At 34.3% G+C, this 72,089-nt stretch overlaps 6 protein-coding genes across 6 annotated transcripts; 5 read left to right on the top strand and 1 right to left on the bottom strand.

Annotated features, from left to right (window-relative positions):
* Positions 1 to 20,342: 20,342 nt before the first annotated feature.
* On the top strand, positions 20,343 to 26,298 carry LOC11430699 (DNA replication licensing factor MCM7). The gene is made up of 15 exons (XM_003625918.4): positions 20,343 to 20,485; positions 20,565 to 20,632; positions 20,713 to 20,772; positions 20,874 to 21,097; positions 21,636 to 21,813; positions 22,080 to 22,202; positions 22,326 to 22,415; positions 22,663 to 22,805; positions 23,056 to 23,233; positions 23,498 to 23,689; positions 23,940 to 24,112; positions 24,208 to 24,411; positions 24,608 to 24,773; positions 25,099 to 25,320; positions 25,971 to 26,298. Exons 1-15 carry the CDS (start codon positions 20,449 to 20,451, stop codon positions 26,073 to 26,075), a joined length of 2,163 nt encoding a protein of 720 aa, XP_003625966.1. The 5' UTR covers positions 20,343 to 20,448; the 3' UTR covers positions 26,076 to 26,298.
* A 4,967-nt stretch (positions 26,299 to 31,265) lies between these two features.
* On the top strand, positions 31,266 to 39,713 carry LOC11432526 (DNA mismatch repair protein MSH6). The gene is made up of 21 exons (XM_003625917.4): positions 31,266 to 32,237; positions 32,643 to 32,739; positions 32,929 to 33,031; positions 33,111 to 33,164; positions 33,262 to 33,336; positions 33,442 to 33,510; positions 33,629 to 33,712; positions 33,904 to 34,098; positions 34,419 to 34,921; positions 35,007 to 35,136; positions 35,753 to 35,844; positions 35,950 to 36,128; positions 36,208 to 36,410; positions 36,504 to 36,605; positions 36,791 to 36,953; positions 37,193 to 37,482; positions 37,644 to 37,781; positions 38,254 to 38,333; positions 38,452 to 38,551; positions 38,882 to 39,011; positions 39,203 to 39,713. Exons 1-21 carry the CDS (start codon positions 31,418 to 31,420, stop codon positions 39,436 to 39,438), a joined length of 3,843 nt encoding a protein of 1,280 aa, XP_003625965.2. The 5' UTR covers positions 31,266 to 31,417; the 3' UTR covers positions 39,439 to 39,713.
* LOC11420992 (E3 ubiquitin-protein ligase MARCHF7) lies at positions 39,646 to 42,252 on the bottom strand. Its single transcript, XM_003625915.3, has 6 exons — positions 42,011 to 42,252; positions 41,798 to 41,869; positions 41,240 to 41,310; positions 40,824 to 40,953; positions 40,105 to 40,185; positions 39,646 to 39,992 (listed from the first exon to the last, which is right to left on the bottom strand). Exons 1-6 carry the CDS (start codon positions 42,143 to 42,145, stop codon positions 39,822 to 39,824), a joined length of 660 nt encoding a protein of 219 aa, XP_003625963.1. The 5' UTR covers positions 42,146 to 42,252; the 3' UTR covers positions 39,646 to 39,821.
* Positions 42,253 to 55,397: 13,145 nt separating this feature from the next.
* On the top strand, positions 55,398 to 58,257 carry LOC11435287 (dnaJ homolog subfamily C member 2). Its single transcript, XM_003625912.4, has 2 exons — positions 55,398 to 55,562; positions 55,987 to 58,257. The coding sequence occupies exon 2, from the start codon at positions 56,056 to 56,058 to the stop codon at positions 58,015 to 58,017; it is 1,962 nt and encodes a 653-aa protein (XP_003625960.1). The 5' UTR covers positions 55,398 to 55,562; positions 55,987 to 56,055; the 3' UTR covers positions 58,018 to 58,257.
* Positions 58,258 to 62,748: 4,491 nt separating this feature from the next.
* LOC11435286 (uncharacterized) lies at positions 62,749 to 63,485 on the top strand. Its single transcript, XM_003625911.4, has one exon. The coding sequence runs from the start codon at positions 62,838 to 62,840 to the stop codon at positions 63,309 to 63,311; it is 474 nt and encodes a 157-aa protein (XP_003625959.2). The 5' UTR covers positions 62,749 to 62,837; the 3' UTR covers positions 63,312 to 63,485.
* A 4,483-nt stretch (positions 63,486 to 67,968) lies between these two features.
* Positions 67,969 to 68,914, top strand: LOC11435285 (uncharacterized). Its single transcript, XM_003625910.4, has one exon. The coding sequence runs from the start codon at positions 68,165 to 68,167 to the stop codon at positions 68,756 to 68,758; it is 594 nt and encodes a 197-aa protein (XP_003625958.1). The 5' UTR covers positions 67,969 to 68,164; the 3' UTR covers positions 68,759 to 68,914.
* Positions 68,915 to 72,089: the final 3,175 nt, after the last annotated feature.

The following is a 72,089-nucleotide window of genomic DNA, read 5'->3' as shown; positions in this document are numbered from 1 at the left end:
CTCAGTAGTTTGCTGAACAATCTCTGGTCCTAAGACCACTCTTTCTCCTGATTCAAACCAACACAACGGAGTTCTGCATCTCCGACCATACAAAGCTTCGAACGGTGCCATTCCAATACTAGAATGATAACTATTATTATATGTGAACTCGATCAACGGAAGATGACTATCCCAAGTTCCTCCTTGCTCAAGAACACAAATTCTCAACAAATCCTCTAGCGACTGAATTGTCCTCTCCGACTGACCATCTGTCTGTGGATGATACGCCGAACTCAATCTCAACTTCGAACCCAAGGCCTCTTGCAAACTTTTCCAAAATCTAGAAGTAAATCTTGGATCTCTATCTGATACAATGCTCGAAGGAACACCATGCAACTTCACAATCTCTTTGATGTAAATCTCTGCCAACTGGGCAACAGGGAAACTAATATTAATAGGTAGGAAATGAGCTGACTTCGTCAACCTATCAACAATAACCCAAATTGCGTCGCTCCCTCTCGGAGTATTCGGCAAACTCGTCACAAAATCCATCGATATACTATCCCATTTCCATTCTGGCACATCTAAAGGTACCATCATCCCAGCGGGTTTCTGATGCTCGACTTTCGACTTCTGACAAACTAAACAGGAATACACAAACTGTGCCACATCTCGTTTCAAACCAGACCACCAGAAAATCTTCTTTAAATCATGATACATCTTCGTAGCTCCCGGATGAATACTCAAGCTACTTCTATGACTCTCTTCAAGAATCATCTTCTTAATCTCTTCATTGTCTGGGATACAAATTCTTCCTCGGAATCTCAACACACCTTGATCATCGATTTTAAAATCACTGTCTTCAGTCTGATCTCTAGCAACCAACAAGTCCACAAACTTTACATCAACTTTCTGTGCTTCCTTGATACTTTTCAGAAATTCACTATCAATCTTCAGCATACCCAGTTTCACACTTTGAGGTGACCATTCGCAAACCAAACTCATATCTCTAAACTGTTCAAGCAATTCGAACTCTTTGACCATCATGGCGGACATATGCAATGTCTTCCTACTCAAGGCATCTGCAACAACATTAGCTTTACCTGGATGATAATTCAAACCAAAGTCATAATCCTTCAACAATTCGAGCCATCTTCGCTGTCTCATATTCAATTCCTTCTGATCGAACAAATACTTCAAACTCTTGTGATCACTAAACACCTCAAATCTCGAACCATACAAGTAATGTCTCCATATCTTCAATACAAAGACTACGGCCGCCAACTCGAGATCATGCGTAGGATAATTCTTCTCATGAACTCTCAACTGTCTTGAAGCATAAGCTACCACTTTACCTTCTTGCATAAGTACACCTCCTAAACCCAACTTGGACGCATCACAATATACCACAAAAGGTTCATCTGACTTCGGCAAAATTAACACTGGAGCAGTTGTCAAACGCTTCTTCAATTCACCGAAACTTTTCTCACAATGGACGTCCCACACAAAAGTTTTACCTTTACAAGTCAACTGCGTTAGCGGAAGAGCTAACTTAGAAAACCCTTCAATAAACCTTCTATAGTAACCAGCTAAACCCAAGAAACTTCTAATCTCAGTAACGGACTTTGGAGTCTCCCACTGTGATACCGCTTCAACTTTAGACGGATCCACTGCAATACCATCTCCGGAAATAACATGGCCAAGGAAACTCACCTCTTTCAACCAGAATTCACACTTAGACAATTTAGCATAAAGCTTCTTCTCTTTCAACACTTGTAAGACAATCTTCAGATGCTCAGCATATTCTTCTTCAGTCTTGGAGTAGATCAAAATATCGTCGATAAACATAACCACAAACCGATCCAAAAATGCATGGAAGATGCGATTCATATACTCCATAAACACTCCAGGTGCATTGGTCACACCGAAAGGCATAACTTTATATTCATAGTGACCATAACGCGTTCTGAAAGCCGTCTTCTGCATATCTTCGTCTTTTACTTTAATCTGGTGACAACCTGATCTCAAATCAATCTTGCTGAAAACTCGTGCACCCACTAGCTGATCCATCAAATCATCAATTCTCGGAAGTGGATACCTATTCTTGATAGTTACCTTGTTCAACTGTCGATAATCAATACACAACCGCATACTACCATCTTTCTTCTTTACTAGCAAAACCGGCGCTCCCCAAGGTGAAACACTTGGTCTAACAAACTTCTTCTCAAGCAAGTCTTCTAACTGTTTCTTCAACTCAGATAACTCAGAAGCAGACATACGATAAGGTGCCATCGAGACCGGCTTCGTTCCAGGAACAAGATCAATAGAAAACTCAACTTCTCTCTCTGGAGGCACATCAGGAATCTCATCTGGAAAAACTTCAGGAAATTCACACACCACCGGTAACCTGTCAATCACTGCTTGATTCTCAATAGATAAAGTAGCCATCAACGAAAACATCAAGATACCGTCGCGTTCCAGTTGCTTCAGCTGCTTAGTAGATAAAAACTCTGCACCACTTTCCTCTTCGACGGAAGAGAAATGTACTGACTTGCTAAAACAATTAATAAGAACGTGGTTGTACTCTAACCAGTTCATACCCAAAATCACATCCATACCACTCAAAGGTAGACAAACTAAATCCATTTCAAAATCACGACCAAACATAGACAAAGGACATTTCAAACATACGAGAGAAGTAGTCACCGAACCCTTAGCTGGAGTTTCGACAACCATCTCTCCATTCATATCAGACAAATCAAGACCCAAAGCAGAAACACAATCGAAAGCAATAAAACAATGCGTAGCACCAGTATCAATAATAGCAACTAAAGGAGTATTATTAATATAGCAAGTACCTCTGATCAAACGATCCTCATTCTCTGTCTGAGTCCCAGTCAAAGCAAAGACCCTACCAGTAGTCGGCGCCCTCTTAGGCTAAGTACACTGTGAACTAATGTGACCCTCTCCGTTGCAATTAAAGCAAACAATGTCTGTACGGTTGCAATCAGCCACCACATGACCCTTCTTACCACACCGGACACACTTCTTGATTTCCTCAGGACAGGCGTTGCTCTTGTGGCCTTTCTCGCCACAATTGAAGCACACAATCTCTGCAGCATCCTTCTTCTTAGGCCGCCTAACATCGACCATCTTCTGTTTTCCTTTATCAGTAGGGGCACTGTACGGCTTAGGACGACTCTGCTGTCCCTTGCCCTTCCTTTCATTCACTACCTTGTAGTGAGCCTTGGTATCCTCCTCATAGATCCTGCAGCTATTAACCAAGTCCTGAAAAACTCTCAGCTGTTGGTATCCAATCGCCCTCTTAATGTCGGGCCTCAAACCGTTCTCGAACTTGATGCATCTCGAGAACTCAGCATTCTCTGCAGTATAGTGCGGATAGAACTTAGACAGCTCCACGAACTTGGCAGCATACTCTGTCACGGACATATTTCCTTGCTTCAGCTCAAGGAATTCGATCTCTTTCTTCCCGCGAACATCTTCCGGAAAGTATCTTCTCAGGAACTCTCTCCTGAACACAGCCCAAGTCACGACAGCTCCTTCCTGCTCGAGGGTAGGCAGAATAGCAACCCACCAGTCATCAGCTTCATCGGCCAGCTGATGAGTACCAAACCGCACCTTCTGATCTTCAGTGCACTGCATAACTCGGAAAATCCTCTCAATCTCCTTAAGCCACGTCTGGGCTCCATCAGGGTCATAACGTCCTTTGAAAGTCGGAGGGTTCTTCTTCATGAACGTCTCCAACATCCTAGCTTCAGCATTTGCACCAGCATTCACGTTAGGTTGTTGTCCCACAGCTTGGGCAACAGCCTGTAGAGCAGCAGCTAACGCAGCATCGTTTCTTCCAGCCATTTCGGATATTCTACAAAAGTAGCAACAACAACATAAGATAGTAATATAAATATTACTAAGACTCGACACGACTCTCTAATTGACCGGACAGATCGACCTGCTCTGATACCAATTGTAACACCCCGTTTTCCCAATATACAAATTTCTTAAACAATTATCAGAGTAAAAACCATAAACGGGATATCACATAGAAACGTAATCCAAAACAGTTAAATAATGATTTAACCTTCACAAATTATCTTTAACATAGCAGCGGAAAATCATAATCATAATTCGTAAAACGATTTTGGCACGCAGGCCCAATAAGTATCTCAAAAGAGTTTATCAAAACATAAGCAGTTCACGTAAAAGAATGAAGCATGTTATAGCATATAACCCCATCCCGTTACGTATCAGAGCGACCTAGACGACACAGTGAAGGCAAGGCCAACTCACGAAGCAACTGCACACTAAGCACGATCACCTGCAAGTTACCCATACGAAGGGCAACATTTTCAAGCAGAAGGGGTGAGATTTCATAATAAAATAACATTAATCAATGTAATTGCGAATCATAATTAACATCATAAACATTCCATTATTAACTTTGCATAAATGCTAAACAGTTATCACGTAATCATATATCCAATTCATTATGAACAACGAAACATAATCAAATAACACTTATCACATAATCACATATTCATTCATTATCAACAAGGCATCTTAATCATGACAATGTGACAATGCTCCTAGACTCCTTATATGCATGTGGTACCAATCGTCATCATAAGTATTAATATACTTTAATCGTGCGGAGGACAAAGCTCCTATAAATCGTGCGGAGGACAAAGCTCCTAATTTTCGTGGTGAGGACTAAGCTCAATGATATGCTATGCATGGACTCTTAACAACAAAACACGTAATCAACGTAATCAACATGCATCCAATAATTTGGAGCTAAACTTTATCATATACTTATGCACTTAGTTAAACAACGGAAGCAGCATAAACAAGTCACATATCAAGATGATATTATTATATCAATAGCACGTAAATTGCATTATTATCAAACCTTCATATCTTGCATGAATATACGATACATTAATTCATATTCAATTAATATCAATATAACCTAGACAACTCTACAGGCTGCATTAAACGTCATCACTAGGTCTCATTACCAGCTAGGGGTTCACTCTTGATCAACAGGTGCGACACAGATCGCACAGACACTCAGGAAACTACAATCTGGTTGTACTCGCGAGGCGAGAGTTCTTACTCGCCATGGCGAGCACCACTCAACTCCCAAACTAAGCTTGTTCTGGGTTCCCTCTGGTCCTACATTCATTCCTAATCAATACTAGGTATGTTCAGGTACTCAAAGGCATACAAGATTCAACTAAAAAGGTCGAAACACGAAATATGACATGCACTCTGCCTAAGCTCGCGAGGCGAGGAAGGTTGCTCGCCATGGCGAGTTGAACCAAACAACTCACGAGGCGAAGGAAAGGGGCTCGCGTGGCGAGCGATGAAGTTCATCACTCGCGAGGCGAGGATCATCACTCGCCGTGGCGAGCGATGAACAGAAGCACGGGCAGACTAGGGTTTTTCTCAAAAATCCAACACACAACATGGTTCAAAGCCTAATTTTGATTCCAGAATTCATCCTAAACATATTCTAAGGTTAAAGGACGGTTTCTACATCAATCTAAACAAGTTTTACCGTTTGATCATCAATTTTTAGGGTTTTAACCTAATTCCAAAACTTTTCTAAATCAATCCTAACTTTGTCAATTAATCATCAGAATTACAACAATCAATGCTATTGAATTACTAGTCTCACCCTTACCTGGTTATGAAGAAATCGCATCTCTCTCTATGCTCTTCTCCCTTCTAAGCTTTTTCTCCCTTTTCCAAAAGTTTTCACGTACAATGAGTTTCTAAAATATTAGGTCTTCTCCTATTTATACCTCTTTCTAATAACTTATCTTATCTCACTTTCTCCCCCAAAACTATCTAAAATATCAAAACAGCCCTCAACTAAATATTTTTCAAATCTTTATTTTATTTAACAATAAAATAAATTCTCTAATCTTATCAATTCCTCCAAAACTCATAACCTAACACGTCATCAATCAAATCACCAAAATCACCACAATTTATCAAAACATATCAAAATCATACATATATTATATAAATATAATATAATCACCTAAACTCGATTAAATAACGATTAAACGAAAGTGGGCGTTACAACTCTCCCCCACTTAAAGGACTTTCGTCCTCGAAAATTTACCTCAAGCAAACAACTCTGGATAAGACTCCAGCATCTTACTCTCAAGCTCCCACGTCAAGCTTTCACCAGTCGCTCCCGACCAAACGACTCTGACGAGAGGTATCTCCTTGCCTCTCAACGTCTTCACTTTACGATCATCAATCCTTACCGGTAAAGTCTCTACCGTAAGGTTGTCTCTAACTTGCACATCGTCGCTTTGGATTACATGAGATGGATCCGGAACATACTTTCGAAGTTGCGACACATGGAAAACGTTGTGCAAATTCGCAAGATGCGGCGGTAAACCCACTCGGTAAGCCACCGTTCCAACTCTTTCCAATATCTGATACGGACCAATGAACTTCGGGGTCAATTTCTTTGACTTCAAAGCACGTCCTACACCAGTCATAGGAGTGACTCTCAAAAACACGTGGTCTCCTTCTTGGAATTCAAGATCTTTTCTACGCTTATCATGATAACTCTTTTGTCGACTCTGCGACGCCTTCATTTTCTCTTGGATCATCTGAACTTTCTCAGTAGTTTGCTGAACAATCTCTGGTCCTAAGACCACTCTTTCTCCTGATTCAAACCAACACAACGGAGTTCTGCATCTCCGACCATACAAAGCTTCGAACGGTGCCATTCCAATACTAGAATGATAACTATTATTATATGTGAACTCGATCAACGGAAGATGACTATCCCAAGTTCCTCCTTGCTCAAGAACACAAATTCTCAACAAATCCTCTAGCGACTGAATTGTCCTCTCCGACTGACCATCTGTCTGTGGATGATACGCCGAACTCAATCTCAACTTCGAACCCAAGGCCTCTTGCAAACTTTTCCAAAATCTAGAAGTAAATCTTGGATCTCTATCTGATACAATGCTCGAAGGAACACCATGCAACTTCACAATCTCTTTGATGTAAATCTCTGCCAACTGGGCAACAGGGAAACTAATATTAATAGGTAGGAAATGAGCTGACTTCGTCAACCTATCAACAATAACCCAAATTGCGTCGCTCCCTCTCGGAGTATTCGGCAAACTCGTCACAAAATCCATCGATATACTATCCCATTTCCATTCTGGCACATCTAAAGGTACCATCATCCCAGCGGGTTTCTGATGCTCGACTTTCGACTTCTGACAAACTAAACAGGAATACACAAACTGTGCTACATCTCGTTTCAAACCAGACCACCAGAAAATCTTCTTTAAATCATGATACATCTTCGTAGCTCCCGGATGAATACTCAAGCTACTTCTATGACTCTCTTCAAGAATCATCTTCTTAATCTCTTCATTGTCTGGGATACAAATTCTTCCTCGGAATCTCAACACACCTTGATCATCGATTTTAAAATCACTGTCTTCAGTCTGATCTCTAGCAACCAACAAGTCCACAAACTTTACATCAACTTTCTGTGCTTCCTTGATACTTTTCAGAAATTCACTATCAATCTTCAGCATACCCAGTTTCACACTTTGAGGTGACCATTCGCAAACCAAACTCATATCTCTAAACTGTTCAAGCAATTCGAACTCTTTGACCATCATGGCGGACATATGCAATGTCTTCCTACTCAAGGCATCTGCAACAACATTAGCTTTACCTGGATGATAATTCAAACCAAAGTCATAATCCTTCAACAATTCGAGCCATCTTCGCTGTCTCATATTCAATTCCTTCTGATCGAACAAATACTTCAAACTCTTGTGATCACTAAACACCTCAAATCTCGAACCATACAAGTAATGTCTCCATATCTTCAATACAAAGACTACGGCCGTCAACTCGAGATCATGCGTAGGATAATTCTTCTCATGAACTCTCAACTGTCTTGAAGCATAAGCTACCACTTTACCTTCTTGCATAAGTACACCTCCTAAACCCAACTTGGACGCATCACAATATACCACAAAAGGTTCATCTGACTTCGGCAAAATTAACACTGGAGCAGTTGTCAAACGCTTCTTCAATTCACCGAAACTTTTCTCACAATGGACGTCCCACACAAAAGTTTTACCTTTACAAGTCAACTGCGTTAGCGGAAGAGCTAACTTAGAAAACCCTTCAATAAACCTTCTATAGTAACCAGCTAAACCCAAGAAACTTCTAATCTCAGTAACGGACTTTGGAGTCTCCCACTGTGATACCGCTTCAACTTTAGACGGATCCACTGCAATACCATCTCCGGAAATAACATGGCCAAGGAAACTCACCTCTTTCAACCAGAATTCACACTTAGACAATTTAGCATAAAGCTTCTTCTCTTTCAACACTTGTAAGACAATCTTCAGATGCTCAGCATGTTCTTCTTCAGTCTTGGAGTAGATCAAAATATCGTCGATAAACATAACCACAAACCGATCCAAAAATGCATGGAAGATGCGATTCATATACTCCATAAACACTCCAGGTGCATTGGTCACACCGAAAGGCATAACTTTATATTCATAGTGACCATAACGCGTTCTGAAAGCCGTCTTCTGCATATCTTCGTCTTTTACTTTAATCTGGTGACAACCTGATCTCAAATCAATCTTGCTGAAAACTCGTGCACCCACTAGCTGATCCATCAAATCATCAATTCTCGGAAGTGGATACCTATTCTTGATAGTTACCTTGTTCAACTGTCGATAATCAATACACAACCGCATACTACCATCTTTCTTCTTTACTAGCAAAACCGGCGCTCCCCAAGGTGAAACACTTGGTCTAACAAACTTCTTCTCAAGCAAGTCTTCTAACTGTTTCTTCAACTCAGATAACTCAGAAGCAGACATACGATAAGGTGCCATCGAGACCGGCTTCGTTCCAGGAACAAGATCAATAGAAAACTCAACTTCTCTCTCTGGAGGCACATCAGGAATCTCATCTGGAAAAACTTCAGGAAATTCACACACCACCGGTAACCTGTCAATCACTGCTTGATTCTCAATAGATAAAGTAGCCATCAACGAAAACATCAAGATACCGTCGCGTTCCAGTTGCTTCAGCTGCTTAGTAGATAAAAACTCTGCACCACTTTCCTCTTCGACGGAAGAGAAATGTACTGACTTGCTAAAACAATTAATAAGAACGTGGTTGTACTCTAACCAGTTCATACCCAAAATCACATCCATACCACTCAAAGGTAGACAAACTAAATCCATTTCAAAATCACGACCAAACATAGACAAAGGACATTTCAAACATACGAGAGAAGTAGTCACCGAACCCTTAGCTGGAGTTTCGACAACCATCTCTCCATTCATATCAGACAAATCAAGACCCAAAGCAGAAACACAATCGAAAGCAATAAAACAATGCGTAGCACCAGTATCAATAATAGCAACTAAAGGAGTATTATTAATATAGCAAGTACCTCTGATCAAACGATCCTCATTCTCTGTCTGAGTCCCAGTCAAAGCAAAGACCCTACCAGTAGTCGGCGCCCTCTTAGGCTAAGTACACTGTGAACTAATGTGACCCTCTCCGTTGCAATTAAAGCAAACAATGTCTGTACGGTTGCAATCAGCCACCACATGACCCTTCTTACCACACCGGACACACTTCTTGATTTCCTCAGGACAGGCGTTGCTCTTGTGGCCTTTCTCGCCACAATTGAAGCACACAATCTCTGCAGCATCCTTCTTCTTAGGCCGCCTAACATCGACCATCTTCTGTTTTCCTTTATCAGTAGGGGCACTGTACGGCTTAGGACGACTCTGCTGTCCCTTGCCCTTCCTTTCATTCACTACCTTGTAGTGAGCCTTGGTATCCTCCTCATAGATCCTGCAGCTATTAACCAAGTCCTGAAAAACTCTCAGCTGTTGGTATCCAATCGCCCTCTTAATGTCGGGCCTCAAACCGTTCTCGAACTTGATGCATCTCGAGAACTCAGCATTCTCTGCAGTATAGTGCGGATAGAACTTAGACAGCTCCACGAACTTGGCAGCATACTCTGTCACGGACATATTTCCTTGCTTCAGCTCAAGGAATTCGATCTCTTTCTTCCCGCGAACATCTTCCGGAAAGTATCTTCTCAGGAACTCTCTCCTGAACACAGCCCAAGTCACGACAGCTCCTTCCTGCTCGAGGGTAGGCAGAATAGCAACCCACCAGTCATCAGCTTCATCGGCCAGCTGATGAGTACCAAACCGCACCTTCTGATCTTCAGTGCACTGCATAACTCGGAAAATCCTCTCAATCTCCTTAAGCCACGTCTGGGCTCCATCAGGGTCATAACGTCCTTTGAAAGTCGGAGGGTTCTTCTTCATGAACGTCTCCAACATCCTAGCTTCAGCATTTGCACCAGCATTCACGTTAGGTTGTTGTCCCACAGCTTGGGCAACAGCCTGTAGAGCAGCAGCTAACGCAGCATCGTTTCTTCCAGCCATTTCGGATATTCTACAAAAGTAGCAACAACAACATAAGATAGTAATATAAATATTACTAAGACTCGACACGACTCTCTAATTGACCGGACAGATCGACCTGCTCTGATACCAATTGTAACACCCCGTTTTCCCAATATACAAATTTCTTAAACAATTATCAGAGTAAAAACCATAAACGGGATATCACATAGAAACGTAATCCAAAACAGTTAAATAATGATTTAACCTTCACAAATTATCTTTAACATAGCAGCGGAAAATCATAATCATAATTCGTAAAACGATTTTGGCACGCAGGCCCAATAAGTATCTCAAAAGAGTTTATCAAAACATAAGCAGTTCACGTAAAAGAATGAAGCATGTTATAGCATATAACCCCATCCCGTTACGTATCAGAGCGACCTAGACGACACAGTGAAGGCAAGGCCAACTCACGAAGCAACTGCACACTAAGCACGATCACCTGCAAGTTACCCATACGAAGGGCAACATTTTCAAGCAGAAGGGGTGAGATTTCGTAATAAAATAACATTAATCAATGTAATTGCGAATCATAATTAACATCATAAACATTCCATTATTAACTTTGCATAAATGCTAAACAGTTATCACGTAATCATATATCCAATTCATTATGAACAACGAAACATAATCAAATAACACTTATCACATAATCACATATTCATTCATTATCAACAAGGCATCTTAATCATGACAATGTGACAATGCTCCTAGACTCCTTATATGCATGTGGTACCAATCGTCATCATAAGTATTAATATACTTTAATCGTGCGGAGGACAAAGCTCCTATAAATCGTGCGGAGGACAAAGCTCCTAATTTTCGTGGTGAGGACTAAGCTCAATGATATGCTATGCATGGACTCTTAACAACAAAACACGTAATCAACGTAATCAACATGCATCCAATAATTTGGAGCTAAACTTTATCATATACTTATGCACTTAGTTAAACAACGGAAGCAGCATAAACAAGTCACATATCAAGATGATATTATTATATCAATAGCACGTAAATTGCATTATTATCAAACCTTCATATCTTGCATGAATATACGATACATTAATTCATATTCAATTAATATCAATATAACCTAGACAACTCTACAGGCTGCATTAAACGTCATCACTAGGTCTCATTACCAGCTAGGGGTTCACTCTTGATCAACAGGTGCGACACAGATCGCACAGACACTCAGGAAACTACAATCTGGTTGTACTCGCGAGGCGAGAGTTCTTACTCGCCATGGCGAGCACCACTCAACTCCCAAACTAAGCTTGTTCTGGGTTCCCTCTGGTCCTACATTCATTCCTAATCAATACTAGGTATGTTCAGGTACTCAAAGGCATACAAGATTCAACTAAAAAGGTCGAAACACGAAATATGACATGCACTCTGCCTAAGCTCGCGAGGCGAGGAAGGTTGCTCGCCATGGCGAGTTGAACCAAACAACTCACGAGGCGAAGGAAAGGGGCTCGCGTGGCGAGCGATGAAGTTCATCACTCGCGAGGCGAGGATCATCACTCGCCGTGGCGAGCGATGAACAGAAGCACGGGCAGACTAGGGTTTTTCTCAAAAATCCAACACACAACATGGTTCAAAGCCTAATTTTGATTCCAGAATTCATCCTAAACATATTCTAAGGTTAAAGGACGGTTTCTACATCAATCTAAACAAGTTTTACCGTTTGATCATCAATTTTTAGGGTTTTAACCTAATTCCAAAACTTTTCTAAATCAATCCTAACTTTGTCAATTAATCATCAGAATTACAACAATCAATGCTATTGAATTACTAGTCTCACCCTTACCTGGTTATGAAGAAATCGCATCTCTCTCTATGCTCTTCTCCCTTCTAAGCTTTTTCTCCCTTTTCCAAAGGTTTTCACGTACAATGAGTTTCTAAAATATTAGGTCTTCTCCTATTTATACCTCTTTCTAATAACTTATCTTATCTCACTTTCTCCCCCAAAACTATCTAAAATATCAAAACAGCCCTCAACTAAATATTTTTCAAATCTTTATTTTATTTAACAATAAAATAAATTCTCTAATCTTATCAATTCCTCCAAAACTCATAACCTAACACGTCATCAATCAAATCACCAAAATCACCACAATTTATCAAAACATATCAAAATCATACATATATTATATAAATATAATATAATCACCTAAACTCGATTAAATAACGATTAAACGAAAGTGGGCGTTACATTTTGAGATCGGAGAAAACCCATACCCATACCCAAACTTAGTCAAAACGGGGAAAACTCGTCAAATTGGGTTTGATTCGGGCGGGTAACCACATGTATGAATTTTGTTGCCATGCCTAGTGCCAAAAGAATTACTTATGGCACAAAGTAGCAGTTACACAACCAACAAACAAACCATTAAGTGATGCCTAAGCATTGAAACGGACTTGAACACCACCTATCTGTGTCAAACTTAAAGGAAGCCTTTTTGGATTTCATTGAGACTAAAGACAAATATTTCACTTTATCTAGCAACCTAGGCATAAGAGTTACAACATTATTGAAAAACCTATTATTGCACTCGACATAAAACCCACACGCACAATAGCCAAATAAGCTGAAGGAATGACCGCTTTGCTTTGCCACCACATGCTAGATGCACGAATTGAAGAAAATGATCGGCTATAACATTAATTACATGTTGGATCATAATATTATTAAATGATTTTTTAACTATTTAACAAATGGTTTTTTGAGTCGACATAATATTATTAAAATTGTTTTAACAAATGTTGGATAATAAACTTTTTAATAATAAAATTTAATCATATGTTAGAGTAAAACTTTTTTTAAAGGAGTGTAAAAATTCTTGGAAAAATGTAATGTGGACTGTAAATGTAAAATTGTTATTATTGGGTTAAAACTTATGTTGCGTGAATTAAAATAAAAAGTGGAAATCCTACATTAGATTGATCACACGCATTAGTATTGTTTATACAATAGGAGTGTACCTCTAAGGGGTATATAATCATGTGAAAGAAGTAAGTACCGGCGAAAAAATATATATTCATTTCTATTTTTATTTTTGAGAGGAAAAAATATATATTCATATATTTTATCATTTAGAAATGTTAAATTAAATAATTAATTTAATCAATATTAAAAAGTGTTTTCTTGGTCTCTAAATTTTGCTAAAATATTTTGGAACGCAGTTTGAAATATTTTAGTGCACAGTCTAAATTATTTTACCATGCAATCTAATATATTTCGTTACTTGATCTGAAATATATTTTGGTATGTAATATAATATTTTGGTGCACAATCTAAAATATTTTAGCATGCAATCTAGGATAGTTCGTTACTTGATCTGAAATATATTTTGGCATGTAATATAATATATTTTGTACTCGATATGATATATTTTAGTACTCAATTTGAGATATATCTGTACTAAATCTAATATGTGAATACTTGTTCCCAAAGTTTCTAACGTATTAGTATGAATTTTCTCTGTAAACAGAGAGTTCGATTAGTTCATTCCACACGTCGAAAAATATTTTGAAACTTCAAATCTTTTTATTCTCTGTACACCATTATTAAAATGGTATTCTTTTCAAAAAAGACGAAACCACTAGTATGTTCAAAATTAAAAATCTTTTTTTTTATTTGTGCGGTTTTAATATTTAACATGTCGACTTTTTTACGATGATAGATGCACATAACATTTTCCCCATATTTTCAACGAGTTTTATTAAGAGTACAAATTATTCATGAAACAACTACATCTTATTATCATGAAATGAATCGTAAAACTGAAAAGAAAGCAATTAAAATTTTTACCAAGTGAGTTGTTTAAATTGTTAATTCGATCGGTACTGTATCTCATTGATGAGTGAACTTTTATTAATTGTTTGTTGTGTGCTAAATGAAATGCCCTTTTTTGATGTTATGTTTTTATTGATACTGTTACTGAATAAATCCATTTAACTGCTTTTGGAGTTACTACACATATTTTGATAGTTTTTTTTTTTTTTAATGTTAATGTAATAAAATATTTTTTTTTTGAAGCATGTTAATGTAATAAATTTAGGCATTTAATTGTTTTTCACTCTCTATTTGGCATATGGAGACTCACTGTTCCAATATTGAGCAAAGCATCTGATGAAGCAATATCTATCAATATTATAGTAAATTTTTTGCAAGTGTAAACTGATACGAGAATCTTGTTAAAAAGTAATATCTTGTTTTGTTTGGGTATCAAATTTATGAAGAAATAAGCTATTTTAGCTTAACTATTTATATTTATCTTAAAGTCTCTAACTATGTTGAACTGACAATTGATGTTTACTTTGTTTTTGGGATTTTTTTTCCTTTGTTTGACATTTCCTCCCTATGCTCGTATTGCGATTCATCGTAAGCGGTTGAAATTTTAGGTTCATAATCTTCTCTTCTTAAATGAAACTTTTTACCGGTTGTTGAAAACATGTTTGGCATTAATAGACTATTAGTTGTATCAGCAAGAAATACATGAAATGTGAGACTTGTATGGATCATTCATTTCTCCATCCGTCTATATTTTTCCTTTTGAGTTTTTGTTTAACTATTGGATTGCATGGTTTAATGATATGTAACTTGCTTGTAGATTGTATATCATTTTATATTAGAAAACACGTTGAATGAATATTTTATATGGAGCTACTCATCTTGATAACCAAAAACATGTGTCTTTTACTAACATATTCAACACTATGTACATGCCTTGTTGAAGTAGTTAGTGATACCAGTTAATATAAATTTGAGATAACTACATGGGAGAATATATTTTTGTCATACATAATGTGTTAGACTACTTAGAAACATGTTTTAAAATACAATATAAGACTTAATTTATACAAGACTCGTCGTTCATGCGATGGAAAGAGACATCAATGGTTAGAAATTATTAAGTTGTTAGTTGGCATAAGATCCATGATCACTGATATGTGTCTCCATTTAGTAATATAAGGCCTAATCATTATAGTTCAATTCCCTCTCTTTTTTTGGTTATCTATATGCTATTTTACATTCTAATTTTAGTTGTGTAGATATTATATATCTTGTTTAATAGTTTTAAATGGGAGAGTATAACAAATCGAACACACGTTTCTACTTTTATATCTCAACATAGGTTGCCTTTCACGAGTTTGTGGAGGCAATTCATGCATTTCAAGTTACATTTCCTGATTCAGAGACACAATTAGTTGAACTTGCTCAAGATTCAGTAAATAAGTTAGTATTTGAGAGAAATAAATTTTATGTGCATTTCAATCATATCACGTTACTGTTTCATTATACTTAAAAATAAATTTTTGACCGCTTTAGGAGCTTTCTAGTTATCGAGGAGTGTGTAAAGACACAAATTTATGCACAAGATCTACTTAGTGTTCTTCGTAAGTAGTATATCAAGCACCTTACTATTTTTTTTAGTGAATAATCGATTTCCTCTTGAAATTATAAGTTTCATCAATTACCCCTTTGAAATTAACAAAACTTCAATTATCTCTCTGAAATTTCACAACGTTAGTCAATTTACCCCCTCCGTCAAATTTTTCTGTTAGTGAACATGACGTTTTGCAAATACCCTCCTGAAGTTTTGCACTTATGTGCAAAATTCCCCTCAAACTTAAAAATTTATATATATTTTTTTTAAAAACAAACAATTAATAGTTAAATATTATAACTAACTATTAATTTTGGAATTTGGGAAAACTACATGCATATATGCATCAAAATAGGCTCCAAAATGGGGAAAAATATTTATTTTTTAAAGTGACAATAATGGGATGATTTGTGGATTAATATTGGGGGTTGTGTAGTTTAAATGGTTTGAGCAAATTGTTAAAGGAGTTGGAGGAGTTAAAAGACTAAGATGGTGAAGGAGAAAATATAAATTTAAATCTGATTATTAATTTGTTTATAAACCTCTAAAAATAATAATTTGTCTATTAGAAATAACCATTATTGTCACTTTAAAAATACACATTTTTCCCTATTTTGATGTATATATGTATGTAGTTTTTCCAAACTCCAAAATTAATAGTTAGTTTTAATATTTAACTATTAATTGTTTGTTTTTAAGAAAAAAATAATATAAATTTTTAAGTTTGGGGGGCATTTTGCACATAAGTGCAAAACTTCAGGGGGAATATTTGCAAAACGTCATGTTCACTAACAGAAAAATTTGACGGAGAGGGTAAATTGACTAACGTGTAAAATTTCAGGGGTAATTGAAGTTTTGTTAATTTCAGAGGGGTAATTGATGAAACTTACAATTTCAGGGGGGAAATTGACTATTTACTCATTTTTTTTTAGTTTAGTTTGATTACTTTTTTGAGACAAGTTTAGTTTGATTACTAAAAGTAATTAAACCATTTTGTCCTGCTTAATGCAGAAAATATCAGTGTTCTTCGTTATTACCCTTTTTTCATTGTAGTGCAATTTTAATGAAAAATCGCATTTAAAAAGTAAATTTGATTTTTTAGAACTAAATATTTTCGGACTACTAAAGTTTTTGTCAAGTTGCATGTCAACCATGCATTTTCTTTACAAATTAGTTGCTCTTTTTTTTTTTAAAGGGTGGGGGCTTTTGAGTTGCTTTGAATTGTGTTCGAGGATTAATCAACTTGATTTTGATTATAATTTTTTTTCAAATGTTACAACAATATATACTCGATTTGAAAAATTTACCCAAATTCCCCAAAACTCTCTTTTAATACAATTTTTTAATCTTGCAAATTAAGGAGATCATTTACAAGAATTAGTTAGGCCACAATTATTTAATTAGAGCGGAATTCAACAAATTTGTTTCTTAATAAGGACTTCTTTATTAAAACAAGTAGTCGAAAATGAAGCTACAATGGACTTCTTACTCGACGAGGTTGTAAAGTAATCTCACCCTTGATTCTTACCTTTCTAAATCAGTGTTTTACTGCATTTTTTTTTATAAAAATAATAATAATAATTTGTTACAACTAGTGGTTCACTTATCTTTACCTTCTTCATGATCTCGTATCTCCATTTTATCCATCTTTGATTCATCCCAAGCATGCTTAAACAAAAAAATAAAGTAAAATATTTTGGTGCTTGCTAAACATGCTTGTAGATATGAAATCATTAAATGAAGATAAAAAAATATAAGTGAACCGCTAGTTATAGTATCTTATGCTTGTAGATATGAAATCATTAAATGAAGATGAATTTTTTTTAAGACTAAAAGTCGGAAAAAAGAAAATAAAAAGACTAAAACAAAAAATTGATATATTTATAGAGACAAAAAAATATATTCAACTTTTTTTTTAATTTAGTAAATAAAATATAACATGATTATCAATATATACATGGTTAATTAAGTAAATAGACAAAAGATATGGGAAACGCCTTCTTCAAGGTTTTCCTGACTTATATATGCATGTCAATTCCTCGAAATAAACACAATTAAATCAACCACCCACAAATATAAAGAAAAAATATATATATATAAAAAATTTGCAATCCAATGTTAAATAAAGAGATCACGAGAAAAAAAATAACGATCGTTTTAGATTTTTACATAGATATAAAACTTATTTGCTATTTCCAACTACATTAATTATTTCTTTACATGCATGCCCCTATTTATTATAGATTTTTTTTCAATCAGCAATAAATAACATGTTGAAAACATAAATCAACCCTCTCTCTTAAAAGATAAAATTGTAAAAACAATAGTAATTACAAACATATTTAATACAAATATCCACTATTTTAATTCTCGTTATTTTTTTAAAAGAGCCATATAATTAAGGACGGAGGTAGTATTAAAAATTGCAATTTTACCTAATTAACCATATTTATTAATAAATGCATGATCAAAACTAATTGTTCAAACAAATATTTCTTGAATGATAGCATGAAAATGAACCAAATCACTTTATCAAGGTGAGATTTCGTTGCATTTCATAAAATTGTAAGCTACTTCAAGAATCCCTCAGACCTAGCCCGTGAGAAGTGTGCATCAGGGACCGAGCTAAGTGTATCTTTGTTTGTTAAAAAAACAATTCAACTACATGCAGCATTGCGAAGGCAAGTGCCCCCACTGTGTGTTTCAACATGTCCCTCTTTATACTGTACAGGGTTAATTAAGAAAATAGTAACTATAAATACATAGATTTTTGTTTTCGAACCCTGAAAAAAAAAATCGTATTTTTTTAGTTCTTATAACATTTTCCTTTAATATCTTTCAGATATGTTTAAATTAATGGAATAGAATAAATTTATGTTTCGCTGTTTGGATAAAGTGGAATATATTATATTTTATTTCACCGATAACCCTCACTTATGTCCCCCACCAATTTTTGAGAAATTTAACACAATCCCTTTTATTTGATTTTTTAACTACCATAAACACCGTTATATGTTTAATTCTTTCGTATTCGGCATCACACAAATGACACTAATAATTTTGCAATGGTATTTTTTGCTTTCAACAATTGTTGAGAAAATTTCTTTGCATCACCTATGCTTTCAAGAATTATTGATAGAAAATTTTACAAGGACTAAAAAGAATGGTGAAAATTTTATACGGATTAAAATGAAAATTCTAAATATTTGTAAGGACTATTTACTTAATTAATCATGTATATATTGATATTCATGTTATATTCTCTGTTTTTTTTTTTTGGGTTAAATACAGCAACAACAACCACAACCACCAACCAACCAATCAAGTCTTATTCCATTAAGCGGGGTCGGCTACATAAATTAAATTAGGCCATATTATTCTATGCTAAACCATATTCAGATCCAACTCATTAACCTCTAAATCTCTCAATAATTTCTCTTATAGATTTTTTTTATCTTTCTTTACCTCTTTTGACCCGACTCTCCTCTATTTGATCCATTTTTCGTACTACAACGTCTATATGTCTTCTCTCTACATGCTCATATCATCTGAGCATATTTTATATAGTATTTTACATTATATGTGCTATCCAAACTCTCTTTATCAGTGTTCTAACCATATCTCGTCTAGTCTTGCCACTCGTATAACGCAGCATCCTCATCTAAACTACGCTTACTTGATTCTCATGTACTGCCGAACACTTCGTACCATTCAACATCGTCTGTCTGATATAATTTTTGTTTCAACTTAAACAGTATTTTCTTATCACATCACCCTCTATTCCTCTGTCTTTTTATGTCATGGACCGAAAATATCTAAATTGTTTTTTGGGGTCAAATATATTAAAACTCTTCAATTTAGTGTGTAGTATAATATGGAATAAATTGATGACTTCTATATATTTTTAAGACGACTTACTATATCTATATAATTTAGTCCTTCAAAAAAAAATTATTTATATAATTTAGGGATTGACGGTTTATTGTCATGCTATTTTATATATTTTTAAGACAACTTTATATATTTTTTTATCAATTATCGATTATGTTTTGAAAAATAAACGGCTGATATAAATTCTTACATTCTTTTTTTTTTTAAACTGAAATTCTTACATTCTATCTATCTTAAACAAACAAATCATAAACATAAACACACCATAAATCTCACATACGAAATACCAATATATCACAAACACAAACAACTGTAATGTCACATGTTTATATTTGGGTGAAGTCGTGAAAAGATGTGTAATTTAACCGTATCAACATTGTCAGTTGAACTAAATTTTACACACTATCCTAAATTTTCATTGTAATTTTTTTTGGTATATTTTACTTATTAGCAATGTCACTATAATCAAATGGTTTTTCCTAGCGGAATACAATACAACCGCACTCCATACAACATACTAGATCATAGCTTATTTTATCCTTTTCCCGCCAAAAAGCACCCTCTTCTCTTATAGGTTTGGCGCCCAATTCTCACATTTACACACTACTCATCACTACCACCGTTCCCATTCTCTCTCACCAATTTCAACCATGAACACCAAAGGCTTCGATTTCAACAACGACAGAGGTAAACACCAGCCTTCATCCTTTCAATTATTTTTTCGTTTTTTGTTAAAATTAAACTAAACCCTCTTATTCTCTTTCAGCTATAGCCAGAGAATTTCTTAAAGATTTCGCCGACGTTAATGGCCAAGCCAAATACCTCCTCATCCTGGTTAGTTACTTTTTTATTCCGATTCAAACCTTAACCCTAATTTTTTTTTTTATAACTTTTTTTCTTCATTTTCGTTTCAGCAAGATGTTGCAAATCACAAAACCAGATCTGTCGAAATTGACCTCGAAGACTTGATTAACGTAAGATTTATTGATTTTTTGCTATATTGTAATTACACGTTTCTTAGTTTTAGTCACAGTTGATGATTTTATTTTTAATCACTTTGTTTGTTTTTTTTTAGTACAAAGATCTAGATGAGGAATTTCTGAGCCGTGTTACTGAGAATACTCGAAGGTATATTGGGATTTTCGCTGATGCAATCGACGAACTAATGCCGGAGCCGACCGAGACATTTGTTGATGATGACCATGACATTTTGATGACTCAGAGATCTGATGAAGGAACTGAAGGTGCTGATGGTTCTGATCCGCACCAGAAGATGCCTCCTGAAATCAGACGCTTCTTGTAAGATTCCATTTTCTGCTTAGCTCTCAATTGCTAGGGTTTTGTAATAATCTATGATTTTGCCCTGATTTCTTTCATAATAGCAACTTGTAGTGTTGTATGATTTTAGGATTTAGGGTTTATGATTTTGCTTTAATTTCTTTCATAACAGCAATTCGTAGTGTTGTATGTTTTTAGGACCCTGCTTAGATAAACAGTTTATTTGCTTGCAGCTTATAGCATAAGTGTTTATCATGATAAGCACTTATGCATAAACTATTTCTATTGCAAAAGATAAATTAAAAATAAACTGTTTTCGGACAAGCTATAAGTTGTTTTCATAAGCAACCCTGGAGAACTTATGTAAGTGGGCCAAAATCAGCGTATGAAGAACTATGTCATATGCTGTTTTAACAAGTTCTCCCAAATAATCTCACAAAACTTATGGTAGTAGATAAGCTGTGGTAAACCAATCCAAACAAACCCTAGGTGTTTTTATTTTATTTTTATTTAGGTTGTATACGACGGTCCTAATGTTACATCGTGGGATATTTTGCAGTGAAGTTTATATCAAAGCATCTTCGAAAGGACGGCCATTTACAATTAGGGAGGTGAAGGCTTCAAACATTGGTCAGCTAGTGAGGATAGCTGGTATCGTTACACGTTGCTCAGATGTCAAACCATTGATGCAGGTGGCTGTGTACACCTGTGAGGATTGTGGCTTTGAAATCTATCAGGTAATTCATATAAGTACTGCATTACTTTATCCAGATGCACAATAAGGTTTAAAATAGAAATGGAGGGTTCTTTTCTGCTATTTTTATTTGGTTGCCAGGATGTCAATCAACAATGTTAACCATTACTATAATTTATTTATAACTATTTATCAAACCTTGTTAGATTTGTTTTGGACTATTTTTTTCCTCTTTTGTAGGCTGAATTGTTTTGGAGTTCACGTCCCCTAAGATTTTTAACTATGTTGTTTTCTTCCCTCCCTATACAGGAAGTAACAGCTAGAGTATTCATGCCTTTGTTTGAGTGTCCATCAAAGCGCTGTGTTATGAACAAGAGTAAGGGTAATGTCATCCTTCAACTGAGAGCGTCGAAGTTTTTGAGATTTCAAGAGGTTTGTACTCTACCCTGGACTCTGCTTCATTGGTCAATTTCCGATGCATGCTTTATTACTCTATTTTCTGCACAACTGCTTATTAACTATGGAGTAATGAATATTTATATGGTTAAATTGCAGGCAAAAATTCAAGAGTTAGCTGAACATGTTCCAAAGGGTCACATTCCACGAACAATGACTGTTCATCTTAGGGGAGAACTCACGAGAAAGGTTGACTATTCCCTGCCAATTGCATTAAACTAACAATAACTATATCAATTGTTATTAAGTACTTGAAATTATGTAATTTATAGCTGTGCTCCTTTATTATTGACATGTCTTCACAAACATATGAATAAAGTTATCTCATGAAATACAAGGGATGATTGTTAATTACAATGATTTTGTGTACCTATTGAAGTTTAACTGGCTAATTTCCTGCTACTGTTTATTAACTTGCTTATTGTGAATTTATCAGGTATCTCCAGGTGACGTCGTCGAACTCTCTGGGATTTTTCTTCCTATACCTTATGTCGGTTTTAGAGCAATGCGTGCTGGCCTAGTTGCTGACACATACTTAGAGGCCATGTCTGTGACTCATTTTAAGAAGAAATATGAAGAGTAAGTAACTTTTGCAGATATTTTATTTGAAAATGACTGTCCCCTTTATTTTTTCACCCCACTTCAAGTACAGTAGTGTCTCTTGGACTTTTTATTTGATTTTCTCCTTGGATTTGTTTGTGTCCACTGGGATATTGTCATCATGAAATGTTTGCACACGATGAAATTCATACCTACTAGACACTAATTGATCTTATTAAATTAGTTTGGGGGAACATAGCAACTTTCTAATCTATTAGTTCTGTCATAGATATGAACTTATAGGAGATGAGGAAGAGCAGATCAAACGTTTAGCAGAAGATGGTGATATCTATGATAAGTTAGCACGTTCATTAGCTCCTGAAATTTTTGGACATGAAGATATCAAAAAAGCACTACTGCTGCTTCTTGTTGGTGCTCCCCATCGGACATTGAAAGATGGGATGAAGGTAAGAAATTACATATTAATTAAGGCACACATACTTCATGGAGCTTAAACTTTACATAAAAATAGTGATTTTGAATTATTAGGGATAGAGAGGGATAGAGACATGATATCAATTATATAATTATAACGATAATTTGTATGAAATTTTGTTTTATCTTCTCCCTCAAACTTTCTGTTAAGTCTGTACTGCGTTTGGTTTGATTTATGTTGCTTGTGTATTATACTCAATTAAAGAATCAAATATTATATTTTCTTTTAATTGCAGATTAGAGGAGATCTACATATATGTTTGATGGGTGATCCTGGTGTTGCCAAGAGTCAGCTTCTAAAACACATAATTAATGTAGCACCCAGGGGTGTGTACACCACTGGCAAAGGAAGTAGTGGAGTTGGTCTAACTGCTGCTGTTCAGAAAGATCCGGTGACAAATGAGATGGTTTTAGAGGGTGGAGCATTGGTAATGCATTTATTTTTTTCAGCGTAGCAATTCATTCCATCCATTTTGCGCTTATGTTATACTTTAAGTTGAAAAATCAAGAAAAACTAGGCAAAACATATGATATTCTGTCGGCATGTGCAAAATGAAATTGGGAAACAAGTCATGCATCAGATTGCTACTTTAGCTTCTAAATCAATTCAATCTATGTCCTTTTAACTAGTAGTTTCTTGTTATAATAGAGATTTTGACAGAACATTCTGAATTTCAGGTGCTATCAGATATGGGTATATGCGCCATTGATGAGTTTGACAAGATGGATGAATCAGATCGTACATCTATACACGAAGTTATGGAACAACAGACTGTTAGCATTGCCAAGGCTGGGATCACTACATCGCTGAATGCTAGGACTGCTGTCCTTGCTGCAGCTAATCCAGCATGGTATTAATTATTTTCACCTTATTGATGGGATACAAGATCTCATTGCCATGCATTCTGTGCTTCCAAATCTAATTTCAATCATTTTAACTGTGAAGGGGAAGATATGATCTTAGAAGAACTCCTGCTGAAAATATTAATCTTCCACCTGCCCTGCTATCAAGGTTTGACCTTCTGTGGTTAATCCTTGATCGAGCTGATATGGATAATGATCTTGAAATGGCAAGGCATGTTGTCTATGTCCACCAAAATAAAGAGTCTCCCGCACTAGGATTCACTCCTCTTGAACCATCGCTTCTCCGGTAAGAAAATAATATGTATTATATTAACTGCTTTTCATTTTCCACGACATGATCGGAGTTTACTGTAAATGTGTTGCTGATTAGATTGCATGCTTATTCTGACTGCTCATATAGTTTCACATAGGGTCTGTGTCAAATGTTCTGTCACTTGCTAGAAAGAAGTTGCTAGAAACTAAACCGTGTTGCTTTCCTGTAGTGCATACATATCAACTGCTAGAAGATTGTCTCCAACTGTCCCAAGGGAACTGGAAGAGTATATTGCTAGTGCTTACTCCAGCATTCGTCAAGAAGAAGCAAAGTCCACCACTCCACATTCCTATACAACTATCAGAACATTGCTCAGTATTCTCCGCATATCTGCTGTAAGTGTTTATTTTTCTTCTCCTTTATTTACCTGTTACAATGAGGGGAAGGAGGGTAGTTATTATGTATATCAGGTTATGTTGACTTTTCTTTTTGGGGCTAATGATTTATCTGCTTACTTCTTCAGTCTATTATTACATCATTCAAAGTGCACTGTTTAAATTAAAACCAAGTAGGCCCTGGTTAATATGGTTTGACTTTAAATAACTGTTGTTAATAGTTATGTGGCTCTGTTTTAAGTCCACAATACAAAGCTGTAAGCATCTTAGAATTCTATATTAAGTTGTCTAAGTAAACAGATTTCCATTTGTAATTTCTAAACAGGCCCTAGCAAGACTCCGTTTTTCTGAAACTGTTGCTCAGAGTGATGTGGATGAGGCATTGAGGTTAATGCAGATGTCGAAATTCTCTCTGTACTCTGATGACCGTCAAAGATCTGGTCTGGATGCTATATCTGATATTTATTCCATACTTCGTGATGAAGCTGCTAGAAGTAGCCGAATGGATGTCAACTATCGTGATGCATTGAATTGGATATCTCGGAAGGTGAGTTCATATTTCGTTCTACTGCTGAAGTTAAATCGTGTCCCCTGGTACTGTAGCAAAAGATTTCCACGTCAAAATTTAAGGACTGATCTCATGTTTGACTGCTAAATACCGGAGATTCAACAGTAAAAACAATCAAGAATTTAAAGCCATAAGCTCATTAGTATTGACCAATTATGACTAGACTAGATTAAATTTAAAGCTGTTTGTGAATTTTTTTAGGCACTCTTTTGTTGAGTGATCACAACTCTTAATTTTACACTGATGGTTTCTTATCTGGAATTAATTAGTGTCAATGCAATACCTACCTATCAACTTGAGTAATGTATCAGTATTTGGTATTTTTTTTAGTCTTCAATTGTCTGAGAAATTTATGTCAATGTTTTTACAACCTAACTGATCAAATTAAAATCTTACTTTTTTGAAGTTTTACAACCTAACTGATCAAATTATTTTAACAAGATTCTTGTTTCATTTTTGCTCAAATAAATTCTCACCACATTAATGCTTTTGGAGAAGTTGTTTTGACTACATTATGTGTTTTTTATTGATTTCTTTTTCTGTCACATTGACACTTTCTTTGAATGTATTTCTATATGGTGTTGGATTTGTGATGTTCAAATAACACTGCTCTTTTGCTTTTGGAACAGGGGTACAGTGAAGCCCAGTTGAAAGAGTGTTTAGAGGAGTATGCAGCTTTGAATGTATGGCAGATACATCCTCAAACCTTCGATATAAAATTTATTGATGCTTGATGAACTCTCAACAAAATTAGAAAAGCTTTATATCAATCTGGTTTCCAGAAACTGGGATTGGTCCCAAGAGTGTTGGATTCTGGTCAGACTGTAGGGGAATCATATCAGTAATTTCTTTTTCTTGTTTTGATGGTACTTTTACCAAGGTCATGTGGATTCTTTGTATCAACTAGAAATTAGAAATGCTTATTTAATTATTTATGTGGATTCATTGCATGTTTTATTTCTTTAAGCTACCAGACAGAACTAAAATTTGAAGCCCATTGAGTTGCTTGACTGATTCTTAACGGTAAATTACAAACTAAAACAGGAACAAGTTCTTTTGACAGAATAGAAAGGCCACAAGTTGTGAGCGCATTATCTTGAACCATTGTACCATCACCATTTAATTGAAAATAGTGGTACCAAGACCCATACTGGCAATATCATCAATGATGATATGCACTGCATGTTAAGTGTACTCCATGTTGGTAGAGGAAAAAAAACTTTCACACAATACATATTGCCATGCTTTCACAAATTTTGGACGTACAGGCAGTAAGAAGCCAGATGAAACACGTGCATATCAGGTATTGTCGTATCCATTAGGCATGAGTAGGAGATCAATAATCAACTCTCATACCTCTTTTTAGATCATGAAGGTGTGCTCGTAGAAGTTGTCGCTGACTGATAAATTGCAAGTCTCCTTGTTGACAATAAGCTATTGTCCGCCGTGCTGTAGCTGCATTTGAGCTGGGAGCCCAAATTAGTTTTGAAGTTCTCAACATTCAACGTATATATGGTCCTCCAACCAAAAAAGTAATGAAAATAAAATTAACTTTTATTTTGTTCGAGCAATAGGAGGGTTGTTATCATATTCAAAAAACGAGAGAAGGACTTAGGTGTAGGTGTGTCCACATGCTCTTCAACGGTTGAAACCATAGGTGCATATGGAGACATGTCCTTTGGTTGCACAAGCATTGCAGGCACCATCATCAAGAGGTTATTGTACATCACTTGTCCATATTCAAATTCCATTGGGTCATTGGCGTCCTATTGCTCAAACACCTATAGCACATGGACATGCTGTATATGCACATTAAAAAACCATAAAATATAGTTAAAAATATCTCATACTTGTAGTTGCTCCTAGATTTAAACTCTAAATTTATGATTTCAAACATCAACAAAAATGGTTTTAGAAATGTCTTTAGACTTCAGAAATATCAACTTTAGATGCAAACTTAAGGATACTAAACTTTGGAAGTATGACCCTGGAAATGCTAAAATACAGGAAAAAACATGAAAATGCAAAACATACCTAAACTTGGTTTGGTGACTTTTGTAAAGGGTAATGATGACTCTAAGGAAATTTCAGTGTCTTTGAAACTCTGTGTGTTTAGGGAAAGTGGGGTGCTAGGTTTATCTTTCGTTTTTCGACTTGAGGATTACGTTTCAGTTTTTTGATCAAGTTACTTCTGGTTATAGGGTAAAGTAAATTTGAAAATATTTTGGTTTTTAATAAAAAAACAATGTGTGTATGAGAATAGTGGTAGATGCCAAAATTAAGGTCCTTGTTATCTTGTGACCATCATTAACATCTGCATGATAGTTTGTTTTAAAATTTAAATGTTGATCATATATTTCTAGGAGTATATATTTGGAGGTCATAAAATCACCTCTGAATACGTATTTTAAAAAATTTGCATTTTGATCAACATTCTAATTTGAAAAGAAAAAAAAAAACTTTTTGGGACAATAATTTTGCAATCCATCAAATCTCTAAAAACAAATACATAATCAATGATTCTTGCAAGCAACTTTTGGAGGATGCTTGGTATAGAACAGTTATAAATTAAGCACTTTCTAAGGTGTAGAACGAAGTCTGGGATGAAAATGAAAGAATGTGTTGGGGAGGAAGAAGAATGCTTCACAAAAAGGAGATGAAACACATCCAAAGTAGGTAGTGATTTTGTTCATTCTTCGTATTTATTTTATAACTAAGAATGTAAAAAAAACAATAATGTGATATAATGGTCAACACTCATAAGGTTTAAAAATCCGCCAAAATCTTCAAAACCAACTTGAGATATATTTTTTTGTAACCTTATTAATGGCATGTAAATAATTTATTCATTTGGATGATTTTATCATTAGGTCATATGCTACATTATATAAAACATGTAAAATGTTCTCGTAAACTTAACTCAGTTGGTATGGACAATGCATAAAATATGAAAGGCTGATAAAGGTATGAATTGGAATGTTGCTAGCTGTTGCTTTTATATCTAACACCTACTCATATTCTTTCTTGAGTTCTCGATGTGGGACAAAAAACATACGCAAGAACTTGGTTGGGACTCACTGGTAAAATCCATTGTACATTTGTACTCATGACCCTTTATATTTTCAAACAATATAGTTCCAAAGCTACAAACATTGCCCTGTATATATATGCTGAAGTTGTTTAGGCTTCAGAACTTGTATCATTGTAGCAACCGCACTTTCCCTGTGTTGTGTGTGAACTAGCCTTATAAATCCATGTTATTCCATTTTTGTTTAATGAGTCAAGTGGCTCCTGAGTACTGTGTATTGCTTGGTAGAAATTAATGTGGTTCTTCTGCCAGGTTTTTATAGTTGTGATGGATCAATACATTCCAGCATCCTACTAATCCAATGCGAGGCTTGATCGGTGTTAATGGCCTTATTTCCAATTAAATGAATTTAATTACTATTTAGCATGTAGTTGTGCAGTGGAATTGTGGTTGTATCTGTTGATTACCTGTAGGTGATAGACTAAAGTCGGAAAAATCATTTTTTCTTCTTAACAGCTTGGTATGTGGTGCTATAGCCTGTAAGTGAAACCTGTACTGTACAATGAATCTAAAGAGCTAGCAAGGTCCATTTTTTGGCTTCACTGTCTTGGACTTATACATTGACATCTAATCTAATCTAATATAATGGTTAATCTATCTATCTATATAGTAACGTCTAGTGAAGATACAGTGGTTTAGAATTGTGGTCTACAATCGCATTTGCCACAACAATATAACAATTTTAGAGGTCTTACATCGCGATTGTTAGTTAACTCTAAGATTCTTTTCTAAGAAACTCATCAAATTGTTATACATTCATCTTATTGCACGTTAGTGGAAGAGGTCAAGAATATGATAGATATATGCTATGTTGTGAACAAGCTCAACACTTTCAATCGTAAAAAAACCAAGTCATAATTAACTCAAATTTAGCAAATCAACTGAAGCAGGCTGATTGCATAGACCAAAAGTACATGTTTAACATTAAGATGTGATTAAAAACAAACAAAACAACTCATTAATTTCTAGTTCTTGAGACGACAAAACCTTGGTCCTTAAGACAGATATTTTCTACTGCACCTAAGCTGAATTAATTAATCATTACTAATAATTGTTTTATCTATAATTATCTAGATCTATGTATTAGAAGCCACACGATCATAGAGATTTTGATGAATCTCATAAGTAAAGTAAGTCTGAGAGCTTGATAGGGAAGAAAATTGCTTAAAACATTTCACATTGATAGACGATATGTACTTTGTACATAATCTTCTTTAATGAACTTTATACTAACTAACTTCTAAGTATTTTTCAATTACTAACTAACTTCTAAACCCGCGTTGGTTGATCCGATAGTGGCTTGAAAACTTGAAGTGTATTTCTCCCAAGGACTTGGGTTCAGTTATATTTGATGTCAATTTTGGTAGGCTGGTTTTGTTTCTTGAAAAAACTCATATTTTCTAATGAACGAACAATTAATTTTAGTCCACAAACTATTAAAATCAACTAAAAAAAACCTTAAAATATAGAAAAACACATTAATTTAGTCGTTAAACTATCATGAAAAATAACCTATTTATTAACTAAAGGACTAAATATGCTGTTGGTGCTTTCAGCTACTGCAGTTTGGCTGTTTTGCGCCTGTATTTGCAGCAGGTTTTTGCGGTTTGCGGTTTGCGGCTGTGCAAGTTTCTCCCCGTTTCTGGTGTGTTTCGGATAGCTTGATGCCTGTCAGTGGGGAGCTGTTATTGCTGTTCTCTGCAGGTTTGGGGGGGTCTGGTTTTTCTGTGCTTTCTTTGCTTGCTGATAGGGTGTGCTTGTGCCGCTTTAGGCTTTAGTTTTTGGGCAGAGGTTCCTCATATATACGGATTTTGGTGTTTCAACTTTGCTATGTGTTCCGCATATATACGACACCTTTGTATTTTTCTCTTTGTGATTCAAGCTTATGTGATTCTTTCACTTGCTTGCTTAATAAATTTTGTTGTTCCAAACTAAAGGACTAAATAGTTAGATGAGAGATTAATTTAAAGATATTTTAATTAATTTTATCAGTTTAACGACTAATTAACGAGACGGTGATAGTCTAAAGATGTAACTAGCTCTTAATAGTTCCCAAAAACTTATGGTAAGATGGTTCGTACCATAAATATGAAGTACATTAATTAACAAACTCCGAACAACGTATGTTGTGAGAATACCATCCATCTACCTCTCTTACAAAATTCTTTATGTTATTAGTTTTCAAAACTAGAATGTCTTTATTTCCCCGCATCGTTATCCTTAAGAAAGCCATCAACTATACCGACTTTCTTGCAAATTTGAGTCATTGTAGTTCTTTATGATGTATACTTGAATCTTAACCTTCATCATGGGGAATATTATATCCATTTTTTTTTAAGGATATATCAGTTTTGTTTAATTTTTTCATTTAAATTTAACCAAAAAAGATTGAGTAGTACTAGCAACACTCTCTCTCTTCAGGGTCGTTTTTTGGGTAGTGCAAAAAGCTCAACCTAGCTAGGCCTCCCAAAATAATGACCCTCAAGAAAAAAATCATTGCTCAATATCCCCCACCTCCGCTCAAAAAAGAAAAATAAACATGTTTCATGTTTCAATTTCTAAGTAAAAAATCACATTCCATGTTTCTATTTCTAAGTTAAAAAACATGTATTTAGTAAAAATAATTGCTAATTTTGATTTCGGTAACTAATAATCATTATACGAGTGTTATTTTCAATTTAAATAGAAGATTAATCTTATAAAAAAATTGTGCGTTTTATTAAGGACCTGTTTTTACTATGAGAACCGAGTCTCAAATTTTATAAAGACGACCCTGACTCGTGGACACTTTGGAAATAAAATAAGGGCTAAGGAGGAGTGTTGAAAAATGTATGTTATTCCTAACGCCGCTGGAAGCTGAAAAAGCAAAGCAAGGAGGGTAGTGAATTCCCGCCATGGAGATTAATTTCCCGCGAATTCCTTCCGCATTTTAATATCACTCTCACTCTCACTCTCACTCTCTCTACTCTTGCAGCAACACACACAACAATGTCGCGTCGTAATAGCAATGGTAGATCACCCCTCGTCAATCCACAGCGTCAAATCACTTCTTTCTTCACCAAATCCACTTCTCCCCTTTCACCTTCTCTCTCCAAAACCCTAAAATCAAACCCTAATAACCCCATTTCTAAATCTAATCCTAACCCTAGTCCTACCCTAACTACACCTTCACCTCTCAATCCCAATAAACCACACAAACCCCGTCTCGTCATCGACGCTCCTCCTACAATATCACCTCCCCCTTCGGATTCTCCATTCATTGGTAAACGAATCAGGGTTTATTGGCCTTTAGACGAAGCCTGGTACGAAGGTACTGTCAAATCTTTCGATACCGTTACTTCCAAACATCGAATTCGTTACGATGATGATGAAGAGGAAAGTATTGATCTTTCTAAGGAGAAGATTGAGTGGATTCAGGATTCTTCCTCGAAGAAGCTTAAACGCTTGCGGCGTGGTTCTTCTCCTATTAGGAAGATGGTGATTGAGGTGGAAGAATGTCCCAAAGAGGAAAAACAAGAAGAAGAAGATGATGATGATGATAATGATGATTCGGAAGATGAAGATTGGGGAAAAAATGCTGTATTGGAGAATGTTGTGGATGATAATGATGATGAAGATATGGAACTGGAGGAAGAAAATGAAGTTGTAGAGAGTGCTAAAGGAAAGAATAGTAATAAGGTTGAGCCGAAAAAGCGGAAACTAGGCGGAGGAGCAAAAATGGAGCCGATGAAAAAGAGCAAGAGTGGAAATGAAGTTAACAGGGTAGCTGTTAAGCTCTCACCATTGGCGCCTTTGAATAATTTGGAGGGTGAGTGACCAAGTTAATCCACCCTCAATCCTTGTTTTAATGTATTGAGAATTGAGATTAATTTTGTTTCTGTCATTTACACCTTTTTATAGAATATTGATATAAATGCAAACACATATGACGATTTTCAAATTTAGTTGTAAATAGCGTATTTTTATCAAATCAGAGATAGTTGTGTTGGATAAATGAGATGCTAGAAGCCATTCTTCAACGATAAACAATATTAAATACAAAATTATTTGCTATTTATAAGTTTACGCAATTTGTTTCCCTTACTGGCGCTATTTTCATGATGCACCATTCATTTATTGGATGCTGGAGATATTACTTGCCAAATGAAATGCAGATATCAAGTTTTTATTCTTTTTTAAATTCATAATTTACATCAAACCTTGCATTATGCAGTTAGAAAGACATCTGATGGCGCAGACAATGTTGCAACTGGTGATTCCTCTGAAAGATTTGCGCTCCGCGAAGCTCAGAAGTTTCACTTTCTAGGAAAGTGAGTACTAACTGTAGCAATGTAGCATTTTGTTTAAGTTGCCACCTATTCATTAAAGGGATTCATATGGCATGCCATTTTGTGTGTATGCAGTGATTTGCTGTTATTGCCATTCTCTCAAGTATTTAATTTGCTGGTTTATATTATAATTTTATTTATGGTTCCTTTATGTATGTTGTCTTGGTAAAGAGATCGCAGGGATGCCAAACGAAGGCGTCCAGGAGATGAAAATTATGACTCAAGAACTCTCTACTTGCCTCCAGATTTTGTGAGGAATTTGTCAGGTGGCCAGGTAATTACTGCAAAAGTAGTAGGATGAACCCTCAATTTTAATGTTGCATGAAATTAATACGATCATTTGGTGAATGCAGAAACAATGGTGGGAATTCAAGTCAAAACACATGGACAAAGTTTTGTTTTTCAAGGTTTTTAACTGGCTAAGTTTTGTTGGTGTCATTAGTCCATTCCTTACAAGTTATTACAATCAAATAAAATATTTCTTTCCCCCTTTTATTGGAGCAGATGGGTAAATTTTATGAGCTTTTTGAAATGGATGCACATGTAGGAGCAAAAGAGCTTGAATTGCAGTATATGAGGGTTAGTATGAGTACTTGAGTTATGGATTTTCTTTAGAATACTAAGGTGCTGCTTTTGATTATGCTGAACTGTACATGTTTATTTGTTAAAATGTGACTCTTTTAGGGAGAGCAACCTCATTGTGGTTTTCCAGAGAAGAATTTCACAGTGAATGTAGAGAGACTAGCTAGAAAGGTTTGTAACATAGTTGGCTTATTTTTCTTATTTAACTGCTGCTACCAAACTAATTAATATGTCCTACAAGCCACCTTCCAACTGGGGAGGAACTTACTGAATCGCCTTCGATGGGCAGGGTTATCGAGTTCTTGTTGTAGAGCAGACTGAAACACCTGAACAGATGGAGCTTCGGCGCAAGGAGAGCGGCTCTAAAGATAAGGTCTGATTACACCTCGCCTAAACCAGAAAAGTCATTGTTTTATTTCTACCTTCTTTTGGATACTGTGCTTGCTATATATTTTGAATGTAGTTTTGCATCTTTTTTATTTTGCCAAGTTATTTTTCTTTCTAACCCCAGTGTTAGTAGAGGAACAATGGTCTCTAATCTTGACCTCGCTCGATGTCTTCTAGGTTGTGAGACGGGAAATATGCGCAGTGGTTTCAAAAGGCACATTAATAGATGGGGAGTTTATGTCAACCAATCCTGAAGCTGCATATTTAATGGCACTGACTGAGTACTGTGAGAACAATCCAAATGAAATGTCAGAGCGCACGTACGGTGTTTGTGTAGTTGATGTCGCTACTAGCAGAGTCATTCTTGGGCAGGTATGATTATGTATTCTAATTCTCATGCAAAATTTCTTTACATATAAACTTGTCCCAAGTTTTTTAGCTAGATCTGTTAATGTAATCAAGCTTTTAATTTTTGGCGAGATCTGTAAATTTTTTCGGGATTTATTTTCTAGAATTTGTGTTGGTAAATTAATATCTGTTATATGTTTGCTCAAATTTTCAGTATTTGTTCGGTTGCTTCAATCCTTCCTCCAATTGTTTTAGAGAACACTCACACTTTGTTAATATTCATTCTACTAAATATGAACTCAATTAATCTTTTAATTGCATATGGCATCATTTTTATATGGCAGTTCAACGATGACTCAGAGTGCAGTGCCTTGTGCTCTATCTTGTCTGAGATCAGGCCAGTTGAAATTGTGAAACCTGCTAAACTACTCAGTGCTGAAACAGAAAGGGCACTGCTGAAACACACGAGAAACCCTCTAGTGAATGAGTTAATTCCAAATGTGGAATTCTGGGATGCTGATAAAACTTTGGATCATCTGAAGAGAATTTATGGCCACAATAACGATGTTAGTGCTCAAGATGGCGGGTTAGATTGTCTGCCAGATGTTTTAGTGGAGCTGGTGAAAACAGATCATGACAGTAGAAGTGCACTCTCAGCACTTGGGGGTGCTCTCTATTATTTGAAACAGGCTTTCCTAGATGAGCAGTTGCTTAGATTTGCGCAGTTTGAGTTGCTTCCATGTTCTGTTTTCAGTGGTCTTGCTTCAAAACCATACATGGTTCTTGATGCTGTAGCCCTAGAGAATCTCGAGATATTTGAGAATAGCAGAAATGGAGAGTCTTCAGGGTATACTTTTCTTTGGATTTATCTACACTCTTTGTAAACAGGTAATATATGTTTATATTTCACTGAAATGATGATTCTTGTGTAGCACGCTCTATGCTCAATTAAACCAATGTGTTACGGCGTTTGGGAAGAGACTGCTAAAGTCATGGCTTGCAAGACCGTTATATCACGTGGAGTCAATAAAGGAACGCCAGGAAGCTGTTGCTGGTTTAAAGGTACATTCCCTGACCATGCATTTTGTTTTTGATTCCGATGTTCCTTTAAGATACAGTGATTCCTTCCCACCAAGACTGTTGGATTTCTTTTTTCATGTCAGCTATACTTGTTTGTTCTCGTCTGCTTTTTCTTTCCTTTTATTTTGTCCCACTACCACATGCTCTGGTTTAAAAGTTTTGCATCTCTTTTGGAACTTATATAACTAGCAGTGGTCATGGGAAATTGTGCTTTTTTAAAATAGATCTGTAGAACAAATTCATCTTGTCATATTTATGTTTGCGGCATAATTAACTATAATTGTTTTTTTGGGAAACCTTGCCTCCTCATTCTATGTAGATCCCAGACAGTTTGTTTGGTTTGTTGCGTCCAGTATGTAGATCCCAGACAGTTTGTTTGGTTTGTTGTGTCCAGCAATACAATATGGAGCATTTTTTTATAGGAAATCTTCTGCTTTTCTGTTTGTTTTGCTTTCGAACTAATATGGATGGAAGAATTGCCTGTCATGTACAGTTTCAACATCTACCGACATACTTGGCTAGATTGAACCTATCATTTTCATCAGATACAAAATCAGTATATTTTGTCAATCGTTTTGATATATGATTTACTTTGAAGGGAGTAAATCTACCTCACACATTAGAATTTCGAAAAGCATTATCAAAGTTACCTGACATGGAGCGGTTGCTGGCACGGGTGCTCTCTTCTAGGTAAAATATATTTTTACAACAGCTATGCGTGATATTTTTCTACAGACCATAGGGATTATCATTGTCGTCTATAGTATTTATGCTTTTTGATTTTCATGAAAGCAGGGATGCTAGTGGAAGGAATGCTAATAAAGTGGTTCTGTATGAGGATTCATCAAAGAAACAACTGCAAGAGTTTATTTCAGCCCTGCGTGGTCTTGAACTTATGGCACAAGCTTGCTTGTCACTCGGTGTTATTTTGAATAATGTCAAATCCAGACAGCTTAGTCATCTTTTAACACCTGGTACAGTTATCTCAATAAATAAATGTTATGAAACGACTCTACAGCTATTGCCTGATGCACTGACTGTTGTGAACTGTAGGTAAAGGTCTTCCTGATGTAAGCATGGATCTGAATCATTTCAAGGATGCCTTTGATTGGGTGGAAGCCAATAACTCCGGCCGTATAATACCTCATGAAGGAGTTGACAAAGAATATGATTCAGCTGGTAAGGCAGTTAATGAGATTGAGTCCAGTTTGTTAGATCATCTCAAGGAACAAAGGAAATTACTTGGAAGCACATCAGTAAGACAAAGACCTATAATGGAAACAATTGGAGTTTGGTCTTATTATAGCACATAAAATCAAATTTTGAATGTTCTTATTTGTCTATGACAGATCTCTTATGTTGGTATTGGAAAGGACACATACCTATTGGAAGTGCCTGAAAATTTGTCTCAGAATATTCCTCGGGATTACGAGAGGCGTTCATCCAAAAAAGTAAGAAGACCATGCTTTGAAAACTGTGTGAATTGGATGCAAGTATATACTAATATGTTATCTCACTAGTGATTAAAAATATAACCCACGTGAATATGTTGGTTTGCTCTTGATGAATTATAGTCAATAATTATGACTGTCAACATAAGGGAATTTGCCTCATTTTCTCCATCTGGCATTTACAGGGTTTCGTTAGGTATTGGACTCCAGATATTAAAATATTTTTGAAAGAGCTCTCTCATGCTGAATCTGAAAGGGAGACCTTATTGAAAAGTACATTTCAGAGAATGATAGAGCGTTTTTGTGAACATCACACTCAGTGGAAGCAGTTGGTGTCTGCAACTGCTGGTACGTATGAACCAATTTTGAAGTACATGCTCTCCCCCATTCACCTTTGCATGATGCCTGTTATTAAAACCTATATTTCTTAAGCTGAAATTAAGTTATCCTTTTCCCTTTTTACCTTGATTCAACTCTTGCATTTCCTTAGTAATTTAATAAGATGGGTTTTTATGCTTTTTAAATATAAAATAGAAGTTTTATCTTTTTACATATCTTAAACTGAATGTTGCATTTACGTATTGCAGAGTTGGATGTTTTGATCAATTTAGCTATTGCCAGTGATTACTATGAAGGACCAACCTGCAGACCAAGTTTTGTTGGGACCTTATGTACAAATGAAGCTCCCTACATCTATGCTAAAAGTCTGGGACACCCCGTTCTTAGGAGTGATACCTTAGGAAAGAGTGCCTTTGTACCTAATGACATAACCATAGGTGGTCCAGACCAGGCCTCCTTTATTCTTCTTACAGGTCCTAACATGGGTGGGAAGTCAACTCTTCTTCGCCAAGTTTGCTTGGCTGTGATTTTGGCCCAGGTGAACTTTTTAAACCATGTTACTTTTCTCATTTGATATTTAATTTTTGGCCTGGTGGAGAGGGAAATTACGTGGAAAAAAGGAACCTCATCCCTTTGAGGCTTGTCTTGAGTAAGCTTGTCTTTTTCCTTTGCTGTTATTCACTTTAGTTACTTACACAGGTAGGGGCTGATGTCCCTTCAGAAAGTTTTGAATTGTCTCCTGTGGACCGAATTTTTGTTCGGATGGGTGCCAGAGATAATATCATGGCTGGCCAAAGTACATTTTTAACCGAGCTTTCAGAAACTGCAACAATGCTGGTAAGATGGTCCTTTGAGTATCACCTCACCTTATATCATGTGTAAGTTCGTATTGGAAAAAAAAAAAAAAGTTCCCCATTGGATAGATATGACTCTTAATAAGAGTTTATAAAGAGGAGGCACTCCTCACCTTTCAAGCCAGTTTTGTAAGGATGAGTTAGGCCCAAATTTCAACAGTTGGGTTACGCAGGAATTTAACAATAGACGAACAAATTTTAACGAAGGATGAGTTATGATAGACATTTTTCTATATAACATTTCAAAGCAATGACGGCATAGAAGAACAAAGTTTTGCTTTAATTTTTTTCTTTATAGCTTTGTTGTGTGTGGTTCTGTCGTACTTGGATAGTTGGGTGGGCTTCATGTTTTTGTATCATGAAGCTTTATATGCCCTTACATTTGTATTACCTGACCTGATTAAAGTATTTTTTTTTTTAAATTCTGATTATGTACTTTTTGATGGTGGATACAGTCATCAGCCACTCGTAATTCATTGGTGGCTCTGGATGAGCTTGGGCGTGGGACCTCAACGTCTGATGGACAAGCCATTGCGTAAGTGTTTGTTTTGGGATTGCAGTTGTTCCCCAGTGGTTTCTGTATTCATGATTGATTTTCTAATTACTGGTGAGTCCATCTCAGATTCTGCTTTGTGCTTTTAAATTTTTGGCAGGGAATCAGTATTAGAACATCTTGTACGTAGCGTGCAGTGTCGTGGATTGTTTTCTACACACTATCATCGATTAGCTATAGATTATCTCAAAGATCCCAAGGTATACCCAGTTTTTTGTAGTGTATAATCATTACTGGTATATTTAATTGTCCTCCAATGCTTGTAAGAATATTTGAATGCTCAAATTTATTTCATTGATGATGTACATGTACTTGACTGCCTGCCTATAAAATCACCAGTCACCTATGTGGATATCATTGATATATTTGAATGCTAGTGTAGCAATTTGTTCTACCTTCCATTTGGATATCGTTGCTATATAATTAGAAAGTTTAAATTCTAGTGTAGCAATTTGTTCTACCTTCCATTTTGCAAGTGTTTTGAGAACATAATTATATTTGAGTTGGCTTTTCCTGCATTTGTTGTAAAGGTCTGTCTCGCTCACATGGCATGCCAAGTTGGTAGTGGAAATGAAGGTTTGGACGAAGTCACCTTTCTTTACAGGCTGTCCGCAGGTGCTTGCCCCAAGAGCTACGGTGTTAATGTTGCTCGGTTAGCTGGTATGTTACCTTGTTTTGAACTACTATAAATATTTTCACTTAACATCCAAACATCTGCGTGTTGTATTAAATTTTGGTTCATTGAAGCCTTGCTTATGTGTAAGGCTTGTTATTTTATAGCTTGAGCTTGGACTGCCCTCGCAAAATACTGTTTGTTATGAATTTATAAAATCTCAGCTATTTTATTTCAGGACTACCCACTTCTGTGCTTCAGAAGGCTGATGCCAAGTCCAGAGAATTTGAGGCCACGTATGGTAAATACAGAACTGAACCAAACTCTTCCAATCAAAGTTGGGTTGATGAGATAATAGTCTTGGTACAAAAATTGAACAATGCTGCCAATAATTTGAGTTGCGAGGAGATGGTTTCCGATCACTCTATAGTAAAGCTTCAGCGTGAAGCAAGAGAACTGCTAGAACGATGTTAAACTATTTCAAGACATTATTATCACGATCACATAATTGGTTAAAAAAGGATATTTTTTATTTTTCGTAGTTAAGTTGATATCAATCATGACAGGGTGCCAGGTGGTGATTTGTATATGTTGGTTATCTAACAGATCTGTTTTGTTGGTGGCGGGGGCTTGTAAATAGTTGTAGTAAAAGTGGTGATAGAGATTGAATACTGCATTAGGTAGGGGAAGATTAAAAATGTATTTTGATCAGAAGTCAATTGTCTATATCATGCCAGAAAATTTTGGAATTGAGCGAGCATCATCATCATTCATGATACTGTCTGATACACATTGAAGTAAATAACCTATGAAATGAGCATCGTTCATGATACTCTCTAACATTGAAAGTAAATAATCTATGAATGTATTAGATTTTCTTCGTCCTGCTCTTCATTTCTGCCATCTTCAGAGAGAGATGTGTCGTAGTCAGAACCTTGATAGCGCCTAATGCTATTCAGAATGGCTCCGATTGTCTTAGTAACTATGTACATGGGTATAATAATTCCACAAGCCTTTAGAACAATGACCTACAGCAAAATTAGTTCATAATATGCCATTAGTACGGCTGTATGTAGGCATTATTTCACATCACGTCTCCTTTCATTCAAAATTAAAATGCGGAAATCAAGTACTACTTACGGTAAGAAGTGTAAATGGATAATCTTCGGTTCCACTTGTGGGCACTACCAAACAATGTCTTACTAGTAACACTAGTGTAAACTGCAGAAGAAAAACTGTAAGTTATTATTCGGGATTCCAATAGACTAAATGATAGCATGTAAATTTAAACCAGTCTTAATTTGACCAGCTTCAATATCTGTTGGGAAATCCCCTAACTGCAGGTTAAATTAAAGTAGTCTGTTACTTTTTTTAGACATAAAAGCAGAGTGTTCGTGGGATGATTATCTACGTTTTTCAACTATTCCAAATTGCGACGGGATTAACTTTCTGTTTTGAACTAGTACATAGTCGGTTCAACTAAGATAGTATCAAGTTGATGCCAAAAGTTTGCAAGTAACCGTATATTATTGAAATGATTCATTCATGTACGTATTTCAAATAATTCAATGTATATTTTCATTTTTAGAAAACAATACACGTTTTTGGGAGAGTCATGTACCAGGAAAATGCTTTCACAAGGTCAACAAATGTATTTCACAGAAGAGAAAAATTGTTATATAAACTCTTCCAAAAGCCCTTTGTGTTGGGGCAATTGGCATTCAACCCGAGTACATTTCCTATAAGTTCATGCAACGTTATTTTGTTTTTATACAATAATAAGCATGTTGTAACGATATGCTATTTGATTAGGAATTACGTATAATTATTTATTATAAGAAAATACACATAGTGCTTACAGCTATTGCCAATGATCGACAGTGAAACGCGGTTCTGTTAGTGGTAGAGCTGCATTCCGAGTAATCACTTTCTATTACAATTCCTTCCACCTCACTTTCTCTTATCGCGTTTGAAGCTTCTTGCTCCCCCCTTAAAATGTATTATCAAATTTAATATCGTTAGAGGCATAAACAAAATTCTACAAATTAAATGTGTTATTTTTTAATTCGAAGAACATGCAATAAAAAGATAAATAAAAAATAAGACAAGAAATACGCAACACCAACGTATATAAAATAGTTGCACCTTCATGCCATGTGTAGCTAAGACTTAATAATGTGAAATGAATGATTAAATAAATTAAATAATTATCAATATAAGCTTAGCAAATTACAATTATCAATATAAGCTTAGCAAATTACACGCGGTAAAGTACCTTATGGACATTGCTTCATCATTTATCTCTGATTTCTTTGGAGGAGGAGCTGTATATCCGGGTTCATATTGCTGCAAAAACAATTATCAATATAAGCTTAGCAAATTACAAACCCATCTTTTATATTTATCATGCAGTGTAATATTAATTAAATTATGTTCATTGTATGCATAAGAAAAATTATTTCCTAATTCCTACAAATTACAATATCATGAAGATAGAACAACGATAGGGCCATAATTAATTAGCTGAACTAAGCAAAAGACAAAAACTAAGTAATAAACAAAAGAAGAAAGAAAATTATGATCGTTTTATATAAGTCAAAATTAGATTGGGAAGCCCATCCAATTTACGTCACAACATAATTCCTAACGACAGCAAAATACGTGTCCTCACAGATAACTCTTTCTCCCTTTTTATTTTTTCTTTCTATTTTTAATTAAAAAAAATTATTAGCAATAAATATAATATTAAGAAGAATTAAAATCAAGTTTGATCACAACTTACTAAAACAGAAAATGAAAACAACGTTATTAATCATCATACATACATACATACCTGGAGACATATTTCACAGGTTGTATTTCCTTTCTCGTTACACCATCTTTGTATGCAATCTCTATGAGCAAACTGAAAGAAAAAAATAAATACAAAATCACTTATTGATGAAAATTAAGAAAATTCTGAAATGATATATAGAAAATAAAACCATAAGCTTGTAAGAGTTGATTAATACGTTAAGTAAAAGATCATGTGTTTTTTTTTTCTTACCTTAACAGTTCCAGAACAAGAACAAGGTGCTTCTAAGGCTTTGGAGCTTTCAAACTCTTCTTCATGGCAAATTCTACAGCGAGAAATTCCAGAAAGTAACCTTAAATCATCGATTAGTAACACAACTTCTTCCATATTTTTCAAACGGTAACACCCAATGATCACTTTGTTTTCAAATTCTGTATATTGCTCTGTTTTTCTCTGCTTTTTCTGTTTTCTATCTTTCTCTGTCTTTCTAACGAACCAAGGCTTTATATACGAAAGAAAGAAAGAACCAACTTTAGAGAGTTCCAATATTGCCCTTGTATGATATTTTAGGACAATAAATAAATGAATTTTAATGTTACCGAATTTCAGATGAACCTAACCGTACCTGTATGTTTATAATTCTATAATGGTAAAAAAAAAAAAAAAAAAATTGAAACAACAAATTTTATTAAACAACTAGATCCCTGCTCAAGACGAACGAAGATCAGTGAAACTAAGCATACAAACAAAAGGCGTTGTATATAGGCGAAACACCTAAAATAAACACCCTTGAGGACCACACCCGCCTAAATTCACGCCTCCACCTAAAAACAGACTCCCTCACGGGAACAACCATTGTAACAACGATATCCCACACTGCTCATCGTCACTGCTCACCCCCAAAGAACAAACTCACCTCAAAATTGAACACCAAAGTTGAGCTACCTCCGAAAAAACTCTTATCCAAAAGATCATTCAGCTTCCACCACCTATCGACCTCTGATATACCGAAAGAAACCATAAAAAGCCCAAAATCAAAAGTGATCGGCCCACCAGACTTTAGGACCAAATCAGAAGGGCACCCCTCACCACGGTACACCAGAGAAACACCAAATCACGTCAAACAAAATAGCAGCTAGACACCGACTCCCGACCTCAAAGCAAAATTAATGGGCCCACCGCTAACCAGCACACAAAAAGTATGACGAAAACGACTATGTTATGATGTTATGATGTTTAGATACTGGGGATAAATTAGTCCAATTTAGTTACGATTTTGGTATAGACGTTGCATAATACAAGGGTTGTAGTTTGTACACGGACATCTATTTATTCATCTTACAAAGATGAATTTCTAGTCACTAAGCAACTCGACCAAAAAATAAAATAGTCCCTTGCTTATTATATTAGAGGGATTGAATTGAACCGCTGAAATATTATGAATGATCAAATTGGGTCATTTTGGTGAGGTCTACGTCACCCTTTCATGAATTAGGGGCAATTTATCCCTAATAACAAATATGATTCGATTTTTTAATGAAGAAGATGAAGATTACATGTTGAACAAATGATATGAAGAAGTTTGATGTTAAATGATATTTGATTGTAAGAAAAAACCAAAATAGTGAAACCTACATTATCCCTTGATGAATTCGAGGCAATTTACCCCTAATAATAAGCCGAATTCGATTATGGATCAAAGGAGATGAAGATCACATGTTGAATGAAATAAAGGAAGAAGTTTGATGTTCTAGAAATGAAAATGGTATTTGATTGTAAAAAAAAAAAGACAAAAATGGATTTTTCTTTGATAGGGTAAAGTGCCCCAAATCATTAAGGGGTAATGTAAAATAAATATATTAATATTGCAATAAATTTAAATGGTTATATAGAAGCGTGTTGAATAATAAAATTGAAGTTAAAAATTATATTTAGAAGCAAAAACTTAATCTCAACAGTTTAAGGTTAAATTTCATTTATGAGCGATGATTCCACTCGATAAAACTGAAAATGTCAAAATTAATTTGATATTTTTAAAATCACTTTTATCTATGGTACAAAAAAAATCACTTTTATCTCTTACAAAAATAAACACAAACATTCACTAAATTTGTGGAGGGCTCGTTTGCAATGCAAGGTCAAATAAAAACTTTGTTTATACTTGCTTTAGCTGAGAGGTTGAAGTAGTAAGGTTGTTATTTTAAAATAAGAAGTAATTTTAATCAGATTCCTTGCTTATATAAAAAATAACAGTCATAAGCAATGACAAATTGAAGGAGGGAATAGGGAAAAGAAATGTATCTTCCTCTATTCTTTGGCAAGGAAAGCATATCCAAGAAGGCAATGTTTAGCATGGGGTAATTGCAAAATTTCCTCAATTTAGGCTCATCTAGATTGAACCGTTGATTAAATATAAAATAATACGAATGGCTAGGATTGTCTTATTATATTTTGACCTTGCAACTTGTACATATTTTACACATTACATGATTTTTTTTTAAAGAAAAACATTTTTCTTTTTTAGGATGATTTTTCTAAAAGAAAAACATGAAAGATTTACAAAACGGATTTAACGATAATGTAATGTAATGAAAGATTTACAAAACACCGCTAAGATTTTTCTGTCGTGTCTTTAATAAATATTATTATAGTTTGGTGAATAAATAATTTAATCAAACTTGGTCAAACTATGGATCATCGGTGTTCATTTTCTCTGATAACGGATGGTTAATACAAAAAAAAAAATATTAAAAAAAATATGTTAAATTTGTTCAATAATTTTGTTTGGGTATGTACTCATCATCTATTCATTTGTTGTCAAATAGTATAGTAATTAAAATTTACCTTTACGGTGAATAAGTGGAGTATCCAGGGTTCGAACATAAATTACGCAATGTTCAAATGAGTTAAGCTCAACTATGACCAATATTTTAAATTTAATATAATATCATATTTTTTATATTAATTTATTTTAAAATGAATTCAAATTACAAATAAATTTTGTTTACACGATCCTTATTTTCACACTTAATTTGTCTTAGAAGTTTATTTTCGGTTTTTGATAAATCCCTTATGCAATTGTTCACAAAAATATGTGCTCGGGTTCGGAAAACTGGCTTGTGTTGATAATACATGTGATTTTTTTATTAAAAAAGAAAAAATTATGCTGTTAACACTTGTGATATATATGTATAATCGATTTTAAAAAAAAAGGTAATGTAAAGGTAATAACCGGAAGAAACAAGGTAGTAACCCGTAAAAACAAATGAGCCTAAGATGGAAAAATTATGCAATTGGTCCATGCTAAAACTCGCCATCAAAGGATTAAAATCCTATCATATCACAAAACAAGATACTTTATTTTTAGGGGACAACACAAGATACCTGTGTTGTTGTTTATTTCGAATTGAAATTATTTAGACAATACTCCATCTATTATGTACACTGACATTTTAAACATCTTAGAGCATGTTTCATTTATGAGGCTATCTTTTCATATTTTCCATTGTTTGGTCAGATGTGCTTGGGTTGACAATCAACCTAAATTCCACTGTGCACCAACCAACCATTGCATGATCATAATTGCTTCTTTTCATCATTTGTTTCCCTATTTCTCTCTAGTTGCAACATAACGGAGGAAAAAAGTACAAATTTGAAATTGTTGTAGATATATAGTGCGTGCCATTGCTGAAGTATTTATTTTATATATACAAGTATAACAATTAAAAAAATATTATTTACATCTTCTGAAAAAAAAAAAACCCTTTACATATATACTCTTATCTAACTCATCTCCCGACATAAATATCTAAATATTTGTTTTAAAATAGCATATTCTACTAATGTAAATTTGATTACACATACATGTAAAATAGTTACACCATCAATTTTAGGTTAATTAATCTAACTGCTAAATTAGATTTTTTGGGGAAGAAATACTATTTATCTAGGGGAGAGGGGAAGACACTTCGCCAAACATCCTCCATGAAATGTACTTTTGTGATTAGAATCTCCATCGAAGATTTAGCTTTGTCTCTTTAGATTATAAAATTAAACGATAACCGCTAATAGTTCACAAGCTAAATATGTTACCTGGTTTTACTTGATGTGTCAATAACAACAAATATTTAGGTGGACGTTGAAAAATTTGGCTAATTGTATCCGATCAAGTATTCTAACCTAACCTAACAACATAATTACAAATTGTTGTAAAAAAACATAATTAGAAAAGAAAAATAAGTTAATAAATTACTAGAATTTAGACACGCCCAAAATGAAAAGGAATGAAATGATAAGAGGAAGCATCATGTGTACCTTTTTACTATATATGTTTTATATTTATTATTTTATTGGTTAGGAAGGAAGGTGGCACAATTGCAAATTATTGCACCTAATCTAACGAAAATTTATTATGATACTGCGATACCTTTTTTCAACAAGTGCCCATCCCCCCACGCACGGTTCAAAATTTGCTTGCCCTTAAAACCTTTAAGCCTGGGACCTATGATTCTTCACCAACGGTAACAAACATTTAAAAAAAAACTGAAATTTGAAATCATGGGCCCCACTTTGGTAAAATGGGCCCCTCTTTTTTATTACATCAATCTAGGACGCCCTCACCTAATGCATGAACTGTAAAAATCCTTGGACAATCAAATTTCTTCAATCATATTCAATTTTTGTTATTCAACTACTTATATGATATAGATGTTATTTTGCATGTATTAATTATGCAAATACCTCACTAGCATCGCATCAATTTCAATTTTGTCTGCCGTGTGAAGGAATGCAATCAACTAGACTTATTTCATTTTGTAATATTATTATATATATGTGAGGAAGCTGACACATGTGCTTATCCTCTTTTGTCGTCCTTATCGTTTACCTCAGAATTTTCTGGAATTATCCAACAATTATGAGCAATCCTTGTCATTTAGAAGATTCACAAATTCACACAAACGACTAGTAACGGGGATTGAATATGCACTTTCTTAAGGGAACTTTCCATAAGCAAAGAGGTCGGCACTAACAATTTGTGGGGACAATAGCTTAGCCTTTACATTGAGAAAAAGTGGGCCAAATCAATCCATCCTAAAATTCTACTAATTTGGCACCTAACTATACCGTTGTTATTGTTAGCCGTAGACTAAATGTACATGCACCGCTACGCGTAACAAAACCAATATATCATTAAAATAAAGTGATGGGTTTTTTTACTCATAATTCAATCATTTAGTGTGAATTCAAATCAAGTGATATGTTAGAGGATGAGTTCAATTCTATACTATTCATATGGTCTACATTATTTGACAAAACAAAATTGTCATTGAAGCAATCAACTTCAATACTAATTATTACTCTATCGTTATTTCATAAAAAAAATTGCTTTAGTTTCTTTTAAACCATTAATGTTAATAATTTAATTGTCATGAATTTATACGCGGGATTGCTAATACCGTTAACCATTAATTCAAATCATTTGAGCTACACAACCTAACTCTAGTTGATTTCTTAATATCAATGTATTACTACTAGTTGATATAGTAAGGATATAAATGAAAAATAATTCCTCTAAAAAAAATAGTTAATAGTTTTTTATCAATAGAAATTTTTAATTTTTAATTTAGTATTCCAAGATCCACAACATTCACATACTCCGCACCAACCACTTACCCTAACTTGTGGTGACAAAAAAAAAAGTAGTAGTTAATGTAATTAACTTGAAATTTGAATACGACAGAGAAATAATATATATCCTTTTTAGAAGAAAAAAAACTCACAATTAGAAAGGAACGATAGTGTGCAGTTTATAAAGATAGTATAAGCAAATATAATAGGTATTGCAATGTTCCCTCAAAAAAAAAAAAAAAACAAGGTATTGCAATGTACAATGCCCAAAAAATCGTTGGTGGTGGTTTTTTGATAGTGATGTTTGGTCCGTTAAATGGTGTCATTGTTGAGTTTGGTTTAAGCTAAATATGTTGTTGCACAACTTAAAAATACTCGCCAATGATTAAATCGGATAAAAGAGGGTGCACAGCAATTATCCATTCATAATTTGTAAGTTTATTTCTTATAAGGAGTGCTAGCTAGAAAGGTGTCCTTAGTTGTTACAAGTTGATATAGTGATGTCTTAACTTCAAAGTTTCATCCGTTTTATATGGATATAGTTTCTATCCGATTGAGGTCATGTAACACATACATCGTTTTCGGTATTGCTTTTCTGATAAGATCACCTATAAAGGCAATAGTAATCATACATACAACTAAAATTATTCTAGGTTCTCATCAAATTTAATTGGGATAGTGGTGCAGCATCACACCACCATCCAGTAGAAACTCATAACTACAGATTCATTTTGAACGCACCGTTAATGCACACCATACATTTTTCACCGCTATAAAAAAAACTCATGCTTAATAATCTACTCTTATAGGAGGCCAAATGGGGCATGAAACAAAAAAATTGCTCTTTAGGTTTTACTACTGTTTCCTTAAGGATCCTCAAGTGACCGTTTATTGTCGTTTCGGATCAAAAGTCCAAACCTGCGTATTTAGGAAAAAAATCTACAGCAGTTAAGTGTTGTAGGAGCCTCAGCTATTTTTTGTCGCTTTAACATGCTTACGTAGATGTGGCATGGAATGTGCAACTCTTTTCATGCTGCAAGTATTATATATAGAAGGGCTAGTTAGTTCTTTTATTTTATGCGTCTAAGATGACAACAACAATCTCATCTTAATATCAGTGGTAGATCTTTAGTTATTTTCATGGGGATGTCAAACCTTTTTAGAGTATGTATCAAATTGTGTTAAGAATTTGCTGAAATTATTAACGGGAATAATGCTTAATTTTGCTTGAATGCAGTTTTTATTTTATTTTAAATAAATTATCAAAAATACAATAGAAATATAAAAAATAAGAAGGAGGCAGTGTCAAACCTACAACCTCTAGAACATCTGCTAAACGCCTTTTCACTAAAATAGACGACATAAGGTATATAGAAATCTTAGGGGGTGTATGGATTCCAAGGAAGATCTGCCACTGCTTGATATATTGAATATTGTTACTAAAATTAATAACGTGTGATCAATAGAGTGTATATAGTGGAAGAGGATAGACTCTTAAAATGTTGAATCAAAGCGACAAAAAAAAAATTGAGGCTTCGAAAGTACTTAAATGTCGTATTATTGTTTTTTTCGAAGGTACTTAAATGTCGTATGATTGGTTTTTTCTTCTTCTTTGTATATACATTTTTGGATCTGAAACGGTAGTTAACTACCGCATACCAGCGAACAACAATTAACTGCAATTTGGGGTAAGATGTCATTTTGGGATGCATGAGAGTAAATAGTGAAGTCTAAAAAGCAATCTTCGTTAATATCTAAGTTCAATAGGCCCATATCTCCATATCTATATGGCCTTTTGCGTGCAACTTCAATTCTCCAATCTAGTTACAAAGAGAAGAAATTTTTAGGTGTACCCCACATATAACTCACATACGCCACATGTTTTTAGAAATTCTCAAACTATTATTTCTTACCGTAAATACGTGTTTTTTTGTTTTGTCAGCTAGTGGTTAGACTCAAACATTATAAGTGTGGATAAATGAAGAATCAAATATTGGAATCTCGACCCCTCAACTTGTTTTGACCTCCGGTTCACCATATTTTATTTGTTGAGATATTGTATATTTTGGGTTTGGTGTGACTTATGAGAGCTTACCGTTTTGTTCTTTGTAAAAGACACATTATCCAGTTGTGCAATGTGAATGTTATTTATAAACTACTGCGTTTGATTTGCTAAAAAATAAAGGACAGGACAAAACAACTCTAGTTGTCCAGTGTTTGATTTGTAAAACTGTTTCAGGTACATGACAAACTAGAGGCAAGGGACAGAACAAAAACTCAAATTTTTGTCCCTCACCAAACCACAATACAACTTTTTGTCCCACGTACAAGTTGTCTAAAATACCAAAATAGCATTTTGTCCCCCAAAAATCGTATAAAACAAAAAATTACTCATTGCCATAAAAAATTTGTTCTGTGTTGTTCTCAAACAATATAAGACTTTTGGCTTAATCGATCTGCCAGTCCCTTAATTTATTTCTTTTATTCAATATGGTCCAATTTTGATAATTTTAATCCCCTAGAAAAGGAGACTGTTGGATTACGAAGGTCTATCAGATTTTATAGTGTATCACCAACACCTAATTTATTTACTTTCTTCTTCTTCCATCATCTTCATTCATCCTTCAATCATCTTCAACATTCATCATCTTCGCCTCTTAATATCCAGATTTTTTTTCCTCCAATTTCTTCATCCAACCACCACCTCCATCATCATCGTCATCAATTTTCCTCTCCATCATCAATTTTCTCCACATCATCAAAACCCAATAAATTAACAAATCCAAAAAAACAAAAATTGTTAATCTGTTCTAAAGCTACAACACTTAACCATAAATAAAAACATTGAAAAAAATTTAAAAAAATAATTGTTTGAAGAGTGAGATGGAATTTGATGAACAAGAAGATGATATGGAGATTCTAGAAACATAAACACCAGTGCCAACAAGTTATGACTCACTTGCTAACTCGGCTTCACGTTCAAAACTCACCGTCGGAGTTGACGGAAGGAAAGGTAATGGCAACGACGGTTTTGTTTCAACGATGAGGTACCGAGAATATCAGACGCCATCAAGAAGCTGTTATTTGCGCCGCTTGTAACTGTCACCAGAACTTCCACTGCAAAGAGATCGATGGTGAATCTGTTAGGTGGTGGATCAAAGAAGAGATTCAGAACAAAATTCACTCCATCCAACCATTCTCTCCAACTTCACTTCATGCCCAACAACAACAATACAATGATATCATTATTGTTGATAAAATCCAATTTCTCAGTAAAAGAAGAATTAATGGGTTTTTTTTTTTTTTTTTATAGAGGGAAGAATTACTGGGTTATAATTTTGACAACAACAATTATTTTAATTTTTTGACCCATAAAAATCTCCTTTTCTTTTTCTTATGATCCTATCTTCCCTCGTCACCACCATATATTCCCCATGAGTTTTTCCATTGGATTTAACAAAAAAAATTAAGTTTCTTTAATCATAAATTTAAGAAACAAAAATTAAGTTTATGTCTCAGACCATGAAAACGAGAGAAACTAACATGTTTAAATGCAGAAAAATTTCACTTTTTTAAGAAAGTCTAGGGTTTTAATCTAAATTTTTATGGTTTAAAAATTGAAATTTTGTGCTATGTGTTTTAATTTTTAATTTATTGGGTTTTGATGATGTGGAGAAAATTGATAATGGTGAGGAAAATTGATGATGATGATGATGGAGGTGGTGGTTGGATGAAGAAATTGAAGAAAAAAAAATCTGAGGTGAAGATGATGAGTGTTGAAGGTAAGAGTAAAGAAAATGGCCAAACATAATTTGTGATGTTAAGGGTTTGATTATGTTGTATTTGTTGAAGTTGAAATAGAGTTTTGAAAGGAAAAAAAAGTTGAAGATGATGAAGGTTGTATGAAGATGGAGATGAGGGAAGAAGATAAAGAAAATGGCCAAACATAATTTGTGAAGATGATGAGTGTTGAAGGTAAGAGTAAAGAAAATGGCCAAACATAATTTGTGATGTTAAGGGTTTGATTATGTTGTATTTGTTGAAGTTGAAATAGAGTTTTGAAAGGAAAAAAAAGTTGAAGATGATGAAGGTTGTATGAAGATGGAGATGAGGGAAGAAGATAAAGCAAACTAAAATAAATTAGGTGTTGATAATACACTATAAAATATGATAGACCTCCGTAATCCAACGGTCTCTTTTTCTAAGGGATTAAAATTATCAAAATTTGACCAAATTGAATAAAAGAAATAAGTTAACGAACATGTTTGAGAAAATTAAGACTTATAAGATCAAATTGAATAAAAAAAATAAGTTAAGAGACCGACAGATCAATTAAACCAAAACTTTTTCATAGATGAATTCTTATGTGTCGCTCTAGGGAATGCAAATTCACGATACCTAATTCCTGGCCTAATCAATCATTGACTATTGAGATTGGAGAGATTTCTCCAATAGAGCAAAAAGCCATTCCAGTGCCACACTACTACTACTATTACTACCGTAAAGCACACAAACAAAATCAAAACGAGTCGTCTAAATTGTGGGAATAATTTTTGAGTGGACAAAAGAATTTGAACCCTCTATTTGGTCACACACACAAAAAAGTGAACATGATATAATCATTTAAAAATTAATAATATTTAATTATTATTTTTTTTATATTTTTTTTTTATGTGCGTATGTATGACCAAATAGAAACTTCAAATACTAAAAGTTTATCAAATAGTAGGAGCCAACATTCGCACTCACACTCACCATTGTCATTGTCTCATAAATAAATAAACAAACAAATCATATACTAGCACAACATGACAAGAAAATCAAGATCCGCGTTATTAACAGTAACACTACAGGGTGGCCAAAATCCATCCACTTCAACATTCCCTTCTTTACGTTTGACTCTCAACAATTTATTTATTTTCCCCTAAAATCATATAAATAGCACCCAACACTCTCATAGTTTTGATATTTTTAATGAGAAATTAGTAAAGAGTAAGAAGAAAACGGCAACGTTGTTGGACGGACACTCACGGAAACCTTCGAAAGATCAGCAGAGCTCATGATTGAACTAATCGGATATGTCATTACTCCGGCGGATGAGCTTCTTAAAACGCGACGGATCACGGCCTTGTGTGCGGGTGAGCAGGGTGAATTGTAAGGCTTCCGAGTTTGAGATTGAGATTGCGGAGAAAAGGAATGGAAATAGAAAGGAAAGTAAAACGGCAAAAGTTTCACCCGTAACGAAGTTAACGGAAAATGATAACGGAGGCGTTTACTCTCTGTTCGTCAAAGGCGATGGAATCCTGTATTGGATCCAATTTTTGAATCCTGTTGATTACATAATCAGTATCAGAGCTACAAATTTTGCTACTTCAAATGAGCATATACATTACATACATACTTTGTTTGAAAGAGAAATTGAGAATGTAACAAAACAAAAAAAATGAACATTGTCAAAAGTTTTGTAGATAATACTTGCCATGTTTAGTGAATAGATAGGATAGGATCAGGAATTCAGTGTATCACCGAGCTTATGATTGATTCTGTATAAACATTTGAAAAAGTTTATTTAGGGTCTGTTTGCTAAAAATAGCGGATTACTGATAAGCTAGCTGATAGTTTATAGCTGATGACTAGCAGCTGATAAACTACTTGAAGTGTTTGGTAAAGTTAGCGGTTCAATTATCTGATAGATGTAAAATTACATAAAATGACATTTTTAATTCATAATAAAGTTTATATCAATTAATGTTTAAAAATATTTAAAAATTAAAAATTGTTAATTTAATATTATTATTATTAAATTAATTTTTAATTCCTAAATGTTAATTTATATTTATATTTATTTTCATTTGCCTAAAAAAAATTAGATACAAAGTATAAAAAAATTTAAACATGACAATAAATAAAATATAGTTTGTACAAATATATATATAGAGTAAATAGTCAATTTCCCCTCTGAAATTGTAAGTTTCATCAATTACCCCCTGAAATTAACAAAACTTCAATTACCCCCTGAAACGTTAGTCAATTTACCCCCTCCGTCAAATTTTTCTGTTAGTAAACATGACGTTTTGCAAATACCCCCCTGAAGTTTTGCACTTATGTGCAAAATGCCCCCCAAACTTAAAAATTTATATTATTTTTTTCTTAAAAACAAACAATTAATAGTTAAATGTTAAAGCTAACTATTAAATTTGGAGTTTGGAAAAACTACGTACATATATACATCAAAATAGGAAAAAATATGTATTTTTAAAGTGACAATAATGGTTATTTTTAATAGACAAATTATTATTTTTAGTGGTTTATAAACAAATTAATAATCATATTTAAATTTATATTTTCTCCTTCACCATCTTAGTCTTTTAACTCCTCTAACTCCTTCAACAATTTGCTCAAACCATTTAAAACTACACAACCCCCAATATTAATCCACAAATCATCCCATTATTGTCACTTTAAAAAATACATATTTTTCCCCATTTTGGAGCCTATTTGAATGTATATATGCATGTAGTTTTCCCAAATTCCAAAATTAATAGTTAGTTTTAATATTTAACTATTAATTGTTTGTTTTTAAGAAAAAAATAATATAAATTTTTAAGTTTGGGGGGCATTTTGCACATAAGTGCAAAACTTCAGGGGGGTATTTGCAAAACGTCATGTTCACTAACAGAAAAATTTGACGGAGGGGGTAAATTGACTAAGTTGTGAAATTTCAGGGGGTAATTGAAGTTTTGTTAATTTCAGGGGGATAATTGATGAAACTTACAATTTCAGGGGGGAATTGACTATTTACTCTATATATATATATATATATAGTGAAGGTAAACGTAACGTTCTCATTTTTTTTTTGTTGGAAAAAATTATCGTCCTTGTTCTTATTCTCTACAATTCTGATATATCAGACAAAAATAACGTGTCATTTCGCAAAAAAAAAAGGTGACATTAAATATTGAAATAGTCCCACAAAAAAAAAACGTAACAATTGTAACGAAAAAAACTTAAACGTAACGGTAAAAAAAATATCTTTTTCTATTGAGAAAAAAAAAGGATATTTCATTCATAAAAAAAAAAAATAGCATTCATATTTAAAGCATATGTATTTTAATTTATAATATAATAAATGATTAAGGGTAAAAAATGGAATTTAGTTAGAATAATAAAGGTAAAACTGGAATTAAAAGTGAGAAGTTATAAGCTATAAACTCAAATGCTACTTGGAATAGCTTCTGAAAAATAGCTTATAAGCTCGTGAAATAAGCTATAAGCTCATGGTGAAAAAGTGTTACCAAACAGAGCTTTTTTTGTCAAACGAGCTTATAAACTATAAGCTAAGAGCTAAAAGCTTTTTTTTGGGTGTTACCAAACAAACCTTTAGCAAGTAAATAAATTACGGAGTGCATTTTTTGCAGGAAAATGTTGCAGCTGTTTTTCTGTGTTTGGTTATTTTTCTAAACCTATTCGGAGAATTAATTTGCAAAATTGGGAGATGAAAATGTCTTGATTGAACAATTTAAGACAGTTCATTCGATTAAGTTAGTATACTTTTGCATTTAGTTGATTATGCGTCCCGTTTGTTAGACATTTATAAACAATAACAACAACTAAATTTTATCTCACTAAGTAGTGTCGGCTACATGAATTGATAGACATTTATGTGCATCAATAATCTTAATCTTATTGATAATCATAATTATTTTCATAACTGTATTCAAATTAGTCTCTATGTGGACACTTGAGAAAACTTGAAAGTGATGATTTAGAGCAAAATTCAACACAATGTTGGAGTTTCGGATTTTGAATGGTGAATGAGAAGTTTTAGGGAAAAAATGTGGGAAGATTATATGTTTTTCATACATACAAGAAAGAGAAGTATTTCGAAATATTGGAGGGAGCGTGAGAAGAGGGTGTGGAAAACAAATTCGACATAGAAAAACTTGTTTGGGCCAAAATGGCCCAATTATCTCAAGTAAATATCCAACCTCTAAGAAACGTGTGTATCAACAACAGCTTAGTTATGTATGAATTAGTCCCCCCAGCTCTCTCGCTCTGAACCCTAAAATTAAACACTTCTTCATCATCCAAACCACCTAGTTTCATTCTCACTCCGATCCCGCCACTTCACGGCCGCAAATTCAGCACTTTCTCACTTTTCCAGCTCTTCAAGGAGGTTTGTCGATCCAACTTTTAATACTTTTTGATGTTTTAGTAAAAGCAAAGAGTATAAAATTAATTTGCAGGTATCTATAACATCTATGTTCTGTGTTTGTTTCTGTCATCAATTTATGTTTTGTGTTCAATGGATTTAGTAAAAGCATATAGGACAAAATTTGAACTTCTTATTTGTGTCTGTCTCCAATAATTTCGTGTAAATTGCTATCTATAATACTTACAGTATTATTACGAACCATTATTGTTTTATTCCAAGCTTCTTATTTCACTTCATTGTTTTTAGATTTTATTTTCTTATTTCACTTCTCTGATTTTAGTTTGTTTCAGATTATTAGGAACCATTATTGTTGAATTTAATGGTTTATTGTATTTTGATTTGCTGGGTGCAAATCTTAATTATTTGAAGTTTTCTTTGGATACAGGTTGGAGTGATTCAATTGAAGGATATCAAGTATTATCAGTTTTTTGTATTTTGTTGGCCAGCGTCCATAATGTCTGTTCACACAAAACACCGTCTTATTACTTACTCACAAGAGCTTGTAGATGGGCAGCCTATTTTTGTTTCGTCTAATTGTCTTCCGGTTAAGGCGGTGAAATATGACCCTGCAGGTCACTCTTTTCATGCTGCTGCACTTAAACTTCTCGGTGTTACAAAACAAGATAACAAAGATGTTGATAAGAAGAATGTGGTTGAAGATAAGGAACATGTTTATTTGCCTTCTGATTCTTACAGCAACAAGAGCAAGAAAAAATCCGGTGACGGAGACAAGCAACAAGATCATTATGCATTATTGGGTCTGAGCCATCTTAGATATCTTGCTACTGAGGATCAAATTCGTAAAAGCTATCATAAGACTTCCTTGAGGTTTCATCCAGACAAACAGGCTGCTGCTGTTCTTTCCGAGCAAACTGAAGCTGCGAAAGAGGCAAAGAAGATTGAAATAGATGTTCATTTTAAGGCAATCCAAGAGGCTTATGCAGTGTTGGTGGATCCCGTAAAAAGAAGAATTTATGATTCTACAGACGAGTTTGATGATGAGATTCCCACTGACTGTGATCCACAAGACTTCTACAAGGTGTTTGGTCCTGCTTTTATGAGGAATGGACGGTGGTCGGTTAATCAACCAATTCCATCCCTAGGTGATGATAAGTCTTCAATAAAGGAAGTTGACAGTTTCTACAATTTTTGGTATTCCTTTAAAAGCTGGAGAGAGTTTCCCCAGGCTGATGAGTTTGATCTTGAGCAAGCTGAATCCCGAGATCATAAAAGGTGGATGGAAAGGCAGAATGCTAAACTGTCAGAAAAAGCCAGGAAGGAAGAGTATGCACGTATCCGCACTCTTGTTGATAATGCTTACAAGAGGGACCCTAGAATACTTAGAAGAAAGGAAGAGGCAAAAGCTGAGAAGAAAAGGAAAAAGGAGTCCAAGTACATGGAAAAGAGGTTGGAGGAGGAAGAAGCGGCCAGAATTGCTGAAGAGGAGAAACAACGAAAAACAGAGGAAGATAAAAAAGCTGCCGAAGCTGCTTTGCAACAGAAGAAGGTGAAGGAGAAGGAGAAAAAGCTATTGCGGAAGGAACGAACACGTCTTCGAACTCTCTCAAGACCTATCTTGTCACAACACATACTCGATATTGCTGAAGATGATGTAGAAGAGCTTTGCATGTCATTTGATATTGAACAATTGAGGGGTTTGTGTGAGAAAATGGAAGGCAAAGAGGTGTTAGAACAAGCGGAAGCTCTAAGAGACGCACTGAGTTGCAAGAAAGACGTGGTTGATGAGAAAAGTAATCAACAAAATGGCTCTGTCAAGGTTAATGGAAGCAGTAGTTCTCTAGCAGGCTACGTAGAGAAGAAGGAGAAACCTTGGACTAAAGAAGAGATCGAGCTATTGAGAAAAGGAATACAAAAGTTTCCCAAAGGAACTTCAAGGAGATGGGAGGTTGTTTCAGAATACATTGGCACTGGAAGATCTGTTGAAGAAATAATGAAAGCAACTAAAACCGTTCTTCTCCAGAAGCCCGATACAGCCAAAGCTTTTGATACATTTCTTGAGAAGAGGAAACCTGCAGCACAATCAATTGCATCCCCATTGTCAACTAGAGAAGAATTGGAAGGGGTATCAATACCAGCAGCAACAACTGAAAATAGTGATGCAAAAACAACAACTACTATACCAACACCGACGATGACGACAACAACAATTCCAACACCGGTACCTACAGCAACAAGCAGCATCAACTCGGAAGACTCTCAAGGAGTTTCAGAACAAGAGGCGTGGTCTGCAGTGCAGGAAAGAGCATTAGTTCAAGCTTTAAAAACCTTCCCAAAGGAAGCTAACCAGAGATGGGAACGAGTAGCTGCAGCTGTACCTGGGAAGACCGTGATCCAGTGCAAGAAAAAATTTGCCGTGATGAAGGAAAATTTCAGGAACAAGAAAACTGCAGTTTGATATATTATTCTTAGCCAATATCTGTGGAATTTTTTCCTCCTGTTTTTAGATTTTACAACTTAAAACAGAATATGGGCTCCTGCTCAATCATAGCTAGGCATCTTGATCATTATTAAAACCAACAGTCTATCATAGCACCGGATATATGTCCCATTTTTGGTTTGAAAGAGAACTTTGCTTCTTTAAATTTTTGTTATTTCAGCTATCTGGATCAGAAAGAATGCTTTTGTAGTTTTTATACTGCTTCTTTATCTTTATTATTATTATTATTATTATTATTAAGTATTTGAGTCTGATGTTTTCAGTGTAACAGTTCTGGAATATTTCTGTCATTTAAAAATTACTATGTTTTCTTGTTTTATTGAAAAATTACTATGTTTTCTTGTTTTATTGAAAAATTACTTTTATTTATTTTTGTCATTCATTACCAATGTTACTGGCAATGGGTTGGAAAAAAATGAGATAGACAATTCGAAGAGCACTCACTTTTACACATAGCAACGCAAAATGTGTCTCACTGTGAACCGATGAGACATTCTTTTCAAAGCAGTGGCTGCAAATGAAAAGGATGCATTTTCTCTATTTAAATTGCTAGACCATGATGGGACATTCTGTTTCTCTTTCCCTTCTAACATGAAGCATACAAAGATGGGTGGTAATTATAGAATCTTCGACCCAGGTAATTTTTATCTTCCCTAAATTTTCAATTCCTGAAATGGGTGAAGTGTGTCCTGTTAAAGCTTGCATGTATTTGAGCATTTTCTTTTCAATATATCCTTTGACTATTGGGATTTAGTCAATAAGAAATGTCATATCGTATGTCTGTCCTATAACAACATCTTAAATGATGAAGTTGAAAAGTTTATCTATTTGTTTGTCACTTGATGGATGGTACTGAGATATTGATGTTCAAATACAGTAACTATTATTCCACTCTTTGGATAGGTATTATAGGGGTCCCTCAACTACATTAACAATTATTCCTCACTTTGAATAGGCTCGTACTACCGTGTCCTTGAATTCTAAAGAGACGAAAACAAAAAACATAGCGGTAAATGATTGATTTATTCAAAACCAAGTGTGGAAGAAGCAATCCTTTTCTCCTCTGTTTCAACTTGTTTCTAAATCACACATTGTTTGCACTTCTTCGTTTCTTATATGGAAAATTAGATGTGACTGCTTCTGCTTGTTTATAACATTCTGCAATTGCCTTTGTAGAGACTTGTATTGTATTTATTTATTTAAGATTTGTTGGTGTTTTTTTTTTACTTTTAGGAGTTAGAAATTGACGGTTGAAACAATGAAACAACTAACCAACAATAAGCTATACCATAGTTGGAATGGGGAGAGTAAATAAAAGCAAGTAGGAGAAAGTTAGGGGAATCAAAAGGAGCATATTGTGGCTTGAAAAGTTCAAGCTCTACTGAAAAGGGCCTCAGCTCTACTGAAAATGGTAAGAGATGAAGCAACCTGACAAATATGAAGACAAGGAATATACCTTTCTGCTACAATATGAATAGCAACAATTGCAACCAAACATGAAGGTCTAACAAGTTGCACCTAAAGGTAATTAAAGAGCAACTCTTGGAACAATTTTTTTTATTCCTTCATCAAACATTAATGACAGGGACATTGGGAAAATGGCGACTTTCTTTTTAGATTGGGACAATAAGTATATGGCTGGAAGCGGTTATACTTCACCTAGGGTAGTTGTGGGAGATGCTGAATAGAGCTAGGAAAATATATCGATCGGGCATTGAGATTACAAATGAGATGCTCCATGTCTGATATGAGCAATAATGATGTTAAGTTAAGGACTGAAGATCAGCAAGATTAGAATTTAGAAATCACTGCAACTTATCCCAGAGAAATCATCGGCCATTATATTATATAAATATAAAAACAAAGATTAAAAGTATAGCTTATATGTGACATATTTTTTCATACAATATATAGCAACTTATTCAGTAATTAATATTGTGACTTATGTTCTGCTATTCAAGCAAATACCTATTTGAAAGAAAAAAAACCTCGTGGTAAAAGATGTGTGTTAGAGTATGTAAATATCTTTTATATTGATTGAGACCGTTATGATTTAGTAACGTCATGATAGTCAAGATACTAATGTCTTGATAGTAAGATATCTTGACTAACATATTTAACTTTCCAATCATATATTTTAGAAATTTTACAACATCCCTATATCTCTTGCACTTGTCGCAAACTGCATAAAGTTTGCCTAAAAAGATCCATACTGTCTCATTGAAGTGTAGTTGTTAGTAGTCCCGTCATCATTTGAAATATTTCATACAGTTGGGATCATAAGTGTTGGTTATCGATGCATAATAATGAATTCTATCAAAATTTTGGTTGGATTGTGATTTTGTTGAAGCTACAAAGTATAACTTTCGACAAAATCACGACAAGACACTGTGATTGTGTCAAACTCACAGTTACTCCATACATGTAGTTATTTGTTCTTTTATTATGTGCAAGTGCTGATAACAAGTTTGTGCAGATCAAAATGGTGAGAGTAGTTTGAAGTGTAGATGCTAAGATATGCAGTACGGTTAAATTTTTTGAGGCTGATACTTAGGTTATGAGAACTCATAATTATGGATTTTTTAAGAGGTACCTCATCAACAGATACTTTAGACTTCACCTTCAATTTCTTAAAATAAGGATATAATAACGTGATAAAAAAATGACCTCCAGTTTGGTAATTTGCTGGGCTCTTGTTGGAAGTGTAAGTGATTATTGTTCTATGTATGCAAAGTGTCCTGTTTTTATGGTGAAGCATCCATAAGATAAATTGTTATTCTTTTCAGCTTCTTGGGAAGTATTGAATCTTATAAGGAGAAATTGTTTTTGTTTTATGTTATAAATGAAATATGAATATGAAGTAGCAGCTCTTAATTAATTTATGCAGCAACCACCACAAACTGGAAAGTAGAAACTACTAAGCTGCATCCACAACCATCTTGTAATAAAATGAAAACGTGTCAAACATCCCTCCAAACAGTTAAGAACTTACCAGGTTGTTATAGAGAGTGAGGAGAAAAAAAGGATCAAACAAGAAAGGAGAGAAAAAGAGGCTTACAGAACCTGTACATTTATTGCATATATTTTTAAGTGATACTAGTAGTAATAATCCCAACTCTGTTATGTACCTTTCAGCATGCTACATTGTTTTTAAGACTAAAAACAACCAACTACTAATACGTTATTGCCACCTAACGAGACCATCTTTTTTTATACAACATACTATATTTGTTTTATCATGCTATTTCTAATTCTAAGGGATCGTCACAGTAAGGCTCATGGCACCAGCTTCTCCACACGGCTTTATGATTACTTCAATACATACTACAGTATATAAGAAATTTGTAATGCAAATAATGATAGGTGTCACAAGTCACTATTTGCCATTGTAAACACATAAATAAACTAAAGAGGAAGATATTTCATCAACTTTGGCAATCACTGCTAAACCGAACTTTATAGAACTAGAAAAATAATTTAGAGCCCACTGAGAAAACGACAGAAAGTCACGATCAACAAATATGGGTGGAAGTAGATTAGGCCGAGTTGGACTTTTCAAGATCTAATTGTTTAGCCTCTCAAAAATTTAAAGTCTAAGTCAGGTCTTGTCATATGTTTACTTTTTAAGTTCGAGTCCGACATTCTAAAAGTAACATGATCTAAGATTAAATAGACGAGCAAATTAATAGATCAATGGTATTAAACTCTCTTTTGATATTTAACATGAAATTTTATAAAACTTTACCATATATTCTATCATATTTCAATTATTATTTATAATAATACATTTAAATATATAAAAAATTAATGTATACTAATAAATTTATAATTTAATTCAAAGTACTATATAATACAATAATAAATAATATTATTCATATTCTTTTAAGTAGGCTGGCCTAATAGGCTAAAAGAGTTATTTAATAGCCTGTGTGGTCTGACCTTTTAAATTAAATAAGCTTCTAAAAAAGCTCAGACCTTTACTATTTAAGAAAAAAGTCTGGTTTGGTCTGACCTGACGTAGACTAGACCGTAGGCCCCTATATGCCGGTCTGACCTATTCTCGATCGCTGTTGTGGTGAACCGCCTCTCTGCTTCACTGTGCGGCCCGTTTGCCGTTGAGATTTGTTAGGAAGGTGGGTTGTGATAGGTTTGTGCGTGAACTAAGGAAAGGACAAAGAGAAAGGCCATGCGATTTAATTAGTTTTGTTAATATCCATTGATTTGTCATTAAATGAAATGAATGAGTGAGATGACTCAAAGGAGAAAACTTGAGAAATAATTCATTTCCGAAATGCAACTAACCTGACTATTGAGATTTGAGAAAATTCTCCAACAGTCCAGTCCAACTTGAAGAACAGAGCAATGCCACTGGAACAACACGTGATAGTGGAAAACAGAGCAAGTCTCAATCACACTCACCCCACCACCACGACGGCACACACTTATGAATTATTTTATTATTTAAAATTTCAGGGTATTTTATAACACCATTGTGATTGTCACATTCATTGAGCCATAAATAAATAAATAAATTAACAAAAAAAAAAAAAGTTAGAAATTAAGCGGCTGGAAAAGCAAGATCCGCGGTTATAACACTAGTTCTACAAGGTGGCCACTTCAATATTCCTTTCTTTACCTTTGACTCTTTAATTATTTATATTCATTCTCCCCTAAAATCATATAAATACGCACACACCACATTCATAGTTCATAACAACCACAACACAAACATAAACAAGCATCTTTATTCATAAGAAAGAAAGAAACACACACTCTTCATGGGCAACACAAGTTCTTGTTCTTGCATCCCTACTGATAGTTCTAGTTTCGAGATTTTTAATGAGAAAGTGATAAAGAGTAAGAAGAAAACAACAACGTTGTTGGACACTGACGGAAACATTCGAGAGATCAAGCTACCGATGAAATCAGCAGAGCTCATGATTGAACTAATCGGACATGTCATCACTCCGGCGGATGAACTTCTTAGAACGCGACGGATCATCGCCTTACGTGCCAATGAGGACCTTGTAGCTGGAAAAGTTTACCTGGTGGTGCCGGTGAGTAGGGTGAACTGTAAGGCTTCGGAGTTTGAGATTTCCATTGCGGAGAAAAGGAGTGGAAAAAGAAAGGGAAATGAAACTGCAAAAGTTTCACCAGTAAAGAAGTTAACGGAAAATGATAACGGAGGCGTTATCTCTGTTCGTCAAAGACGATGGAATCCAGTTTTGGATCCAATTTTTGAATCCTCTTGATTGCATAATGGAATTTGGCCAACGATTTTTAGCCCTTGCCAAGAATCATCATTCATGTTATGGTTGTTTTTAGTTTTTCTTTGATAGTATATTTTAACTACACATTTTGCTGCTTCAAATGAGCATATACATACATACTTTGTTTGAAAGGAAACATTGAGACTTTCTTATTAATGATTTGATCTTTTTTTAAAATCTTGTGGAATTTCATATTATGATTTCAAAAAAGATATATGATTTATCTCTGATTGGATTATGCGATTAACATACCAATAGATCAAGGATTATAAGTTGTTGGGTCGTTCCTAGCGGGTATGACAATGGGGCGGGGTGGTGACGGATTTTATCTTCCCCGTCTCCATATCCGATTCTCATATACTTATCCGTTATCCTACCCATACCCAACGAGGATGAGAAATTGAATCCCATCTCCGTCTCCGACGGGTTCAGGTATCCCCGCTCCATCCCCATCCTCGTATCGAATAATTTTTTTTAATAAAAAATAGAAGTTTTTTTGCATCCCCCAAGAGCAACGTTGTAATATATTATCCACCAATATGCTCGCTTTAATATTTGTTAGACGTAATGATTTAATTGATCCTTCAAATATCAATGATAGTTTTTATTAACATGACAATTATCAAATAAAATAACATGACATATCAACATAAAGTAATTTTTTACATTTGGGACGGATATGTGTATGGGTTCGGGGTGGGTACCTATATACCCATTACCGGTCCCATACCCGTGTTTTGAAATCGAGAAAAACACATACACATTCCCAAACCCAGTCAAAAGGGAAAACCCGTCAAATTGGGTTTGGTTCGGGCGGGTAACCGCGAGTATGAGTTTTGTTGCCATGCCTAGTTCCTAGAGTTTTAAGAACCATAGACATAATATGAGAAAAATGTCTTTACATAGTACATCATAATTTTTTTTAACTCATTGTTGTGTTTTTATTAACTCTTTGTTTCGTTTTTTTATTTCGCTTTTCACTACCAAATAAATATTTTTATACACATCTGAAAATAAATCAAATATTTTATAGACACCATTATTAAAAATAAATAAATTCTATAGACACCAAAATAAAATAAAATACCGAAGTAGAAAACAAGCACATGCGAAATAGATTGAAATTTTAGCACCCAAAATATTGTATGACAAATGCAGCTATTGATAAAAAAGAACAATAAAACAACAAAGTTGATGCGCCTCTCATCAGAATTTTTTCGTAGTGATCTCACATCAATTTCATAATGATAAATGTGTGTCACATGATCTTACATTATCAAATTCAAATTTGCAATCCTTTCAATCAATTCAAAAAAGTTTACATTACTATATTGATAAAAAAAAAAAATTGGAATCTTTGAAAGACAAGATTAAAGTTAATTTCTTAGTAGGCTCATTTTCAACTAAATTAGAATTTATTTTGTTATGAAAATTATCTCATTTCTTGGATAATAAATATCATCGATATTTTCAATATTAGTGACACACATTATTAGAAACAGAGGAGCCAAAAAAAATATCATTAATTTATTCGATAATAAATTTTTCAACACATTATTAAGAACAACCATCAATATTTTTAATATTAGTGACACACATTATTAGAAACAGAGAAGCCAAAAAAAATATCATTACTTTATTCGATAATAGATTTTTCAACACATTATTAAGAACAACCAAATCTTTTTATAGTATGGTGTATATAGAAATATTTGTGCTACGTGGGGTATATACAGCAAATCACGCCAAAAGAGCAAAAAACATTAACAGATTTCAGCCGAACACTTCATCATATCAATGTTTGGGACCTTTTCAGAGAATTTTGTTCTATATATCCCCAAAAACCAAATATTTTTATATAACCCCGAAACCTTCAAAAAAATTGGGCCCCCCTAACTGTAAGGGCCTTAGGCCGTCGCACTCCCGACCTATGCCCTAGGGCCGGCCCTGTAAGCTGCTCAATACATGATCAATAATCAAGTATAAAAATTATTATTACTTTAGGATTTTTTGTAAGTTCTAAGTTTTAGTCCGGCTAATATTTTTAGATGAAGATAAATATAAATATTTTTATAAATATTAAATACACTATGAGGAAGGTCGATAAAAGTTTGATATCACACACACAATTATGTATATATAATCGTATCTGATGAGAAGGTGACTACCGATACAGTATCTGTACGGTGGTGGAATGCTTCAGTTGGCAACTGGAACGACGGAAGGTGCGTATTTGCAGACACTTCGACGCTCAAGTCAGTATAAGATTAAAATGAGGTTCAGAGAGTGAGTATATCCTAACCTTGAGGATTGCCAAGAGTCCCTTTTATATATAGATGGACGAACGCAGGGCACATGTAAAAGTTCACATGTATTTGTGTTTCGATGAATTATTATTTTTTTATTAAAAAAAACATTATTCTCTGTGTTATCTAAGTATTTTAGTGCATGGGGTGTGTGTGTGTGTTGTAACAAACACACTACAAGTATTTATACAAATCTTTCTTTGGCTCTTTGACCCTATATCTACTAATTGAATCCTCAGTGGAGTCATTATGCTAATTCTAAATAGGAATTATTTATGAACAATCAATTTGTACAACCAATAACTTATTTGTTATTTTTAAATATATTTCACCCGACCTCGATTTATGTACGCCTGACTATGTTATAGGTTGTTCATTGGTTTTTCAATTTTAGTTGCACAAATAACACAATGATTATAAATATAGGACAAAATGATCTGGACGTGGACATGTCTTTTTTTTTTTTTTCTTTTCTTTTCTTTCCTTCCGGCACTTATATATGGACATCTCATATTTTCAACCCCTTATTCAACACCTTATTATTCCATCCGTTTCAAATACATGTCCAAGTCAATCACTTCACACATATCAATGTACAATTTTGACCGTTAATATCTTTAATTATATAAAGTAGAAAATTATAAAAATTTAATATTTTGAAAATATTTGTCGAGACAAATCAAACAACATCTTACATGCTAATATTTGTATTTATACATTAGTTAAAAAGTATGATCAAAGTAAGTCAAGTGAATAGTGCACATTGCAAAAATTGAACATGTATTTTAAAATGAAGTGAGTATTTATCTACCTTTCTCTTCTTATCGCATCGATTAATCTATTACATCACCCTTTTATCTCTCATGGTCTAGATTAATGGTTTGGGTGTTTAAAAATCTTTCTCCTTTTTCTTTGAGTGGAGGCATGGGACATATCCTTGTGAGACCATAATAATTTGCAATGATTGTCATCATTCTTCTGTTGCTTCAAATGTTAGTAAGATTTGATAAAGAAAAAAAAAACTGTTATTAGTAAGACTATAATAAATAGAGGTAAAATTATAAATTAAAATTTTAATAATCTTGACCAATTGTAGTAGGTTTTTACTTTTTTTTTTTTGGTCAAGAGGTTTTTACTTCTTTATTCTTGGAGTAATGGCAGATGAATATCAATCTAAATCTATGCGCTCTTTTACATCTTACAATTATTATCCACTATAACCGCAAAATCTCACAAGAAAAATTAAATTTCAATGAGGTTTGCCATGCAAATCGTCTACACTACAGTACCTTTCATGAAGTTAAGGTGAACAAATTAATTCTTCCTAATTGATTCGAAGGCTCATATGAGATTAATAAAACGGTGCAGTGTTGGGTGTCTCAGTGTGTTTCCCTTTTGATGACTATCACCCAAAAGAAAAGGTCATGTTTATAAAATTAATGCAACTACAAGCAACCTGTTTTTTTAACTAAGCTGGACCTTGTCTTTCATGAGTAATAAATTAATAGAGGGAGAGAAATACACGAAAGAAGAAAAATTGGAGAGCTCAATATGATTTTACCAATGGAATTACAATCCAATTGAATTATTTAATGAAGTGGTAGTTGAACGGTTCCATGAATTCCTTTTAGGTATTTTTTAGACTTGGCAAAATTAAAAAAACTCTAATAGGAACTAGCCTAACTTAAGGCCATCCTACTTCAACCCTTCTTCTTTTTTCTTGTGTATTAAAAATCAACCCGAAGTTAAATATAAATGAGATCATAGCATGTACAACAATTAAATATGAGAAAGATCTAATACTTGGCCAGTTGGCCTATATTGTGTACAAGTCAAAGTCAAGTTAAATTTAATTATGACTAAGTTAGGTTTACGGATGATATATAAATTTTAATGTTGCTCGTGACTTGGAGATATCTTAGAATTTGAAGGATATAGGTGCTAAAAAAAACTAAGCATAAAATATATACAGATGAGAAAGAGACAGCGACGACTATAAAATATTTGTAGAATCATTCAAGGAGCTTGGTTACATAATATCCGTTGAAAGAGTAAAAAACTTACATATCATATCATGAAGAGCTGTTTATATTTATTTTTATTTTTATTTTTCTTTTCACATTTTGGTTTATGTCCCCAATTTGTTTATTTCCTTCAAATAGTTTTTGGCTTAAGTAAAAAGAAAAGTATATCATGAAATACTCTTAATTCAATTATATCATACCTCAAAAACCATTTATATCATATAAAATTCAATTTGAGACTTTAAAAAAGAAAAGGTCAAGCCTAAAATGAAGGATACTGATCCAATTATAAAGTCAAAAATTGGTTAAGTAGTGTACTTGTTGTAGTTGTAACTCATGTCATAGCCAACAACCGAGCCAAATCAAAACTACCAAGTCCACCATTATATTCTTCACAAGATGGAGCGGTTTAACAAACATCACTTCTCATTGCATACATTACCTTGTTTTACACACCTTTTGTCTCACATCAACACCTTGTATTGGCTCATAACAATATCCTCTTATGGGAAACCATATCTCATTTCATGCCACAACCAAAATCATTTACTATGATGGTTCAGTTCAAGAATTTGATCAACCAATAACAGTAGCAGAGCTTATGTTAGATCACCCAAAACATGTTGTTGTTGAGTTTCATTCAGCAATGAACCAGAAAAAACCAACACCTTTACCAGCTGACAAGAACCTAGAAATGAACAAAAAATATGTCATGGTTCCAATGAAACCAGGGAAGCCTGTCGGATTAAGCGCCGAAGATTGTAGTCGAATTCTTTCGATCGCTAACTCAGCTCTTAATACCAATAATTATCTCATGAGCTCTCAAGGCTTTGTTCCTTGGCTTGTAAGGTTTTTGAAGAAAAAGAAAGTTGAAATTGGAGAAGTTGAAACTAGTTTGCAGATAAATGAAGAAGAGAGGTTTAATTTTTGTGAGTTTTTGCCAGAAATGATGGAGGAAAGAGCAGAGTATTTGAATTTGAGTAGGCAATTATCAGGGAAAGGGTGGAAGCCTAGCTTGGATACAATTAAGGAAAAGAAGGTTAAGAGAAAGATATCTGGTTGGTTATTCCTTACAAGTTTTATTGGTGCAAAGATTTGATCAATAATATGGTCAAATTAGTGAAAGTTGTTGGTTTAAGTTGGTTTTAATTGTTAGTTATGTTATATTGGCACTTCTGTTTTTTTTCACTTTCTTCTCTGTATATCTCTAATGAGCCACAGCTTAATTTAATCACTTGTGACAACACTATTTCTACTTCTCTTTTATTATTTTGTCTCAAGAAAGGTAAAAGGAACACAAGAATGTTCTAATCCTCCTTAGCCTTATTAATTGCCAAGTTCATTGACATCAAGCAAAGGGAACAGGCTTCATTGCATAACTTCGCTTTGCAAGCTTTACTTCTGAGTTCAAACTCAAGATCCTCCGGACGCACTCATATTCTTTTAAAAATCTCCAAAAAAATTTAAAATAAATGCACCCATAATTTTATTCTCTTAAAAAAAAAGTCTTTATTTCTCCACAAATATTTCTAATAAGATTCTCGGGATGTACTCATATTCCTTTAAGAAAGAAAAAAAAACAACTCATTACATAAGTAGGAATAACTTGTGCTACAAGTTTTATCAGAATACGTTTCCCCATCAAAAAATAAACTCTTATCCCACACAGTCAATAAAGAAATTCAACACTTCTTGTTTAGGTTTCCTCGCATAAGTGGTAATCCAAGGTACTTTGCAAATTTAACAGTGATATTGATGGACATCCAATGTTGAAATCTTCATTTACCCTCATCATTTACAGGCTTATTAAACTTTATCTCAGATTTATCAAAGTTGATTTTATGACCAAAAGCTTCCTGATACATATTAAACATATTTTTTTATGTTCCTTTGCTTCTTCTTTGTCCGTCCTTCAAAACATAATGCTATCAAGATAAGTGATAGAAAGGGCTTTCTTATGAATTTTATTTTGATCCTGACATCTAGAAATAAGTCCGGAAATAACCTCATCACATAGGAGGAACAAATAAGGAGATAGGGGATCTTTTTGTCTTAATCGTCTTCAATATTTAAAAGATTTAATAGGTTTTTTTTTTTTTAGCAAGATTTAATAGGTCTGTCAATGATGAGAATAGAAAAAGTTCATTGTTAACACCACTTCTTAATAGTAAAAACCAGATTATTAGGGAATCCTATAGTAAGAAGAGTTTTCATGTAGAAATTTTCATTCAACTCTATCACAAGATTGTGCTATGTGAAGCTTAAAACCTTCATAGCCTTTCTTTCCTTTTCTAATATTTTTGAAAGCATGGAAAGATTAAAAATCAATCAGAACATTATCAATGATAAGCATAGCCTTTTAGGAATAAAAGCATTTTGAAATTGTCAATCATAGGAAGCTGGGTTTTAATTCTGTTGGCTATAATTTTAGTAATGATTTTGAGAATCACATCACATAATGATATAGACCTAAAATCTGAGGTTAGGATCCTTTCTACTTTCTATTATTTTCATTTCCTCTACTAAGATCCCCCGTTAGCATTATCAATATTAAAGACACAATTTATGAAACCACTATCATGTCCAAAAACCGGTGATTGAAAATGACGAGAAAAGATTCTCGGCAGTGAGATCTTAACCATCCATTGTGTTTACCATATGCAGGCAAAGTCAAATGAAAGGAATCTAAATGGTCCTTAATTACAACGGACACTCTCCAATGAGATTATCACGGAAGAGAATCCTAATCCGAAAATGGCAGGGAGACCATCCGACCCAGGTACTGCCTGGCTCTTCATTTGGGATACAGCAATGTAAACTTCCTTTGCTATGAATCTAACATCCAAAAAATCTTTCTATTCTTGGTCCACCTGATTAATATCACTTGTGCTACCTTGAGAGTTAAATTTTAACCAATAAAACATACTATTAGTTTAAAACCCGATGAGAACCTATCAGATGTGTCTGTCTATAATCAATGTTTAAAACTTGTTGAAAAAACCAATATTTTATTTTTGATTTTTTCAATCAAATAAAGGACCATTGAAGAGTTATATATATAAATTCATAAAGATGGTTTTCTTTTATTGTTGATTTTTAATTTTAAAGAACATATAGTGTAATCATTTAGCACGAGGAAAACGTTTTGGATATCCAGGCTATGCTGAAACCTCAAGGAAACATTAGTAGTTTCTAGGGATTGGCATTTTGCAGTTGCAAAAGGAATATTGTGGAGCATATATCCCATCACCTGGTGATGGTCTATGTAGTTTCTAGGTCGGGCCATAAACCAAAAGACAACATTCAAAAAAGATGAATTATTGAATTATTTCAACTAAAATTTTATAATTGCAAAATTTATGAAGATTTCTAGTTCCTAGCTTTTCAAACGAAATAAAAGTTTGGAGCAAAATAAACAAATTCCCCGACAAAACCGAGTTGAAGCCAAGCCACTTGAATACCACATACCAAACAGTGCCCGAAAAACCACATTTAGCAAACAAATGTTCTTCTGTTTCTTGGACATCATTGCAACACACACAACTCGGAATCCAACTGTTGCCGAACACCCCTCTCCTCCCTAAGTTGCACCTTGTCCGTAGGCGTGATAAAAGCAATTGTCATGAAAAAATCACCACCTTTGAAGGAGTAAATTGCATAAAAGCAATTATCCCACAGCAAAGCAAAAAGATCTACAAATTCCACCGCCACCAAGGAAGGTGATAACAAAATATTGCTAAGGTAGAAGGACTTTGGAGGTCTAGGCGCATCTTCCTCAGGGCGCCGTCTACCTCGGCTTCTAGAAACCTCTAGAAGTCGCCCTAAACCGCCTAAATGAACTAAAAAGACTAAAAACCCTGCTTTCTTAGAGCTTAAAGTCACGCAGGAAAAAGCCCATTAGCAGGCTATAAATAACCCTCTTGAGGTCATTCTAAAAGGATCGATTATTCAGTCTAGAAACCCAAGATTAGAACCCTAATCTGCGATTCTTAGCCCTAGAATCTTTACCGTACTTTTTCTGCGAGTACAGTAATAAACTGCACATTAACAGAAAATATACCTTTCAATATATATATATTTTTAATTTATCACTTAAACAATGTTATTTACAATAAAGAATTTGAATTACATTCTAAAATTACATTATTCGCACATTTGAGGCACTTTCACAACAATCTCCACCTTGACTCTAAATTAGTGATGATGCCAAACCATCAACTACCTTGCTGCTCTTTCCCTTGTTCCCACTACACCAAGTAGCTCCACAAGATTACACCCTGACCTCTTCAACCATCGGAATGCCTTCCGCCCTTATGAAGATTCTTGTGTCCAAACTACTCAAGGCATTTTAGGTAGTTCCACAAGTGCACACCTTAACCCCTTCAGCCCTCGGAATGTCTTCCGCCTTCTCGAAGGTCATTGCAGTCCAA

The sequence above is a fragment of the Medicago truncatula genome, chromosome 7 (assembly GCF_003473485.1).
Source record: "Medicago truncatula cultivar Jemalong A17 chromosome 7, MtrunA17r5.0-ANR, whole genome shotgun sequence".
Lineage (NCBI taxonomy): Eukaryota > Viridiplantae > Streptophyta > Magnoliopsida > Fabales > Fabaceae > Medicago > Medicago truncatula.
The sequence above is the reverse complement of the archived record's forward strand: the minus strand, read 5'-3'. Positions and strand labels throughout refer to the sequence as shown.

Excerpts from the sequence above, each read along its gene's own strand:
- LOC11420992 (XM_003625915.3), bottom strand. The coding sequence starts at position 42,145 with ATGGAAGAAGTTGTGTTACTAATCGATGATTTAAGGTTACTTTCTGGA. Across the intron at positions 41,870-42,010 it reads CTTGTTCTGGAACTGTTAAG|TTTGCTCATAGAGATTGCAT; the intron begins GTAAGAAAAAAA and ends TTTTTCTTTCAG. Across the intron at positions 39,993-40,104 it reads ATCCATTTACACTTCTTACC|GTCATTGTTCTAAAGGCTTG; the intron begins GTAAGTAGTACT and ends ATTTTGCTGTAG.
- LOC11432526 (XM_003625917.4), top strand. The coding sequence starts at position 31,418 with ATGTCGCGTCGTAATAGCAATGGTAGATCACCCCTCGTCAATCCACAG. Across the intron at positions 32,238-32,642 it reads GCCTTTGAATAATTTGGAGG|TTAGAAAGACATCTGATGGC; the intron begins GTGAGTGACCAA and ends TGCATTATGCAG. Across the intron at positions 38,552-38,881 it reads ATTATCTCAAAGATCCCAAG|GTCTGTCTCGCTCACATGGC; the intron begins GTATACCCAGTT and ends TTTGTTGTAAAG.
- LOC11435287 (XM_003625912.4), top strand. The coding sequence starts at position 56,056 with ATGTCTGTTCACACAAAACACCGTCTTATTACTTACTCACAAGAGCTT.
- LOC11430699 (XM_003625918.4), top strand. The coding sequence starts at position 20,449 with ATGAACACCAAAGGCTTCGATTTCAACAACGACAGAG. Across the intron at positions 20,633-20,712 it reads CCAAATACCTCCTCATCCTG|CAAGATGTTGCAAATCACAA; the intron begins GTTAGTTACTTT and ends TTTTCGTTTCAG. Across the intron at positions 24,412-24,607 it reads CTTGAACCATCGCTTCTCCG|TGCATACATATCAACTGCTA; the intron begins GTAAGAAAATAA and ends GCTTTCCTGTAG.
- LOC11435285 (XM_003625910.4), top strand. The coding sequence starts at position 68,165 with ATGGGAAACCATATCTCATTTCATGCCACAACCAAAATCATTTACTAT.
- LOC11435286 (XM_003625911.4), top strand. The coding sequence starts at position 62,838 with ATGGGCAACACAAGTTCTTGTTCTTGCATCCCTACTGATAGTTCTAGT.